Consider the following 72089-nt stretch of genomic DNA (forward strand, 5'->3'; position numbering starts at 1 on the left):
TCTATCTACATACACCTTACCTTACATGGAATTCTCCATGTTTTTTCTACAGTAGCCCTAAAGGGACAAACTGCTCTACAGAGCATGTTTCATAAATAAGTTATCTCCTTCGGAAAAAAAGCAAAAGTGTGACAACATGTTTATGTTTTGTCAGCCACCGCAGTGCTCCGAAAGGGAGGGGTGGAGTGAACCGTTGGTTGCAATTCGCAACGTCACCACTAGACGCTGCTAAATTTCACACTGGACCCTTAAAGACCCTGAAATGTTATATTTACAGATAAAAGCGCCTGCTAAATGAATAAATGTAAATGAGATGGTTTGACAACCCAAGGTTTCTTTCCTGTGCTGAAGTAGTTCCTTCTAAAACGTTGCAAGATACATTTGGCCTGTTTCACTGAAGAAAGGAATAACATTGCTTTCACGTTTTATTAAAAACGATTCAGTGCACTAAATCATTGCATGACTGACCACACGGACAAGCAGACATTGAATGTTATTTGGTTAAGGGTACTGGTCTGATTGGTCTGTGGAGATTTACTGTGGGACTGCTGGTGCGGTTATTGGTGTCAGTAAGTTCTGTGACCGTTTGGCCTTTTCTTCCCAGGGTGCTTCTGGGTGCGCAGCGTTAATAATGTTTCCCGTTTCTAATGAGGACAAATAAATGGTACCTGTGTTAGATCTTTCATTTACTTTCCTTTAATGTGTGACACACAAACTTATACAATTTATATGTTTTCCTGCTAGCTATGGCATTAATAATAGTGGGTCAGAGAGGTGACGGCCCGGCGTAGAGGTTATAAAAGTGGATAGAAAAAAGTTTAAAGAAAACAGATCTTTAATTGGATATAAGGTTTCATTGGACATGTTGTAATGGGCAACACTTTTCTGTTAATGTCATTTCAATGGTATGCAAAGATATTATTTGGCAAATAATGATCTAAGTCTGATCTCTGTTACTGGGACTACAGTAGTCAGTCTGAACTGTTTCTCTCTAGTAAATGTACTAGCTGGTCTACAATCTTTAACTTTGATAACTGGATTTTCATTACTTTAAAGCTAAACCGCTTTGAATAGTGGTGGTTGTTCATTTACTTGCTGAATAACTTTTTTTTTTTTTTTTAATCAAAAAAGTTAAGGATTACAGCTTTAATAACTTATTATAAGATAACATTGTTTTTAAATGTTTTTTTATTAAACAATATCTATGTCAGTCTAAAATGTTAGGTAATACGATTCAAAATTGAAATGTATTTAAACAAAGATGCTTATTATTTATTATGTATTGATTTTATTGCACTTACCTTCACAAACAGTTCACCACACTATTAAAAATATTAAAGAAAAACTATTAAAATGGTGCTACAAAGGGTTATTCATACCAATGCCAAAACATCCAATTGACCTTTCAGTAATTGTTCTTGCCTTCCATAATCTGAAAGTCCAAAAAAACTTTTGTAAAACGGAAATGTTCGACAAATGTTGAAGGTTCACATTTATACATTTATAATATGGGTCAGTCAGTCACTCAACAGAACACATGCAGTGAAGTCAGAGGCGTAGCAGGAGACACGTGAACTGAAAGCTTGTCTTTGTAGTGATTAGAGACAGGCGCGTGTAGAGGAAACTTTAACGCTGGTAATATCTTTCTGTAATGAGCCCGATCACAAGGCTACATTTGTACCTGAGCTCTTGCAAACGCATTCACTGTGACTTTAATGAGACAAAATGTGGCACCTATTTAAAACCACAGGATCTACTTGGCGCTTAAATACCTCCTGTTGAAATTCACCCTGCCTGTGAATGCGATTATACGCACAATTTTTTTGCAATTGTGTTCAGTGCTTTTCAAGGATGCCTTTGTAAGTGTGCTGCCTGTTTCAAGGTGCATATTGTATCCTAATTAAATCGTCTGAAGGTGTTTTATGGATTCTCTGGCCGTAGCTCATTTCTTGCCTGTAACAGTGCTCAAACTTTTAGGAGTGGTAATACGCACCTTTCAGTAAAACAGCCTTTAATGAACTCCTTGGAGAGGCACAAACACACACATTTATTCAGTCTGCTCCCACGCTGCTAATGACTTTGAATTGCTCCTGATTGTTTATCCATTTAAAGTTTATGTTCCAAATGACTGCATCCTCTATGATTACTGAAGCAAAGCGGTTATATGATGGATGGGAATTATTTTTATTGTAATGCACAGAGCTGGCCAATTTTAAACATGCAAAGTTTATGACAGGAAGTAAAAATGTACAGTTTTATTTTTCTGGACATAGTACCGTTTTTTCCCATCCTGTGTCGCTTGGAAGGGCAATTTAAACTGTCTACTGTATATATAATTAATTTCTGTATGACTATTTACATTTTAGGATGTATTTTAAACATTAATTATTTAACCAACAGAACAAGATGTTGAATTTCTGCAATATGTGCTGTTTAGTCACTTCAGTAACCATTTAATAAGTTGACAATGTATTAATGCCTGACAGAGATTACATATTTGCAGCACACTAGATTTTGTTTGATGGCTGTACAGAGCGGATTAAGTTTAGTAAGGGCAGTGCACTGTACCATTAGTGGTAATCAGATCAGGTGCTTAAATCACGGCTGACAGAAACTTGCTTCTTAGTTATGTAATGAGACTTTTTAAACGGTGCCGATTTCTCTGTAGTCTCGGAGAACACGGATAAGATTTACTTTTGAACTGTTTGTTCTTGTTCTGTAGGTAGAAAAGCCAAAGCAAGACTATCACATGCTTTTGACGCCTGCTTAAATTTGGATTTCAGTGTTTAAATGATGTGTGAAGGGGGTAAAATCACAGTAACAAAGGGTCAGGCGAAATTTGACAGCATTATTATTAATGTACTGTAGCATTGGGTTGATAATCGCTGGACGTTGTGTTAAGATCATTTTACTCACTAATTTGCAGTAAATGTAGACAAACATCATTTGTTTTATTGCTAAACAAGAAACTGAAGTCATTACTGTATTGAATCCAGCTAAACTCGGGTTGTAAAAATAATGTATAGGAGACAAACCAGTTAAGCTACAGCTGGAAGGACGCATCCAAACACACGTGCAGTACACATCCACATGTAGACTGACATGCACGCCGACTAGAAAATGCAGTATTTGAGTTCAGACAGAATAAGAAGGGTCATCTCTAGTACTATTCCCCTGTGACCTGTTGAGTTTACTTAACCACGGACAGACAGTTTATCGCTGAACAGTTCTCCCCACTCCACTGAACACAATTACAAACTACCGTCATTAGAGCCTCTCACAGGATACAGCTACAAGTCCAAGTAATTCATATGAGGAATGTAGAACGCACACACATTAAGTGCAGAACCACGTTGTGTATTTTTTACCATGCACAAACCCCAGAAATATTTGTTCATATACAAAAATATGTTTAGTTTAATGGCTTTATATTGCAGGAAAAAATCTTAATTTGGGATTTCTAGTAAAAATCTGTATGTACTGGTACTGGCTGGTCTAGTATGTTGGCTGTTCTAGGACACTTTTCAGGTAATCAGGCTAAGAGACCATCTAGACCTTTCTAAGACTAGGTTTGATGACTTTTTCAGTTGGGTCAGTTTCAGCAATAATTCAGCATTCTGTTAAATATATCAGTGATTTAGTTCACATGCAAATGAGGTATATGGGGGCAAATGCTGTTCGGTTATCTACATTCTTCAAAATATCTTCTTTTGAGTTCTGCAGAAGAAAGAAAGTCATACAGGTTTGGAATGACATGAGAATGAGTAAATGACGACAAAACGTTGAATTTTGGGTAAACTCTCTCTTTAAATTAAGATGAATATAATTGAGAAGCTACAGTATGTGCTTAATCGTTTTTTCAGAGTGTTTTGAATGAGAACTATTTCTTTCAGTTTTTAGTTATTTTCTTGTTTTAACCACAAGCCTTAACTCTAACTTTGATTAGATTTATGCTTAAAACAAACAGTTTTCAGTGTATATATTCTCAATTTCGAATGAGCTTACACAGGTAATTAGCTCTGCAAGGATTTGTAAGACACGTTAACTTATTTTTATCTTAAATTTCCTTTTTGTTTCATTTTATTCTGGGGAAAGGTGTCATTGGGACTATGCCGTGATTATTTTATATTATAAGTAGTGCTTTCACCATAACCTCTAAAACTTCCTGAAAACAGAATCACAATGTCTTACACAAATAATCGTAAGCTATACCTGTGGGATCGATGATGTTTTCAAAAGTATTATTTTAACAGAGTTGGATATCACACTGAACTCACAGATCTGGTTACAGGTTTGGGACTCAACCTGGGGTCTGATTGGTATTTGAATGTGTATAATAAGCAGGCAGCAGTACAGACGGCCTGTGGGGTCCTGAGGAAAGCAGTTTCCATCTACAGTGCAGATGCCTGATAAGAGCAGAGAAGCGTACAGGAGTTATACAAGACCACAGGCATTGCGAACAGAACTCTGAGTATACAGTTTTCTCTCTCTCTCTCTTGCTCTGTGATGCCAATCTGTTTGGACAAAAGAATACATTAATAAAGAGACATATTCCAAGAAGAGGAAAAAGGGGAGGGGGAAAAGCTTGCGGAGTTCTTATAAGAGTTATATAGAGTTGACTCTATAGTTAAATTTCAATGCTTCGATATTCTAAAGCAAGATTCTGTCCAATGTAGGTAATAAGGGAGGCAATCCAAATTTTGAAACAAATATTTGGATTGGAGTATTTCTATTATATCACTTCAAAGGCTCCTCGGCCGGGTACATTTATTGTGAATACAAAGAAAATCTTAACCTAATATGACAAAAAAAAAATCATTTTCTTAGTTTCCCTGCAGCCGTTATTTAATGCTGAACCACTTTGGTACTTGTGCTTAGTGTTGGTCTTGCCACCTGTGGTCTAGTCTTACAATTTGCCGACTCTTTTGGTAATTGCCACGTATTAGAAATTGTGTGCATTTTCCTACAAGTTCCTGTAAAAAAAGTAATGAGGTGTCATTAAAACAGTGCTGTAGTCTAGTTTTTCTTATGAGTATACTCTGATTCCCCCCAGCCTACTCACCCGTCCCAGATCGACAACCAATGAGCACCACCACCCTCATGAATGCATAGAGTATGCCTCTGTATGTAATCAAAAGCAATTTGATAGATTTATGGCAAGCGAGACCCCGGGACACTCTCGCGAGGGAGGATGACCCTGCCAGCTGCCGTGTACAGCGTAGCATCAGCCTCGTCGGGCTCGTTTTCTTTGACTTCTCAGTGTCAACCGAAGTGACAGCAGCTTCAGGGGCAGGCAATAATCTTGTTTAAATGCTCGTACTAAAAGTCACAAAACGATATTGTTAAATATCCCCGCGCTTTTAAAAAAGTGGGTATAAGGAAATCCTTGATCTTTTTTACAGGGTATACCTGCGTATCACGTAGACTACACCACTACACAAATGTAATCCAACATAATGCTATACAAACATAAATCTTAGGTGCACCTCCTCTTCTCCATAGCGAGGTGAAATGGCTATCTGTCCATCATAACAACGCCCAGGCCACAAAAGGGACAGCGAATCGTAAGGACCAGTGGGAGGACGCCTAAGCCCAATGGTGTGTGTCACTGGTGAAGCAGGAAGTGCCGATCCCGCGTTTCTCACCATTGTTTCCTCTCTGTCACAAGCTGTGGGGCTTTAACCTACTGCCACTGTGACCTCAATGCCTATACACAGCTGCCAGCATGAGAGAGGGAGAGAGCAGGAGAATGGGAAGAAAGAGGGCCATTCTCACTATGCAGCTCTTGCCCCTTTCGATACGTCTTAATACACTGAATAAAATATTACTTGCTTTTTTCAAATCATTTTTTTTCTTCTTACGATTAGGTCAATTGAACTTAAAAATTTAAATTTTGGATTTCAAATTATTTCACTACTTGTGAGACGATATTGTGCCAGTCTCCTTGCTTCATCACTTTATGAAGTTCTTAAGGTCTTTGCACATACAGTCCAAAATTTTCGTTTGCGTCTTTTCATATTTGGCACTTGGTTGTACGGTGTCTCTGAATTGTTAAAAAGGCCACTCAAAATGCTTGACGGATGCGAAAAACGCAGAAAATCGAACCCAGTCTGAATATTTTTTTTGACGGGCGGATATATCGGAGGTAATGTGTAAATGTGATTGACAAAATGTGAGGTCGTATTTATTTTTTAACGTGCGGAAATTTCGGACGTGAATTTCGGACTCAACGTGCAATTGACTTTAGGATTTAGCTTTCTCGACTCTTAACTTTTTATTTACAGAAGGTTCAGTTAAAGGGGTCATATGGAGCGAATGAATGTTTTTCTGTGTCTTTGGTGTGTTATAAATTGTCCATGCAAAATTGCAAAAATGAAAGTGTCGGGAACAAAAGATGCATTCTATCTAAAAGCGATTGCTGACCCAGACCTGCATGAAACGCCTCGTGTAACCACACCCCCACAAATCTACGTCAGTTCGTGGTATGATTTGACTAAGACCGCCCAAATGTATACATAAGTCAGGTGGGTGTACCTGTCAGTACAATTGCTTTTTGAACCTGATGTTCCAAATATGGTAAGAGCATTACATCACAGCGAAAGCATCCAGCCTTTGATGTCATATTTTGGAGAAAAGACGTTCTGGAATGAAAACGAAAGCCTCAGCAGCTGGTCATCTTCATTTATTTTAGTGACTGAAGCAGCGTGTGGGTTTAGAATAACCAAAGTAACCGCTAGCGTCTGCTGATGTGGAGGCAAATATAGTTACAGTATATCTTTAAAGTAATCGTTTTAATGTGAATGACCCTTAACATGTATCGCATCAATTTGTGAGCTAAGTGTTTTGTTACACTAATCAATAATAATAATAATCAATAGGCTTGACTTTTTCTGAATAACTGATATCTCTTTTATAGAGATCCAGTATAAGCAAATCCAGTATAAGCATATTCCTTTTTCAAAGTTACAGAGTTCAAAAGGTGCTGCATAACAGGAATGTCCCTGAGGTTGTCTCATTATTTTGATTTGAAGAGGCTGCTCACACTCAAACTAATTAAAAAGGGTAAAGATTATCATAAAAAAGAAGTATGCAGGATAAACTAAGGTCAAATGTCTTATTTTCAGTTCAAATACCATTCCTGACAGATAATCTCAGGTCGTGTGCTAAGGAAAATGGATACTCGCAGCTGACTAATTGAATCAGCCCACAAACCTTTTTTATATGATTCACATAAATGTCTGTTGAGTTATGTGCCAAAGTGGAAATCGGTGAGAGGGTGTGACGCTCCAGGCATGGGTGGATTCAAAGAGAGAGATCAAGTGAAGGAAATGTGAACTGCCTCAGCTACTGACATCCAGCGTGGATCATGACCGTGGGAATGTGAGGACAGGGACAACTGGTAACTTTGTGCATTATTATCTGTGAATGTGGCTGGATTGTTTTGTGTGGGATGAGGTTGGTTTAGCCTGGATTTATCAGATTGTCTTTTCCCAAATGGGAATTGTGAATGTGAACCGAATTAGGAATCAAATCGCCTCTCATCGCAATTTTCCAGTTCAAATCTCAAATTAATTGTAAAGAATCATTAAGTGGGTTCGGAAGCAGATTACATACTAAATACGTGGCTTTATAATGTCTGCTTATAACGATATGTGGATATGTGCGTGTGTGTGATTGTAGAAATTCTTATTTTGATAAGCCAGACAGCTGTCGTGAACACCCAGTGTCTTGGGAAAGACTTTCATTAGAGGTATTTGTCTGGGTAAGATCTTTTGAACACAACCTTAAAATCCTTCTTTTGTCTAAAATTCAGCTTTAAGCGTTATTGAAAGATGACTGCGTGTCTGAGCTGGTGCACAGCACAGTTCCCGACAAATGTTTTTGTTGCCTTCGTATACACCCGAACCACATCTTCATAGTACCGAAACCAACACTTCAATGATCTTTTCCATGTGAAACACATCATGTGTATTTTGTGGAGCTCTTGTGTGTGTAATCATGGTTATTAATGTCACTCATTTAGTTGAGCTAGTGTACACTTGTTTTTTATCCAAGCAGTGGTTGTAGGTCATGGTGATGTTAAGCTATACACATTTTTAACACCTGCACCATTACTTACAGTACAACACACACGCACGCACACATGCACGCAGCCACATACACATGCTTCCTCTATCACAGAGGCATAAGTGAGAGCATGTCCACCAGCTGTCTGACATTACTCTTTAAACAAATTTTCTCTGAAACTATTTTCCAAACATCCCCTGCAGGTCAGAGACATATAATCTTCCTGCTATTCTCTCTTACCGTCTCCTCTCCTCTCACAATTTCCTCTCTAGTTTGGCTCTGTATGCAGCCAGATCTTAAACAGGAGTCTGTGTAAACTCAACAACAATGACTTGCTTTTCTAAAAAATCTTACACTCAAATGTTTGCAAAATGCACTTGTTGATATGCAGCATAGTTCCGTAGATCAACTCATTTGTTATTAGTAAAATTTGATTGGTCTAAATTCTCGCAAAACGTTTGAGCTCTGTTTGACTCATTGAAATTTCTTCTAAAACGTCTTCTTTAAGTCTAAAATAGATTCTCAGGGTTTTTTTCTTAGAAAAAATGTATCCAAGCAAAGATCTCCATTTGCTTGATGCTGCAACATCTGCAACATTTATTAAAAAGTGATTTTTTTTGGCCTTTGCTGCTTTATGGTGAAAGGACAGTGGAGAGAGTTACAGAAAGCTGCGGGATGAGAAAGAGTGGAACAGGAGCCGAGCCGGGACTCAAACTCGGGTCATCTATATAGACCATACGTCCCATTTTTCCCAGACACGTCCTGGCCAGGATTTCGGTGAGTCCTCTGGATGTCGCATTTGACACGTCATTGAAGTTTATAATTTGAGGTTTTAATTTAGAAACAATCGTTATATTTCAAGGTAAGAAGGAAACTGCGATAATTGTCTTAATATGTCTTAAGAGAAATAAATGTTAATGTTTAAACTGAAATGTGAGAACCTTGATGATGTATGTGGTGGACAAATGCGCCCACCGGAGGACACACGTGAAATCCTGACCAGGATGTGTCCGGTAAAATGGCACGTATGGTCACCCTAGAGTCATAATTTGACTTCAACCCGTGTAAAGATACGTATATAAAGTAACTGCAATTTTATGTTTTAAATAGCGATATAGAGGATATTCATAACATCTGAGCCCCTAAAGAGATTTTATTTGTATGTTTTCTTATCAGAAACAGGTAAATCATTCCCGCATGTAATCTCCAAACAACAAACAAAACAAACACTGGCAGATGCACAAATGTTTATATCTGAAATTTGTAGGAGTCTCTTAGAAAAAATGGCCGTCGGGATGAATCAGGATTCCTGGGAGAAATCACCATGCATCTTTTCTCGCAACGGTATACGGCAGGTATCGTATGAAACATTGTAAACAAATAAACATGGACAATATGTGGATGTCACGTTTGTTTTAAACCAGACTCCATCTTGAAAGACTGTCAAAACACACATGCTTTACATTACTTGCATATGTTCATGCAAAGATAAACACACGTAGGTGTTTATCTGTTCTAATGGGATGTCAACTGGAGCTGACACACTGGCACTTTGATCCTCATAGACAGTCTGTATACACGTGTGTGCAATATGTGTGTGTTCAATTTGAGTATTTAAAATCTCTGCCACTCGGGACATCAAAACAGCTCGGGCGAAATCAAAGAATCCAGCGGTTTGGTTTTTAGGGACAAATAATAAATAATTCCATGCACAGACGCTTGCCAACTGTGAAAAAGCAAGGGGTAAATAAACACGTTACAGAACGAGAGAAAACTTTGCGCGGCTGATTGGATGTTTTCAGTGCAATTGTGGCTAAATGGATTTTTTTCGGTGAGTGTTTACCTATGGAAGAGTGAGACTATGTAGACAGCCGCATTGTTTATTTACAGCTAATTCACTCGGGGCTTTTTCGGAGAATGACTTGGGCTCCATGGCTTGTGTTTGAAAAACACAAACACGCTGTTTGTTCAGTTTGTTAATATCAAGCAATCTTTCTGCCTGCCTTATAGCAAAACGTTGATTGTTTATAATGCTACACCGCAGCCGAGGGGGCGACTGGTGAGGGACCTGAACCGGTGAAATTAAACAAAGAAACTTTAATGTTCGTATCAAGATCTGAAATTGTTCTGAAAGTTGTCGGTGAGAATAAGTGCAAGGCATACATTCTGCATTTATGATGGATGGAGTACAATTAACGGTCCGGCCGTGGAGAATGCAAAATTTTGTGTTGTAATTAGCTGTTTCTTTTCAATGCCAAGAGATATGTGGGCAGTGTGTGAGTGTGCTTTTGTGTACCATTTAGTTTTTAACTATGAAAATGCAGAATGTTGATGAACTGAGTTTGTATAGCCTGTTTATTCTTCAGCGTTGCTTAACCATATACAATACAATGATCTTGAAGTATATTTGAAGTATACTTTATGTAGTAGTAGTTGCTAGTACAAGTATACCTGTAAGCAGTGTTGGGTAAGTTACTTTGAAAAAGTAATTAATCAATAGTTACTAATTACATATTCAGAAGAGTCTTTCGATCACTGTACAAATTTCTCTCTCCGCAAACTATTTAATTACTTATTACTAATTACTTTCTATATCTTATATCAACCTTCATTAGTTAAGTGATTCAATGAAAGAACTCTTAATTCATTCATATAAATAATATAAAAGTACACAATACTCTAATTAACTGACTTGCATCACAAATGTGAGAAATACACATTAATGCATGTGTTTTAAAGTTAGACTTTTAATTTTAATGTCAATTCCACTGTTGTATACACTTCACAGTATTTAGTTCATTACATCTGAAATAACTAATCCAATTACAGGAATAATAAGAGTAATCCCTTACTGTACTTTATAAGGGAAAATTAATTAAATTACAGTTACTAATTACTTAGTAACTAGTTACAGCCAACACTGCCTGTAAGTATACTGTTTCAGTACCACGTGGGACTTGTTAGTTTGTATAAAAGTGTACTTTTAAGTATACTATAAATGTATTAATGAGACATACCTCAAGTATATTTCACAAAATGTGGACTGTATAAAGTATACTTTCCTATTTTTAGTTCAAAAGAAATACAATATGTGAAAGCATACTTAAATAGGTCTCTTTTTTTTAGGGTATGAAAGATTCCCATTTAGATACTGTGCATGAAATGAGAGGGAATCGCAAAAGTTTGTGTGTTATAGACAGACTGTCCATGTGTGGCTTGTCTCCTCACCCATTCCAAAACCCCCAGTGGACTTCCATGTTTGATAAAGACCCCACAATTCCACAAGTAGTTGGCTGGGCGTGATTTCATTATTGATTCTTATCCTAATCATTGATAAGCCTGGATGACATGGCCTGTTGCGTTGTGGGAGTGCTCGGCCAGAGGGCCAGCTCATGCACTAATAACATGATTGGCTAATCACTCTTTCTCTCTCAAAGCACTAATATGTTGTTCTGTGTGGGGAACGGGAACTAAAGGGTCCCTTGGTGTAGCGTGTTGGCTCTCAGCCCTTGGCACTGTAGATCTTTACAGCAGATTAGTGCAGAAATTACTCACAGATTTCTTTTAGTGTTCCGGCTTAGATGGAGGAAAAGCACAGACATGGGTAGATAGAAGCTAAATTGTCTCACTGGTGGTAAAAGAGCTCTGTATCATACCAGAATGATAACGAATAAGGAAATGTCATTTTAGTTTGAAGTAACTGTGCTTCATAGATTATGCATTGAAACAAACACACACCACACACACAGTATGTACGGTACTTGTAAAGTATAAGGCACACACTTTTTTTCCGGGCGGTGTTCCACTCGTAAAGTCCTTGGCAGCATAATGGGACAGCCAGTCGGTTTTCAAAGCAACACACAGTAGAGCATCACAATGGTTTATACACAAACTGTCCGGATTCAATTTATCTCGAGCACACCCTAAAAAGGTCACTTCTGTACTGTACTGCTCAATTGCCTCTTGGCTATTTAGACGTGTCTCTCAACGTATTGTTCATATCATTTAGTAAATTTAGCAAAATATTCTGTTTTGTATAATTCACTGCAAAATGGCTTTTTATTCTATGCATTAATATCCGAAGAAGGTCAGCACTGAAGTTCTACTATATTATGGTGAACGTCAAGAAGAATGTAGAGGAAAGTGCAGCATTGGAGAGTGACATCACACATGCACGCACACACACATCACATTCCAGTTTCAACATGCTGTGGTTCTCCAAATGGGAAACAGTATAATCACATCAACTCTATGAATGATGTTATTCCGTGCACTCTCTCTCTCTGTCTCTCTCTCTCTCTGGCAGTTCTGTGGGCCAGAGCCTCACACAATGACTGAATTGTGCCCCACATTCTGTATAGTGACAAGCTTCCGAATTTATTGTTTATGTCAGCTTTAATAAAGGGCTGCGTATATCATAAGATGCCACATTAGCTCCAGTTAATCACGGTTACAGGCAGCAGAAGAAAATATTGGAACCTCGATAACCTTGACTGCCAGTCAAGAGAACTACCGCTGGATGTAAGTGTTTTGGATTATTATATCAGCATCATCACTAAAATATGATGATGTTATATGGTTGATGTAATGTGGGGTGGTTTCTTTGGATTTTCACCACATCGGCTTCATCTCTAACATGTTTTGAATTCCTCAGAAAAAAACATGGTCAATTAGGTTACAACAATTACCAAATCACACAGATACTTGTGCATCTTTTTGAACGTGATTCAGCTTACTGGTATTTAGACAGATATGGTCTCCATGGTATTAATGACACATCTGCTAAATTGAAAATACATTTACATTTTAGGCATTTGGCAGAAGCTTTTATCCAAAGCGACTTACATTGCTTTATCCTATACATTTTACATAGGTATTTGCAATGCCCTCGAACCCACAACCTTGCGTTGTTAACGCAATGCTCTTACCACAGAGCTACAGGAAAGCAAAATTAGCATTATATAACAGCCTGGAAAATAGTTTATTGTCGAATATGATATAGCTTCAAAACTATGTAAAAGTTAACAGCTCAGCACAAAGGACGCCGAAGCGTGCGCTTCTCCCTCGCGCTTTCTGCCCTCCCCTCCCCGCACGCGGCGCTAATGGGCGCTCTGAGCGCGCGCCAGTCGACTCGAGCTCCAGAGACGCGGAGTCCTCAGGCAGACGTCCAGTCACACCCATACAGCATTTATCCTTTTCATTCGTTTTCAATTTGACGTGTCTCGTTTTAAGTGTAAGACATCACCGTCAAGATATTAAAGCACGACTTTGGATAATAACCGATCTTGAAGCGTCAAAGTGCGCATCGGATTGCAGAAAATAACGGCAGACGCACGCGCGAACAGGTACCTGCTTATCATTTATATTACCTTATTTTTTATATTACAACAACCAACATGAGTCGGAAAGTTTTAAACCTCACTTTGTAGCATTATTGTAACTATTTGACGCATTTGGAGTACAGCTCAACTATAGCGCAACACTGATAATGACGTACTGACTAACTTACCGACATAATGTAACGTTATTGTATTGTATTATGAAATGTTACACTACACAGACTATTATTATTTCATAATTAATTTGATTAAGCCCATATTGTTCCTATTTAATAGGCTACACCCCATCATTTGCTTTGATGGACATGCACTTGAAACAGTGGCGTATATTCTCTCAGAAATATTAACAAACACACGTCAGATAGTGTGCAGGGAATTACTGGCTCTCAGGAGAATAAATATTTGCACTAATACTCTAGTTTATCATGAGCAGTCGTGCTTTTCTTTTCTTTTTACTTTTTGTTGAATAGACACATTCATTTCAGACGATTTAAAGCCCAGCTGTGGCTTATACTGGCAACCCTGCTTGCTAATGTGAAGCAAATATTTGTTGCATACAAGCTTTACAAATGTCTGCTGTTGTAAATATGAAGATTCTTTATTCTTTATATATGTATGTAATAACGCAACCTTATTTGTTTTGTTCATAAAATACGGTCTACTGCATGTCAGAATGATAACACAAAATGAATTAAGGAAAGATTAACAAGGTTATGAAAGCAGATAAGAGGTATTTTCACAGGGCCGCACGGCGGGTGAGGAATGTTTAATGGGAGTAAAGTGTGTCTGTCAAGGCAGTGAATGATGGGAGATCTCCCATCCGTCTCTGGTCCTCCTCACACCTATGTGCCAACAGCAGTGATTGGCATTAACTGTTGACTCTGTGGAGCTCCAGAAACAAGCTCAGGGGAGCGAGGACGAAACACTTGAGGGAGTGAGAGGAGGCTCTTTCTTCCCCCGGCGGCGTTCGCCCCGTGTTAACGTGCCAGATAATACCTCTCTGTGATGCACACAGACTTTATGGAAAGTCTCGCTCACACACCCTGTGGTTTTATGGGTGAGTCAAATAGAAAGCTTCAGTCATGAGCCACAGCTGTAGTGCGCACACACAAAGCAGAGAGGTATACTTTTTTTGATAATAAGAATTGGTTGATTAAAGTAAATATTATAAGTTCATGAATTTAACCTCAATTATGCTTGCACGGTCTTTACTGTGAAACATGATTTTAGCTGTTTTCTTTATCTTTGTATGCACAGCCACACATCATATACAGGATACTTCGTATGTACCACATGTAACGTTTTGATTTGAGTTTTATGAATGAAATATATTTGGATACTTGGGGTGTTGCAGGACTGGATTCCCTCTGTGTATGTTGGAAAGAATAGACAGAAGTTATGGCACTTAATGGCAGGGTGATGGGTTCTAGCTGCTAGATGTGTGCTTAAGTATGTTTACTGTACGGCTGTGGTTATTTGGGGCATAGTGCCATATGGGTGTTAAGAGGTTCTAGCACAGAAGTGCCATCGGCCTCTCAGACTCCTGTCTCTCTATCTGTCTCAACATTTTCTTTCTTGCCATCTCTCTTAACTACATTGCACTTACTTTCTCCACACACTTTTTGGATGTAAGCCGTGCCATAGCCAAGATGTTCTCGCTGAATAGAAAAGTGTGGAAAAATTGATTTCTACAACTCGTAAGTGTAAATGTGAGCACTGCTAGGGCATTAGGGGTGGTTGCCAGGGTACTGCCTTGAGGTTGCTAGGGTGTTGTTGTTTGTTGCAAGAAAATGTAAAACAGGCTCTATGATAAGGGTCCATTCTAAGGAGTTTGTTTTGTAATTTAAGAGCCCACCAGACAATTAAATGAACCATTTTCTTACTACTCCTGTGCATGTGTGTGTTTTCTGTCATGAGTAACATGACTGACTGACTTTCAGCTTTGTCTCCATCAATAGGCTCCATTCATTAGCCTTACACACTTGAAAACCCATGATAAAAACACTAAACAATGTAGAAACACCCTGTCCTTTTTTGACACAGCGTAAACCCAACACCATCTCTTCACCTTTTGCAATTTTCAATCCGTTCCGTCCAAACAGAGAACGAAGAGGAGACATTATCTGAGCACTTTGTCCGCTCTCCATTACGGCTATAGAGATTCCTTTCAGGATGTATAGAATTACCCATAATTCCCTAAACCTGTCACTCACAGGTAGACAGACTGTGTCAGGTATTCTTTGCACATAATGAGGTTTGAGAATGTTGGCTGGGAGGAAATTCTTCACTACTCTCTTTCTTACTCTCCCTCTGGTCCCTGTCATTAGATATGCACCTGACTTAAATTCTCTGAGCTAAGGGCAGGTATGAAGCTAAAACTTTTTCTCCTTTGAAGACTAGAGGGGGGATTAAAAACGTATCATTAAACATGGACTTGGCTAGAGCCAACACGATTTAAGACAGAGTTTCACCTCCGTTAATGTTTGCAAAACACAAAGGAAAGCTTTTTACTTTCAAGTTTTCATTTGCCCGTGTCATTTGATATCTTATTCCGTTGCCTTTACCATAACAGGCAAACCTCAGAGCGCAGTGATCCGTGGATGATGATAACAGTTGTGGAAATAGAACAATTACCTTAAATCAGACATAGTCTGTAGGAAACAGTTGTTGAGGATTATAAATGAAATGTGAGATTGAGCGACTATGACTTCGCCTATGCATGCGCTTTGGAGGCATGTGATGGGCGGTTGGGCGGTTGTGTTGAGGCCAAAGGAGTTTCCAAAATGTCACATGAACAACATTTGATGAGTTCAAGTAAAGGTTCCTCTTTCCTTTCGTTGGATACGTGAGCTGTCTGTCATTCAACAGTTTCCGTAGGCAAGTGTAATTTCATTTGTTTTCATAACAAATGATGGATATGTGATTTCACAAATGTTTTCCTTATTGGTATTGAGTTGGGAGGTGTACATTATCGGGTTTGAGAAGTCTATCTATACACATGTTGATAGCAAGTAGAAATATGCTGTAAATGGAAAAAAAACACATACACAAACAGGTTGTCAGTCTAACACATTTTATTTTTTATATCAAAATACTGACTTCATTGTATATTAGAAGTTTACTGTATTCATTGTTTACTTATTTTATATCATAGAATAAATAAACCACATTTCACAATGGAAGCATAGGAAAATAATTACTGTTAAACATCTGATTTTAAAAAATTCAACTTCAGTCAAAAAATGACAGTATTCCAGACAGTATATTAGAAGTTGAGGGTAGCAAATTTCGGACTTTCATTGTTGAGTCTTCCTGCCATTTGTTATGAATGAAATAAATCACTTGTGATGTATGGCACATTTTCATTGTATGTCATGTTGTCATTAGTATGTTATGAAAACAACACAATGTCTAACCTTCTGTCTGTGTGTGCTAAAGTGAACATTATTTACACACGATTAACCCCTACAAAGTACTACAACCATAACAGTGTGATTGACCCCTGCCAACAATAACACAAATATAACTCCAGCTCCTAACAATGAACTTGGTGTGACACTTGGGTAGAGCTGCAGGGTAAAATTGTGTAATGGACTTCCTGTGGTACGTGGAAGAAGCTTGTGTGGAGATGTTTGTGAAAAAAAATATGTAAAAAGAGATTGAGGAACTTGTACTGTAGGAGACTCTGGGATTACCCAAGAGCCCCTGTGTTGATATCCTTATGACATTTGCTCTAGGAGATAACTCCGTCTGCCCTTTTAAACCCCAAATATAAATTTCTTATCCTGGTCAATCAGTCAAAATCAAAGTTATCTATGATGCCACCGTATTCTTTAAATAAACAGACATATCTGACTTATCTTTATGTGAGCAATATGTCTGCGTGTCTGGTACATGTAAATATGCAGGAATAGAAAAACATTCCGTAGGACAACAGCATTCTTCAAAGAATAACCAATGATGACACATCAGAATTATGTCCCAACATTAATAAATCGTGATCAACTCAAAAGTTATCCTCACTGAACCAATTAGCCAATTGTTGAATTGCTTCTTACAAAAAATGTGCAATTAACATTCATCCCTTTCTCCTGTCCCGTATTTCAATCATTCATTTGTCCATTTAATAATTTGTTCATTCCTGCATTCAATGTAATTGGTGTGTTTTGAGAGCCTCTGCTCTGGAGAAAGGAGAGATGTGTAAATCGTTCCTCTTAATGATGCCCTGCTCAAGGAAATCTCCTAATGAAGACAAACTGCTGCAGTTTGCTCGCTCTCTCCCACAATTTCATGCCACTCTGTTGACTAATGAAGCAGATTCAGACATGATCATCACCTCGACCCCAGCCCAAGGGTTTTATAATACTGTCTGTTGTACTGGAGAGAAAGGGGCAGAATAGATGAGAGTTGGGTGCGAGAAATAAAAGAAGGGTGTTTGAAAGAAGGCTGAAAGTGGCTGCTCTCATCAAGCTGACCTTTTGTTTAGAGACAAACAGATTTAGAAAGAGAGAAAGAGACAGAGAAAGTATGCGTGTTGGTGGACAAAAGGGAGGGTTTGAATAGGGCAGCAGCTGATGCTGGCCTCAAATGCATAGGGATGCCTGAAAGAAACCTTATAATAGCAGCTGAGCATCCGCTCGGGATTTAACACGATTTTACACACACACTCACGTACATACACTCACACGCCTCCCACAGAAACGCCCAGCCACTCCTTTAGATAACTCCTGTTCGTTCATTCCATCACAGGTCGGGACCAAAGCTTTTCTATCGCGTTGTGAGGACAGCTGGAGATAAAGACAGTGGGAAACAGAAGAGCAGAAACCAGTGTCTCCCACAGGGCAAGATGCTGGGAGGGTCAGGACGGGTCAGGACGGAGCGATTCTGCCCTGTCTGGTGGTCCGTGCTGGTATATCTCTTTCTCGTTCTGCCTGATGCGAACTGCATGAAGGAGAGCGTGCCCAGAGTTAAACTTAGCTACAAAGGTACAACGTTTATCCTATTCTGTTATATTCAAGTTTTTTTTTATTGCAAAAAATGGCTATCTATTAATTGTCTTATAATGTTATTAGTATTAAAACGCAATGTGAGTTTAAGGTGGGAATGAATCCATTTAATCCAAATTTATTTTTTTGTTGGAAAAGATTAATGTATTTTATGTATTTATTTGAAATGTGTGTGTAAACGTTTTCTTTTAAGATTCATTTTGAAGTGCAAGTGTGATAAGAGGTTTATAACTCACTTGAGGTCAATATTTAGACTGCATTTGTGACTGATTGAGTGTACATAGGGGATGTGCTACAGTACATGTCACAGAACACTTTGCATCGAAAAAAGGTTCTTTTTATTCTTAAAAGGAAGAATGAGATGGTTCTTAAGGAACTTTTGACTGAATGGTTCTTTGTGGAACCAAAAATGGTTATTTTATGGGATGGCTGTAAAGAACCTTTTGAGCACCTTTATTTTTAAGAGTGTAGCAGAAGACGTTTTTGTGTTCTTTTCACTGGGACCATGTTAGCTTGGCTGTACAAATTAAGTCACACCAGTTGTATTAATTATAAAACTTATTATATCAAAATCATGCTTGTGGCCGCATAGAAGTGCGGCACATTCACACACACTTACACGTTCTTGCTTTAGTATTAGTTTAGTATTAGTTAGAGTTCACGAAAAATACATTACATTTACATTTATGCACTTGGCAGACGCCTTTATCCAAAGGTACTTAGATTGCATTGTACTATACATTTGGTTTGACTATGTGCACAACCCAAGCTCTTACCACTGAGCTGCAGGAAAGCTGTATAGCAAATAAATGTGTGATGTTATAAAACAAGTGAAGTTTAAAAGAAACAACTGTGAAAGTAATAGCATTTCCTTATTTGTTTAAGTGAACGGACAGTCTGACACATATTGGTTATGGGTTGTTAAGAGTCATGCGTACATCGTCCACAAACATCAACGCCTTATAAATCTTCTCTAGTTACCATGGACCGTCTGAAATGCTTTAGATGTTAAGTTCATCAAACTAACAGGAAGCAATAAAAGTTAGCTGTTTCACATTTGTTTTCTTTCTCTTCTGCATTTAAACCCTGCCTCAATTTTAGTTCAGGGAAAACAGAATTTATTTGATTCCACTGTGAGGAATAAAGTTATAGCTCCCCAAATAGCGCTCTTAATCTGACCCTCGCTACTGAAACAGACCTCAGCCAAATCAGGAAACTAAGGCCAATAAAAATATGACGGACTGTGGTGAATGCTCTGTTTATTTTCAGCATAAAAAAACCCACAATGTATGGTTGCATCAAATTTCTATATTTAAGTCGATTTGTTGGGAGAATGCTTTGTGCTATAATGGTGTCTTAAAATCTTAAAGTAATCCTTAGGTAGTTTGAACAATACAATATGCTTAATTTCTATTGCAGTTTTAACGCACATTTCAGTTGTTGCAAAGCAGTTTTGAGAAAAAACACAAAATTGAATCTATAGGTAATTTTTTTTATATCAAAATAGAGAAATTCTATAGCGTTTGTTTATTTACATTTATATTTCAATGATCAGTTTTATGATAAAGAACACTGGCTTCTAGTTGAGTAGTTTAACAGCTTATAAACTTACGGTTTGGTATTAAGTTTCTGCCCTGTCTACTTCGTCTATATTGTTCTACTCCATGTTTTTGTTCTGTTCAGTAGGGGTCTAAGGATTTTGAGAGGCAATTCACTATCCCTTATTGTAGCAAACCTTTTATCAAAACACATCAGCACCTTTTCTGTATCAGAACACTATCATTAATCTGAAAACCCAAACCAGTGGCTTGCATACCTCAGGGCCAGTTAGCAGTAGGATTATTTTACCCATGTGTTAAAAAGCCTGTTTTTCTCCCAAAGGAGGGCTAAAGGGGTACATCTGATCTGTGTTAGATACATCTCATAATATTCTCTTGAGTCAATTAAACAGTATCCCTTCTATCGCCGACATCACTTCGTCCAGACAGTATGCAGCGGAGTCAGCGAAACACCAAAATATTATCATCAGTTAGTGTAAATATTTCTTTTAAAGACAGGCCCCCTCTGTACGAGGGTCTTCAGTGGGAGTTATTGATTGTTTTATGAGTGTGGTTTATTTTCATGTGTTTGACATAACGGGTATATGGGTGATGGGTGTAGACACGCATATCAGAGTCAAGCCTCATGTCGAGCCGAAACACAAAGCCTTATTTTGCAATAGGAAGCAGACCACAGTACGGTATTTAATGAAGTTATAGTTATATGGCTCCCAGTTGGCTGTGGTTTTCTAAACACTTAGGTCATATATATGATAATGTATCATCTTAATGCGTACGGTTCCTCTAGATTCCACAAGTTTGGCTCTCTCCCCAAACATTAGAGGAAATAGATTACCCCCAAGTGTATAATCGTTTACCCTTTGAGAAATTTAAAAGTCTCACTTTGGGGCATTATAACTTTCATGTGTAGCCCAGTTTTTGGGGAGGCTCTCATTTGTCATACCCTCAAATTATGCATTAATTTAAAATGTAGATTTGTGTTTCAGAGTCATCAACCATTATGATACATTATGTACTTGCAGGGCTGAATGACTTTGAATGTAAAAGGCACATACAGTCCGGAATTTTCGCATGCGCTTTTTTGTGTTTGGCACTCGTTTATACGGTATCTTGTCAAAACTCCTCTCAAAATGCTTGCGACGGCTGCGAAAAACGCAGAAAACCGAACCCTGTCCGAATCTGTTTATGAGGTTGTTTTAAGAGTATTTTTTATGCCACTCCAAACAAACCAGAGACATCCATTATTACAAAGCTTATAAAAACTAGATTTATATTACCTGAATGAGGTCTCAAACGGTTTGCCACTTTTATGTTTCATTGGAATATGTTAAATATGACAGCAAAAGCATTACACTTTTATTAACGTTTTTTTTCCGGATGTGCTTGTGTGATCGAGTAGATCAGATTATTCCTTGGTTAACAAAATGGTTATTTTATTTTAAAACTTAAAAAGACTTATCTTGTTAACCTTATACCTTATACTAATCATTAATATAATTGTAGAACATTCAGCTTTTAAGCAAGATTTTAATGCATGCTTTGAGTAATTTGACCACCATTGTTATGCTTGTTATCTCCAACCAATAAATATAAAAATTAGCTCAAACACTTGTGTAGATAACTGTCTCTTGAGTGGACGCAAGGGATGGATTCCCTTAAAGAATCCAGATTATGCTCCAGGGCTCCAGATAAACCTCATTGTTGAAGAGGGATTTTTTCAGTGGGGGGCTCTGACCTATTACTGTTTGCAGAGTAGATTAGCACAGACTAGTTCGACGTTATACATCCAACATGAATGGGGTTTTATTTTGGAGAGGATTCTTTTTTGTAAATATTGATCAGAGGTGTGCCGTTCCTGACCCTACATCCCAGAGAATAATAGTTATATACTAGGATTTATTCAGCTTCTGGCTGCTCACGGCTCAGAACCGTGACGCCATGACCTGACCACAACACAGATGTTTACGCAAGATGTGCGCCTACGAAAGACATCAGAGGAAGAGAGGTTGTTAAAATTCTAGAGACAAAGAATGAAGAGATTTCAAGAATTCAGATTTCATGGAGTATTGAAAACTCAGAGTCAAGGGGTGTTTCGGGTGTCGGCAGATGGTTATGTTTTGTGCATGGAGAGCATTGGGTGGAGAATTAAACTCCATCCAAGTGCACAAAGATTGTATGCTTTAGTCAAGCATCATGACGTGTTTTGAAAGTATGTCAAGAATGGTGTATCCAGAGAGATCAGTTCGTATTCAAAGAGGACAATAACAACCTAAGAATCCAACTTCACCTATATAGGTTTTCCACCTCTCTTAAATCGTTGTTGATAGCTTGCAGCCTACAAGCTTATTTACATTATCGTAAAAGCATGCATTCTTTGTACGTTCAGATGGTAATCTGCACCTCAGCTGTCTACACTGCTTACTGGCTTTCTACAGTTAGAATAACTGAATGTGTCATTTACCCATAGAGAGCACATGAAACGTGTTCTGCGAATGAACCTAATCTGACGCTGTGCTCACATGTGTGAATGGATAGGACAGATTAGATCCAGGTGATTTCTCACATTCGGTTCAGTTCAGATGCTCCTGGTTTATGTTACACAGGCAAGGGGAGGGTTAGAGGATAGAGGGGTTGTGGATGTTAAAGAGAAGATAAAATCTTGGAATAATGGAAAAAGGTAAAGCTGCTTTGAAACAATGCAACATTGTAAAAAGCGCTTTACAAATCAACTTGAATTGAGTCGAATTGAAAAAACGAATTGTTTACATTTCTGTACATTTAAATAGTGAGAGATGACTATTGGGTGAGATCTTCAACACAGTTTCTATATCAATGCTTGCACTAACTACTTTTCGGTTTTTACTTTTCATGGGTTTCGATGCCGTTTCATTTATTGTCTACGCCTACTTGTGGTTTCCTTTTCCTCAATTACAGTACAGTAATTCAGTAAAAGAGAGAATTACATATTCAGACGAATATTTGTAATCCAGCACACATACATGCTTTTATATGCTCACACAAACCACTATGCTCTAAGGTGCTTCACAATGCCTTAAAGAACGTTTTTGTCTAAATGGTTCCATTAAGAACCTTTAACATCCGAAGAACCTTTCTGTTTCACAAATCAGGCTTCGTCAGATTATAAAAAGTTAAGAAAGAGATGGTTCTTTGTGGAGCCAAAAATGGTTCTCTATGGCCCTGTGAAGAATCTTTTAAGCACCTTTATTTTGAAAAGGGTATCTTGAGGATTAGTCACGATGGTCAATGGTTTAATTCCTTAGAACGTGAATGCTGTTAAAATGTATATGCAATGTAGATCGCATTCAAGCGTCAAGCTAAATGCTTATATCTAGGTTCCTGTGCGTTCTGATGCTTTTCTGACAGAGAAGTTCCTTTCGCCATTTATGGGTTACGCTCTGTGCGTGTTTATATAAGTAGAGCCTGTTTATGTCCGTGTATGTTTGTGTGTTGCTGACTGTCACATGACTTTTCCAGAGCTGATCCATTCTCGAAGCATTGTGCCGTTTATGGGTTCCACCGAGGGACAGCAGTTTCAGACAATCCTATTGGATGAGGAGAAAGGCAGATTACTGCTAGGTGTTAAAGACCACATCTACCTGTTGGATCCAGACAACATCAATAAACACCCCAAAAAGGTAAACGCACAACTTTAAGAGATCACATCTGCAAACATGTAGAATCAGGTTTGTGTGAAAGGCCTGTTAGAAACTCTCACTATGTGTGGTCTGGGACAAAACTGGGCTTTCCATGGAATTATTTAGAAGCCCGCAGATGGATTGACAGAGAGCCCTCCAGGGCAAGAGTCTGGTCAGTAAAATGGTTTTGAATAGTGTAGTGTTTTCATTACATCTGAGGAATATAATGGAGTCTTATGAACCAAGTTTTTTGGTGAAGTATGCTGTCCGGCCTTGTCTTTTGACATCACATGTTAATTAGCCTGTGTGTTCTTTAGCTTTTTTAGCTGTGTGCATTTCTGTGTATGTAAGACTTAATTCTTATATTCCTGGGGTTTGATTAACATAGAATCATTTTATAAATGTTTTTCTTCTGTTGAACCCAAAAGAAAATGTTTTAAAGAATTTGTGAAAACGAACCGTTTTGGGGGCACCTTTGACAACCGTTTTAATGGTAGTCATTAACATTCTTTCAAATATATTTTTTGTGCTCAACAGAACAAAGAAATCTATACAAGTTTGGAACAACTTGTTCAGTAATTCATGGCGGAATGTTCATTTTTGGGTGAACTATCCCTTTAAATTTAAGATGTTCAAATTCTTAAGGGTTTATACTTGGACAACATTATCTAGATTAAATTTTAGCACAAATCAGAAATCAGAAACTGTTTATACTGCCGTAATCTCACAAAAATTGCTGACAGAAAGTCTCTGTTTAGCTTATAAATACATTATGGTGGTAAATGTGTGTTTATGTGTGTGTAAGATATATTCCTCAGCTCACTTCAAACCTTCTTAAAAACTCATAATCTTTAAACTGTCAGTTCACCGATCTGCAGATTCCCATAGCATCACCTACGGAGCTACAGGGCTGACCTTACAACATCACACCTTTCAATCACTGTCCCCACGGTGGTCTCATGACACTCTCTCATCGCACGCACACACACACATACACACACACACGCACACGTATGTTTTATTATCTCCGTGGGGACAGTCCATAGGCGTAATGAGTTGTATACTGTACAAACTGTATATTTTATTGCCTAACCCAACCCCTATACCTAAAGATCAAAGAAAACTTTGATCATTTTTAGATTTTCAAAAATTATAATTCTGTACAATTTATAATCTTCTGTGCCCGTGGGAAACTCAATTTTGGTCCCAAGAGTGACACGAGTCCCCATGAGTTGATGTGCATTCAGGTTTAGGTCCCCACTAACATATAAAAACCAAGTCCACTCACACACACACACACATTCGCGCTGATCCTTAATGGTTGCACCTGTAATACAGATCTGCAGCAAAGATTTACAACAATAAACACAGAAATAGAGGCAGACTTCCAACAGCAGGACTGTGCCAAAGCTATGAACATTCTACAACCATCTGTTGAGCTGCATGCTCATGTGTTATCATAACCTGGTCTTTGTTTGTAAGTGTTTTCGTTTGTATTTACTGTATGACGGTATGACCCATGGGGGGTTTATAGGATGGAGGGCTTTAATATGTACTGTATCAGTCCAGCAAATCTTCAAAGCACCGTTATGTAAAGTCATCTCACGAGCATGTGTAATCATATGTAATCAGAGCGGTTAGCTGGATAGCATGTAACATGTAGTGACGGCTCTCAGAGGTCAAGGTCACAGGTCAGCCCTCTGCATGCTAAGCGCTTAAGATATTTATAACATTTGTGCCAGACCTCCGTCACTGTTTATCTGTACACTCTCTCTCCCAGCTCCTTTTTGAGTTTTAGCAAGAGCGTATGTTTTTACAGTATTTCATGTGTACAGCCCTTCATCTGGTGTATACACAATGGATTTTGTTTAAAATCCTGCTTTAAGTCACGGCATGATCTCAATCCAAATAAAAGATTTTTGTAAGGTTTACAGTTGACGGTTAATTACCTTCCTTTAACGATTCTATTACAAAGTTGCTATTGTAAACAGTTACACTGACTTTTAAGGTATAAGGTGTTTGTCAGGCCTGATTTAGTTGATTTCAGGTGTTCTTATGTTACTAATGTTTTGTGTGTGTTTCTCCTGCAGATTAGCTGGCCAGCTCCGAGAGACAGGGTTGATATGTGTATCCTGGCAGGCAAAAACCCTCTTGTAAGTATCTGTAAGAATAGATGTTGTTGAATGAAAGCGTACAGTCTGTCTACTGTAAAATAGTTAATAATATTAAAGGGAGACCGTTTATGTCAGCTTGCTTTATACGTCTGTTAAATTGTTTTACAAGCTCACATTCTTTTTCTTCCCGCCACAGACGGAATGTGCTAACTTCGTACGAGTTTTGCACAGCTACAACCGGACCCATGTCTACGCCTGTGGCACCGGAGCTTTTCACCCCACCTGTGTTTTCTTAGAGGTCAAAGGTTACAGAGAGGCAAGGGCGTACATTACTGACCATTTTTTCCTTCGAGCGTTTGACGAACGAAATACTAAAAAAACATATTTTCGTCTCCGCTATCGTCCTGGCGTTGCTTAATTCGTCTGTAGTGCCCCACTGAACTAAATTTACTTTATTTCTAAAAATTAAGAATCTTTTAGTGATTGTAAAATAGTTCTGTTTAAACAAATAAAATACAGGGTGGACGGAATTTGTTTAATACGCTACTGGCTGAAATATGAAAATGTTAAATACAGGGTTTTTTTTATAAATGGGGGACCTTCAACTGTTTCTTTGAAACGTGTCTCCGAATTGCAAAGGTCGTCTCTGGTACACACACACTTCACAAATTTTCTGGAGGGATAACCGCATTCTACTGATTTAACTCCCGAAAAGTAAAGGTAGAGACAACCGCATTTATAAAAATTCCACACAATGTGTACAGAACACACTAGTTGTTAATGACATATTTAAACGTCAATTAGAGTTGCGTGTGCTTTTTCTGTATATGCATTGCAAGAAAATCACGTGAAAAGATGTACAAGTGTTTATTATTTCACGTGTTTTGAACTGGGCTAGTTGCGAAAAACCGGTAAAGTGACAGCGTTGCCAGATATTTTTGTTGGAAAATCAGCAAACAAGGATAAGCTACAAATACACCTAAAAATTCAACATTTTATATTTGATAAGACCAACAAAAAAACGCTACATACTAACTTCATAAAGAATCTATAGCTTCGTGACAATGATCAAACTACACACGTTTATAATTACGAGAACATGGCAACACTGGGAGAGCACTTTGTGAAGCAGCCACCTGACGACAAACAAAACACAGCTTCTCTCTTACCGGTACTTTAACTCAAAGTGTCGAACATAACCAATCTTTACCAGAAAACAACATACCAAACAGGTTAAACTTATGGGATTCATGTTTCTTTACTGCTGCGGTCAACCTGTTGCTGTAGTTACACTCTCAAAATGCAGCAGTAACATCCTTTCCACACACACATGGACCGATGGTTTAGTGAATTTACGACATATTTAAATGGGTTTTCCCAAAACTTTGCAGTGTGTGCGGCCTTAAAGTAGTTTATGTGACTTCTTAACCTGAACTGATTTTGGTTCACAATATTCATTCACAATTCCCACTGATGCATCATTTGACTCAAATTTTTTGTTGTTGCTTTTATGCAGTTTTACTTTTTTTCTGGAGCTATTTGCTTTACCATGCTTACAGGGAAAATAACGCTGCGTAACTTCTATGTGGTTCTATGTGGTTGTAGGACAGCTGGCTTCATCTCCACAGCACCAGTGCTGAATCCGGTCGACTGAAATGTCCTTTTGATCCACAACAGCCTTTCGCTTCGGTACTGACAGGTGAGACTGGCTCCAAAATATTTCCTTCTGTAAACAGAAACCTCTCTGAAGCATTTTATCTCTTTCACACGTAATGGGCTCTCCACCAAGTTAAACCATTTTGCTCTGTTTTGTTTGCGAAACATTTGTTTCAAGTTAAAATGACCCTTTGGTTTCCAGTGGTGTGCTGTAGAGAAATGTCACACCCTGTCAAGAGTACCAGCTGTAAACATTCCGGACTTTCCAGTTTTTTCCTTGTGCTACATTTTTGTATGAAATGGCTGGTATTTTAGCGTACAGACCGGGTTTTTCCAGCTGAGCGGAGTTTGATTTATTATAGTGATTTGTCATTATAGATCGACTTCCTACCAGGAGCTGGATTGCTACAATGTAGTTTCAGTGGAAAGACACGATTTACTAAAGTTGAAAGGAAATAGTTCATCCAAGAATGACAGCTATCATTTACTAAACCCCATGTCGTTCCAAACCAGCGTTTCGTACAAAATTTCATGTTGCTCTTATTTATATGACAGAAGCATATTGTAACCAGCTCCAAAAGGGTAAAATAGCACTATAAAGAAGTCAGTTCGTCTATATTTTTTTCTTCTGGAACCATGTGATAACTTTGTGAAAGAAACAGACCAAATTCTGCTTCACTCTAGCTGTCATATCTACAGTTCACCTATTTTCGGTAAGCCATGTCTTAAACAGTGTTATTAAGTGTATTTCTTGCTCTGACAGACATAATCATGAGGAAGAAACTCAGAACGAATACAAATTTCCTTCCATGCTATTCTAAGAGTTTCTCCAAACAGCAAATGATAACGGAGATAGAAATCACCAAATGAGTCTTATAGCATATGGTCCATAAACCCTTTGGTTGTCATGGATCCTGCAGAGTCTTGCCAAACTTGTTTATAGAACATACAATCCCAGCTGGACTTGTATATCAAACGTGAGGAAACGGCAAGAGAAGACAGTCAGTCGCAGTAAATGTTCCTTTATTGCAGTCAGACTGACCTCAGCCCTCTGTTTATTCCCTTTCTCTGTTTTCAGATCAGTATCTGTACACTGGCACCACTTCGGATTTCCTGGGGAAGGACAGCACGTTTAGCCGCTCTTTAGGCCCATCCCCTGACCAGCAGTACATCCGCACGGACATCTCTGAAGACTACTGGATCTATGGTCAGCCTTCATTTTATAAACACATCCTCCCTATATAGCATAGCTTTTAGATGTCCCACCTTATAACCCATTTAATGGTAGCTCAGTGGTGCGATTGAAGATGTCGTATCTTCTTTTGAATTTATATATATTGTTTTTGTCAGCAACAGCTCCAAATACAACATTCAGCAAAGTTCAGATGAAGGGGTGACTGTGCCAATGGAACGAAACAATCTTTTCCCCACAAACACACACAAAAATAAACATGACCTATTTGCCACAGAATGGGCAAAACCAAAATTACAGAACTGATTCCATGACATACGCAGCCATTAATATACATGTGTCACTCACTTTGATTTATTCTGGCATGAACCTGTGGGAATGTTATTTTGGCACTGAATGGGGTGGCCACCTTTAAGGTGTGTTCCCAAAACGTGATATATATCCTGACAAATTAACAGAAATGATGCCAGAGTCATAATATTTGATGAGTCGGTTTATTTCCTCAGACACGTCGCCTGGTCAGACCTGTGCCAGTGTGTACAGAAGAGCATTTGCTGTTATTAGCTCGACTCCAAGCTTTGAGATATAAAGCCTACCCATAAAAAATGTCATGTAACTTGTAAATATTACTTTTGGATTTCTACCTCTTAATGATGTTGAAAAATTACCCCATGCTTAAAAAACCTAATGTGGTAATGTGATATATCTTTTGGTGATGCATTGGCAGAACTACAGTAGAATCTTTGTGCTTAGTTTGGAGACTGAGAATAAAAACGCTGTAATTCTTCATAACCATATCTGAATTACCACCCAACTGCTGGCATCTCTCAATTTTCCATCTTCCTTTTATCTTCTTTCTTCTTGTATTGTCTCTTATAGAGAGTCTACTATAATGTGCTCTTTGTTAACTCATTAAGACCTTAATGCACGCTCAGTTTCAGCCGGGGTTTTTACCAGTTGAATCAATTTAATGTAGTTTAGTTTAGTTTAAATCTAGTTTTAGATTGTAGTTTTTCCTACAATAAAGACCCATTAGAGGTAAGGTCTGAGCCCAAAACTGAAATGCCGTCCATTTTCACTAAACAGTAACACAGACACAAACAGTGGGCATTTATAGCCGCAGAAATTTTTTTGAGACCATTTCAAATTCAGTTTTTCTGATTTTAAAATGTACTTCTACTCTAGGTAAAACTATCGTTTTTGTTTAATTCTGTGAACTTCTAACAATATTTCTACAAAATATCGAATGAAAATACTGTTTCTTTTTGCATTTATTTGTAAAAAATTAAACAGGTAAAAAAACATAATAGACGCTTTGTATTTTTTCAGACCTGGAATTTTGCAAAGAAAACAAGTTCAGATTCACTTATACGTAATACAACAGTATTATTTCTACATTATTAAGTTAAAGTTATTTTATTGTGTGATAACCTCCATTTTATCAGTCTTGTTATACTTTCAGTCTTTCACATTGCTGTTGGATATGTCACTCCGGAGGTTTGATTGTGTTGAAACAGACAATGGGCTGGAATGGGCACAATACATCTAGACATGCAGATTAAATAAAAATTTGGAATGGTATCTTTATTTTTTCCTCGGCTATATAAAAACTTATCTGCAAATCTTATAAAGGGATTGGAGGATTCGTGTCAGTTATAAATTAAATCTGACCGTCTTTTCTCTCTCTTGTCCCCACAGAGGGCAAGTTTATTGCTGCCCATCCCATCGCAGACACCTACAACCCTGACGACGACAAGATTTACTTCTTCTTCCGAGAGGCGTCCCGTGATGGAAGCACAAAGGACAAAAGCGTTCTGTCTCGTGTCGCCCGTGTCTGCCGAGTAAGTGACTGATCAATGACTGAATTACCCTTATCTTTTTTATCTCTGCCCTCCCCCGCATTTAAGATTAAATGTCCTCCTCCTGGGAAGGGAGGCTTCCTGGTAGACTCCCCTTGATGTGATCTACTGAAAGCCGACCAAACCGCCGCTGTCAGGTGGGGTAAATCATATCAGAGGCGTGCTGTGTAGCTGCTGCCCAGGTCATTGTTCAAGATGACAGTGGAAATCCTTCATGGAGTAACAGAACAGTGCTAAGTGACTCCACTGTGTTCCTCATGTTGTTTAAACACAGTTAATATAGAATAAAAACCATCTATTAAAACGTTTAAAATGCTTTTCAGAGCATCATCTTAAAAATGTATGGCGCAGTGGTTAGAGCATGACACTAGCAATGCCAAGGTCAGGGTTTCAATCCCAAGGGATTGCAACTAGTCATGAAACAAACGTATAATACAATGCAATGTCAGTTCATTTGGATCAAAGCTTCTGCCAAATGCATAAATGTAAATGTCCTTAGGTCATTCCAAACAAAAACGAGCAATGGGATCATTGCACAAGCAGCTCTTTCATGTTAATGGAGTGTAGGAAGGATGCCCACTTTAAGGAATTTTGCTGTTTGTAAACATGTGATCTTGGGTACCTTGCCAAAACCTTAAGTAATTTTCTAATTTTCTGGCCTTTCAAAACTCTAAATTGCCCCCATGGTTTCCATTGAATGCGATATAAACCAATGCCATGTGTTTTAAACACAATCCATGTGGAAAGACAGTAGGCACTTGATTAGACACAAAGAGGCAGTGTTTGACTCAAAAAAAGTTTTATTAGCTGAAAGCTGAAAAGCCATAAAGATGCATTTTTCTTTGTCATTGTTTAAGTAACATTACAATGTCATAATTGTACCGGGCCTACCAAACAGAGGATATCCAGTAGATCACACTCAGAGAGAGTCATGGTCTTGTTCATTCATTTATTTGTTAACGTACTTTAACTTGTTTTTATAACGCTTGCAAGAGTGTAAACTGTGAGCCCACAAATTTAAGAAAAGCTGCCAGAGATAGAGAGCAGTTTGCTTGATGTTGTAGGCTCATCCTCCCAGGCTCTGTCCTATAAAAATTCCAAGCCCTATTGCAAAATTCTTCTTTGTGAAGCGGGCGGGATTTTATAGCTTTAGGAGTGAGCTGTAAAGCCATCCGAGGCCAGATTCCTCACTGGATAACTGGCCCAACACTGGAGAGGGCATCTTTGAAGATTAGAGAATTTAGAGACCGCCACTCTTAAACCTCTTTTAGGTCTTTTTCTACTTTTTCTGAAGTGTCGTTCAAAAATAACAATGGCGAAGGCGGAATATGTTTGCTGCTTAAAGTGGGTGTATGTGAAATCGGCGGAGTCCTTTGATTAAACTCTTTTGGCAATATTGAAAAGATAGCCTACATTTAAGTGTTCTCAACATGCTTTCTCCGTCTTCAACTCTGTGTGCTTTATTGTGTGTCCAGAGATCCGTGAACCTGTTCTTGGAGAATTCATGGAAAGGGTCGTTATATTCCCATTATAAACTCACGTCCCTCGTTCTAATCTGTTAATTGTTCTCTTTTGCCTTTGTGTGTCTTTCTCTCTATTTGCGTGTTTGTGTACCTCTTGAGTATGTGTGTAACTGAGGAGCGTGTGGTTTTCTGTCGTCTCACTCTTAACGAAATGAGTCACGGTAATGAGAGGCAGATGCAGGTGTACACCTCACACTATTGAGCTTTTGTTTATGAAGTCTATGAAATAAAGTTTTGAATTCTTAACATGATACAGATGTGCTCTCAGATAGATAGATTTCAGATTAAAAGATTTTGTGTGTTTGTGTGCAGAATGATGTTGGGGGCTTGAGAAGTCTCACCAATAAATGGACCACGTTCCTCAAAGCAAGACTTGTGTGTTCCATCCCCGGACCTGATGGCGTTGATACACACTTCGACGAGCTCCGTGAGTGATATGTTGTGTAATCTCTCGATCACACATAGATATTTTCACTATATATAAGATCATACAACTAATAGACTTACATTTTACTCAGTAGACTCACTATAAATCTCCTAAATCTAACCCTCACACAAACAAATCTTATGACAGTATTATATTTAAAATACACATTTAAAATGAATGAGTTGGTTTTTGTCATTTTAAAAAATTGAGCTGTAAACACGTTTGCAAACTTCCAAACACACACACACACTTCCCTTCTGTTCTTTTTCAAAACACACTTGAGATTCATCACATTTTCTTGGCATTGTAAGAATGAATGTTCAGTGATGTGCTTATGTATTTGTGTGTGTGTTGCAGAGGATGTCTTTCTACTCCCTAGCAGGGATGAGAGAAGTCCAATGGTGTATGCGGTGTTCACCACCACAAGGTAAGATCCAGCTGCAGATTTTATCACTATAGTGTTTGTGGTTTTGTTCAAATCTAAAACATTTGGCAAATGTTTATCATTAGCTTATCATTTTAATACCTTATCAAGTCTGTTTCCAATTAAATATGACAGCTAAAAACCTGGTTGCCAATTTTCCTTACAATTTATGTGTTTGGGTTCTGCAGTGCTATCTTTAAAGGATCAGCCGTGTGTGTGTATAACATGCAAGATATCCGTGCTGTGTTTAATGGACCATATGCTCATAAAGAGGGACCGGAGCATCGCTGGGTGGAGTATGAAGGCCGCATCCCATATCCACGACCAGGCACTGTCAGTGACGTTTTGTCTTTTCCTTTGTTTTTACATGTAGAATCACCCTGACTGATTCTATGAAGTTTAATACATCACCACTAGAGGGAGACAAAATACAGAATATATTGTCTATACTGTGTATAATTGAAAATGCAGGATATGACTCAAAATGTCTAATGCTGTCAAAGACAGTAACATTATTAGTATCAGGGCATATTCATCAATGCCAATATATATTTGTTTTTTATTGTATTTTTTTGACACAGTGCCCAAGTCGGACGTATGATCCTCATATAAAAACCACTAAAGACTTTCCAGATGAAGTCATCAGTTTCATACGAGTACATCCGCTCATGTACCGCTCCGTCTACCCAATAACGGGACGACCCATCTTCACACGTATCAACACAGAGTACAGGCTCACTCAGATCGTCGTGGACCGTGTGTCTGCTGAGGACGGACAGTATGCTGTTATGTTTTTGGGCACTGGTAAGAAAAGCCAAGATTTGTGATATTATGAAAGTCAAGAAAGTGCATGGCCTTGCAATAATTTAATTTATAATTAAGTTCTACAGTAGATAAGACTTGATGTAAGTATAAATGACATAACTTGCGGACTAACCAGCAGGTGGCAGTAGAGCTTGGAAGAGAAACAAGAAAATTCAAACGTGTGTGTGTGTGTGTGTGTTTACAGATACAGGTTCAGTTTTGAAGGTTGTAAGCATCACTCAGGAAAACTGGTCCACAGAGGAGATCCTCTTAGAAGAGCTTCAGGTGTTCAAGGTAAATTTATAAAAGTACACACATGAAGCATTAAGAAATTAATACACACAGACATATTAAGACATTTATACATTCATTATTTTCAGAACCCCAATCCTATCCTCAACATGGAAATATCCTCAAAACAGGTAAGACGAGAAGTTTTCAAATTTTGTTTAAGTAAACTGAAGTTTTTAAACTTTTTTCTATTAAACTAAACTCTTCAACTTGGGAATACACGATCTGTTTTGCATAGGCTATAACTTCTACTCAAGAGAATTTATCAGCAAGCTGTTTTTGTTTCTGGTGTATCACAGGGATATTTGTCATGTTTTAGCAGCTGCGTATCTGAAGGTTCTCAAGCCACTGTTTTAAAATTGATGTGTTAGGACTTTCTTTGTTTAGCTTTTCATTATCAGAGTTTTATGATAAGTGTGTTGCTTTTGTTCTTGTGCCATACCTTTCATTCGTCTTTTGCACTCCCGTTTGTCTAGTTATCTTCTGAAGTTCATGGTTAAGATTGCTTTTAACCCTAAACCCTAAATCTTCTTTCTTCCTTTCTCTAGAACCACAAGGTTGTTTCAATAAGCCATCTGGCTAATATTTTTGGTAAATAAGTTCAAAGGGCCAATTCTTTTGTCAGGTTTAGCTTCAGTGTTATATGCAGAAATGTTTTTGTGTCTTTAGTGTAGGTTTGTCAAATGATTAATCGTGATAAATCGCATCCAGGATAAAAGTTTGTGTATACAGAATATATGTCTGTGCATATTAATTTTGATATTTAGGAAATATTTATGTATTTATTTATATTTACCTATAATTTAAATTATATATGTTTATAAATTCGTATATATTTTTCTTAAATATATGCATGTATGTGTGTGTTTAATTATACAAAATTCACATGTACATTGCACAAACATATATAATGTAAACACAAACTTTTATTGTGGATGCGATTAATCGCGATCAATTATTTGACAGGTCTACTTTAATGGAAGGAAATTGTTAAACAGATAAAAAAGGGTTTCAAATAACAAAGATTCTGCTTCATATTAAACACCACATGATACACAGCTTTCATTTCAACATCCTTTTTCGGAGTTTGTGTTTCTATTTTCTGTGTAATATATATATATAAAGTATATAGTCACACGTTTACCTGCTGTTTTAAGAGGATGATTCTGGGCAAAAACAGCACAGAATAAACTTCAAACGACTGACATTTACTGATAACTCTATTAGAAAGGCTGCACCAGTAAGCACTTTTTTTGTCATTGCGTCTGGTTTAGTACTTTGTGTGTTTGTGTGCGCGCAGCAGCAGCTGTTTGTTGGAGGAAGCGACGGGTTGGTGCAGGTGGCCCTGCACAGGTGTCATATTTATGGACAGGGCTGCGCCGAATGCTGTCTGGCTAGAGACCCGTACTGTGCCTGGGACGGCACCCAGTGCTCCAGATACATTCCAGCCTCCAAAAGGTAACGCACACAGACCAATAAAGCCATTGTCCCAAAGAGTCGATGTAAAGCCATGACATTCAAAGAGTCAGCACTTTTGTTTAGCAGTCGTTTTCTTTCGCACACAAACACGCATCGACACAAACACCCACACATGTCCTGCGTTATCCCTGAGATGTGCACAGCATGCAGTTTGATGCTCCAAGGTGTTTGGGGAGAGGGGAAAGTTAAGAGAGAGAGCTTTGTGATGCCCTCTTTCTGACCTACTTCTGCAGGGTGAGTCGTTTCCTGGAGTTCAGCACACAGAAGAAAATGATAAATATTTGATTTTCCTGTGCCACAGGGCGTAGTGGGAATGGCCCGGACAGGCAAATTGATTAAAGTTGCTTTGTTGTTGAGATGATGTATGTGAGCTGCCAGAGAAGTTTTCTTGCCCTTTCTCTCCCTGCCGTTCCGGTCCGACACTGACGCAAGGAGGCCAGGTCAGTCCTACAGGGAGAGAGAGAGGGCGACAGAGGGATGCTGAGGGCGAGAGATGTAAATTGTTGAGGATTGTTGACGTGTCAGATTGCCGTGAGAGTTTCACATTCATCATTGGTTGTTTGTTACACGTCAGAAAGAGCTGAGGATGTTTTTCTTGTCTGTGGTCGCTCTTGTCTATGTAGTTCCAATGAACGGCCACTGAACTGTTTATACAACTCATTGCACTACATTTCTCGTCTTCTGAAGTCATATGTTAGGTTTATCTTTCCCTGCAAGTTAAAGATGAGAATTGTCTCTGTGTTCGTCTGAAACGAGGTAAAATGTAATATGTGGAGTCAGAGTCTTTGCCAGTCAGTTTTCTTTATAATTTATGAATCAATTAAACAACTCATTTTGAATTGAACACACCGCACATTTAGTTTTTTTATATTTAAGTGTCTTGTTGTTGAATTCTGCATCTGAAGTTTAGACAGAACAGTTGCCTAGAAAATTGATAAATGGATGCAAAATGTGAACATGTAAGCTTTTATTTCTTTTGTTTAAGCAGCAGTTCTTAATAAGGTTTTTAAAAATCAGTCTGAACCGTTCTTTTGTGTGTGATGTATTTATGCATACAGGAGGGCCAGAAGACAAGACATCAAACATGGAGACCCATCCAGCCATTGTTGGGACACTGAAGATGGTAAGAAGTCATGTCATGAAACATAAAAGCACTTAAAGCTCTGTTTTGTTCTGAGATGCTGCATTGTCCTGTGGGGCTCACATAATGGACCTCCTAAAAAATACCTTTCAGTCTTTCAGTCTTTCTCTTCATCTTTCACAACAGTGTTGGGGAGGAACGTGGAGGAGAAGGTGATGTACGGAGTGGAGAGTAACTCCTCTTTTCTTGAGTGCGTTTCTAAATCCCAGCAGGCCCAAATCCGCTGGTTTTTACTGAAGCCAGGAGCGGAAAACCGCCAAGAGGTACCACTGACATGCATCTACATACACACTCATGTGCTCCATTTCAGTGATTCTTGCCCTACATTTTTGTAAATATATATAAATATTTTTTCTTTGTCTGTTATGTAGCAACTGAACAGTTTGAACTCTAAATAGGGTCCAAAAATGAATGTTCCCTATTCAGTAAAGGAGGGCTTCGAGGATATGCTTTTTTCCAACGGTGACACAGTATTCGTGATTTCAGCCCATTTCTAACATTTGATACACTTTAATTTGCTTACTTATAGAGCTGTCAAAGGATTAATCGCAAATAATCGCATCCAGAATAAAAGTTTGTGTTTACAAAATATATAGTATGTCTGTATACTTTGCATATTAATATTGTATTTATAAACACATACACATGCATGCATATACTTAAGAAAAGTAAAAAACATAAATTAATAAACATATATATATATATATATATATATATATATATACAATTTCAATTATTGTATATATAAATACATGTATGCATATGTTTTTGTGTTCATAAATAAAAAAATAATATGCCCAATAGACAGATATTATGTTAACACAATCTTTTATTTTGGATGATATTAATCACATTTAATCTTTGACAGCCCTACCTCCATACATTCTTGGATTTAGATGGTACTATAAGATTTTCTTCAATACTATTTTGTTATTGCTTTTTAGTATCTTGTATTTCATCATCAGGAATTATTCACTGTGTATGTTGTGTACAAATTAGGTGTATTATCATATTTTCCATCCTAATAATGTGGTTTGGCATCATACAGTCTTAGTCACTGGACAATCTCCAGAAACTGATTTACAGAAACTCTTAACCCCCATGGTGCGTAGATGTTGCATAATTCAGATCATATTCCTTAACAATGTGTGTCGACACAGAGAACTCAAACTGTTCTGCTGGTAGTTCTGAAAACGGCCCGAGGCTCGTGAATTAACAGATCTGAGGGAACACAAACATGAAAATACAAAAGATAAGTGGACGAGTCACGCCCGATTATTTTTTATACAAGTTGTACTGAATTTCACCTCCTTTGTGGTTAGATCTCTGTCCCATTCTCACCACACACATTTTCTTCTGACTCTTTGTTCTGTAGAGTAGTGTTGCAATTGTGTGCAGTAGTGTGTGCTTGGTGCTGTGTGCGTGTAGTGTTGTAGATACGGAGGGTCACATGTTTGTTTGTGTGTGCTGTAGTTTAAAGTTTACAGTGCAGATACACAGGGGTCCTTCTAACCTTGTGGCTTTGGTTTTGTGTGTGTGTCGTCTTTGTCGGCTATGATGAATAGACAGGCCAAGGCCTGACTCTGAAACGGTAGATCAGCATATCCATTTATTGATCCATCCCTCCAACAATTATTCCCAGCAGGAGAACGTGTTGAATAATAGGGAGGCATGACAGAGGCATGAGGCAGAAGGTCAAATCGCAGCACAAACGTCATATCTGTGGTGCGATTCAAGATGAAACGCGCAGTTTCCTGCTTTCAGAAGGATCCTGAAATCCCACGTCTCGAGTAAACATTAGCCCTGCTGTGCATTTGTTTTATTTTAGTTTTCTTCCCGCTGTTTTCCTTCTTCTCCTTTTCGTTTTATCGCTCTGTCCTTCACACAGAACAAAACGTCAGACTCCCTACCGGCCAGCTGTTAAAAACACCTGCAGCACACACACTATCTCACACCTGGGGTGCAATCCTAAAATATCATCCCCCCCCACTACGGCTCGTAAAAGACAACAGTAAATGACAGAAAAGAAAACAAGTTTTTTTGTTTATGGGAATGTTTATTGGAATGCTGACAGGGTAAACACAGATATCTGTTTGTAGTTTGTGTTATACTCAGGAAACGTGACTCGTGAATTGTGAAGAATTGAACAATTCTGGATCCAATAAGCTTTATGACGAACCTGACACGCAGAAACCGGAATACAAGTCTCATCGCATCTGGTTTAAGTCTTTTGTGTGCGCTTCATTACAAAAGAACCGTTTTACTCAAAATGGCAAATTAGCTGAACCAAAGATGAACAAAATTGATTCCCATCATATTAACAGAATGATATATAAAAGGTTTTTTAGTTTCTTCTCAGAGACATTTGAATATTAAAATAGCATAAAACGCCCCAAAAATGATATTCGATATCGCATATAGTTAATACTGTTAACACACTTTTTCCAACAAGCGTATGTAACAAGATCTGTTTTACAAGGTTATGTCACAAGACATTCGGAGCTGATTGTTGATTCACGTGTCCAATGAACAAAAGACGTTCAGATTATAATGATAACTTCAAATAAAAAAAATGAATTGATATGAATAAAGGATTTTATTCAATATAAAAATAAAACCATGATTAATAACTGGTTTTCAATTCCCATTTCATCTTTCCTCATTTCTCTCTCTCTCTCTCTCTCTTATGCCTCATGTTTTCATCCCCTTTTTTATAACCAAAGATACTTTCCCTTAGGATTGTGGGTCGTTGATAGGCCACCTTGTATTTGTGATGGTGACACAGATCTTTATTGTTTGGGGTCTCTTTCTCATTTTTAGAGCCCGCAGACAGACTGTGTTCTATACGGAGGAGCCGCAGACAGACCGAGGCCCCATATTGTGGTTTTAATGCTTTTGACCCGATGCATTTTTTAAACCTGCGTCTGTGATCAGAGGCCAGTTTCCTCTTGCCCCCAGTTAAACCTTCAGCAAGAGTTATACGCCGTGATATACTGCCGGCATACAACACACCGTAACATCTCAATGAGACACACACGTGTTTCTTCTTGACTCTTTTTGTTTAAGCTTCGGTTGTCACCGGTTTCCTTTTATTTGAATTCTGTCGCACTGCACAATTCACAAACATGGAGATTTAAGAATTTTGCTTTAAATAGATGTTTGGCACGATCGTAGCTTCTGCGTGGTCTTATGTGTTTTTCAGATGGCAGATGGATTAGCATATGTCAATGCAGCGGTACGTCTCAGTGGATGTGTGTTTTACAGGGGTCCGGTATGCTTTGAAGCTTCGTTTCCCTCCGTTCTGTACAGCACAGCTGTATTGATTTAGTCCAGGACGACGGCGTGACTAGCAGGAGAAATCAGCAGGCACAAAAACACAGATAACCACAAAAATGAAAGAGTGAGGGAAGACGGAGAGTAACGGAAAGGAGGAGATAGATGAGATAGTAAAGCGGATATTGGGAAAATAAATATATGTGGAAGAAGGAAAAGGAGAAGGCAAAGACAGAGATAGAGATATCAGCCCAGACTGACATTTGTCTTTATTTGTCTAAAAGTTGAAAATAAACGTTGACAGATTGTGCAGTCTTACAGTGTATTTTTATTAGAAAAAGACACACACAGTGGATATAAATCAAACCCGATCATTGAACACCTTTTCGTTCATTTTGGACTCTGGATTTCCTCAAGACCAAGGGCATGTCAGCCCACCTTCTCCCATCCCACTTCTCTCTCTCTCTCTCTCGCTAGCATTAACGTGATCAGCTTGTCTGATTTGTCTAATAAGACTCTAATGATCAATCACATGGCTTAATGTGAGGTCAGGAGGAATCAGAGCGCAGAGGTTAAAGACCGATCTCTGACCTTGAGAGAGTCTCACTGTGGTCTCCTGGGCTCTGCGGTGCTTTTGAGCTGAATGATTTATGAGGAGAAACCCACCGAATGACACATGAATTCTCCTCTTGGGGCTCCCTGAATGCTGATTATGAGCAGTGTGATTTATTTTGTAATAAAAATTAATTGTGTCCGTCGTTGCAGATCAAACCAGATGAACGGATGATCGTAACTGAGCGGGGTTTGCTGATTCGTTGGCTCCAGCGCGGGGATGCAGGTTCGTACTTCTGCACCTCCCAGGAACACAGCTTCACCCGCACGCTTCTCCAGGTCTCCCTTCACGTCCTGGAACGCGGGCAAATTCAAGGACACTCGGGTTTGCAGGGATCGTCAGAAAACCCGGCCGAACAACGGCAGCTTTATAAGGATTACCTGCGTGTGTTGAGCGGCTCCGCACGCTCTATAGATGAGTACTGTGAAACGCTCTGGCACAGAGAGAAGAAGCAGAAGCAGAAGGGCAAATGGAAACACACGCAGGAGTTTCGCAAAAACAGGAACAGGCGTCACCACTAGGGGGTGCCAGTCATAACAGTGCCTGCCTAAGAGAGCGGCCAGTGTTGGATTCGGTTGTGAGGTTAGAATGGGTCACAATGTTCACCAAGTAGTGTGGATGAGCTGCCTTTTGAATTCAGTACCAAATAGAAAGAGTCTTGTTTATAAAACAAGAATTTGCATCATTTGGTTTCAGTTAAATGATCCAAATGTACCATTTACAAATTAAGCTTCGTACAATAAATGTGTATGTGACCAGAAGTCAACTTGATTTCTTTTTGAAATATGTCCCAATCTCGAGGTTTATTAAAGCCGCATTGGACTAGTAGACCATGGCATACTAAACTTCAAGCCTCCTTGACTTCTATAACCTATAATCGTATACACACAGGGGTCGTCGAGTCTTTATTCTCACTGGTAACATCTGGATGATGGTCTTTCAAAGCACCAGTTCGTTATGTCTTAATTTTAATCAAGAACTAAACGCATTCATGTTGAATGCATGTAAATATTATTATTTTTTGTACATGAAATTGTGCATGCTTACTATAATTGACTGTTTTTTTTTTGTCTTCCGAGTCTACCATTATAACCAAGCATCGACGTTACATCATGTAAAGGACATTATTTTTGTATGTTTGCAATGTGTCTTACTGTAGGTTGTTTGTTTAAGAGGCTATTTAAAATAACAATGTTATTAAAATAAAATCTTTTGTATTTCCACTTAACTGTGCAGTAAGGAATGTACAAAATATGAACTTTACTCTCTGACAATGAGTGTTATTTTATAGTATTTAAAAGAATAACATTAAAAAAGTATTATTTTTTAGTTTGTGATATAAAATAAAATATGAAATTCCATAGCGTAGAAATCAAGATATTGAAAATTTGAAAGTAAAAATTTGAGTCCTTTAAGTTATTATGTATAAACCATGTGGGATGAAATAAACCACACTTGTTTAGCGCTGGTCCTGAAACATTTCCTGTTCCAAAATATATATATATTTATAACCAATTTAATGTTAAACAAATATCCTTAAGGTTTAATTATATATGTTTAAGATTAAAATTAAATAAATAAAAACAGAAACGGGCGTGCTTCTGGGCCATAATGTCTATAATATACATAGATACTGCTGTCATTATGTTTCAGTCCAAATAGACATACAGAAGCAAGCCCAGTTGTATCGCATATGATATACCATGACTCCACTTCTAAACAAGAGTCACGCAGCGGCACTATTATGATTGATGTGAGAGATGCCATCACTGGGCAGCGGGTGCTCTTAAGGTCAACCTGCCTCAAATCAGATTAGAAAGAGTATGAACTCCACACACATATTTTACAATACCTCCTGACCTCAGATAACCTCACTGCCTGGAGCTGTGTGTGTCTGTGTGTGTCTCTGTGTGGGTGTGTGTTTTCAAGGTCAGCGCTCCTCTCCCGTCAGGATTTCTCATCTCCTCTCATTTGGTCAATAGTGCATGTGATGCCCCCGGAGGAAGTCAATGTCAACAGGTCATGCTTACAAACACACGCGCACATGCAAACGAACAGCTCTTTTTCTGTTTCAGTATTAGAGATGAACTTTATTAGAAGCAAGGCTTGAATGAACTGTGTAAAATAAATAAATAATAGCAGAAGATCCATCAGAACTTTGACAGAGAGGTTTTTCTGTCTGAGCCGGGGCACGGCCGGCGATGGCAGTGACAGCCACATAGGGAGCGCAGTCAAGGGGAAATGACTGCTTCTTGGCTGATGGGAAAACTCATTTATCAGTGCTAAAGTCTCGGGAAGTGGCGCTCTCTCTTCCTGCACCTCCTGCTATGGCCAAGACAAGCAGAAAGTAATATTTTCTCTCCAGAATGCCCTCCTGTAGAGGTGATCGCTGGAGATCTTTAACCATACAAGAGCTTCTATTAAAGGAGACTTTCTACTTTAAGTCATGGTGGGTCACAGGTGGCGCGGGCTGCGGACGGACAGAAACAGAGAGGCAGACAGAAAGTGCACGAGAGAGAGAGAGAGAGATTGGATAGATTAGACAATCCATGACATCTATACAGACGAGTTTCTTCGCTAATAATCGTCTGGATTGGGTTGCTGGAAAGTTATTGCATTTGAAAATTGTATTTAAAGTAAGTACCGTCATTTCAACATGACTTAAAGAGTCAAAAAGAAATATTTGGAAATTTTGCTTAAAACATTTCTCTGTTCTGTTAAACACAAAAGAAGATATTTTGAAGAATGTAGGAAAGCAATCCGTTCTAGGGCACTTGACTACCATTGTTATTATTCCCACTATGATAGTCAATGGTGACCAGTGACTGTTTGGTTACAAGCATTCTTCCATAAACCTTTCTCGGTATTCATCAGAACTAAGAAATTTATACAGATTGAGAGTAAATGATGACAAAATTTTCGTTTTTGGGTGAACTGTTCCCTAAAAGCACCTGTCTCGATGGGCAATGTCTCTTGCATATCCGTTAAATTCATTTTATTCTATTGGAAACGGCATGTCAGGACTAAACTGGCTCTTGCATATCTTATCATGAATGCTGACCATTTATGAGCAAAGATGTTTTCCGGCAGCCAGGCAAAATTGTGTTGGACTCTGATTTGGCTTGGAAGTAAACAACAAACCCATTTGCTGTGTTTCAAAATCAAATGAGCTTCCAACCCGGGCAGCATTTTATGACAGCATTTTCATGTTTGTGTATTCCCACCTTACTCCCACTGGACACCGGGCACGCGATGATGATGTCCTCTAAACGACACGGACAAATTGAGACCTGGAGCGAGAGCTTCTCACAAACATTCCAGCAGCATTTTCCTAACAGTTGCTTCTGTTCCAGGTGTGGTATGTGTTTTTGAGTCGGACTCATTTGCGGATGTATCATCACTAATTTTGTAACGTTATTTTATGCGATTCGCTCCTGCGGTGCATCCGGCACACAGGGTTTGCACATTCCTTGCGGCAAGCCTGCGGTGTTCCGGAAAGCTTGTGGAGGGAAGAAACAAGGGAACGGCTTACAGCCCTTACTCATTTGGATGTTCACATGTTCTTCATGCTCGATGAAGGTGTTGCTCGATCACTGAAAACTTTTATTTAAATTACAGTAATTGTTTAGCAGGTTGTAACCAAAGGACTGAACTTATCTCAGGTTCTTAGCTTTGAGTTTATCACAGCATTCTCTCCCTCCATGTTAACAAAGCTGATGAATATTTCAGGTCATGTGTTTGAGAGCTTTTCAAGCTTCATTGTTTATTTATTACTCGGAACAAATCTTCACTACCGCTTATCAGAACCAAAAACGAATCCAAACAAAAACAAGAGCTCGGTTGTGATCAGATGTTATTCGTATTCCTAAATTTAGGCCTTTCTTATTTCCATATCAAATTAAGAGCATTAAACAGAACACTGTTATATTGTTCTGGTGTCTACAAATGAGGAGTCTGTCCGTTTCGAGCGGGTTTGCTGAACCTAAAGGGAGTAAAAGGAAACTTGAAGCATAAAGTGCGGGTGATGCTTGTTCACGTGTTAAACATTGTGTCGCCGAATAAATTTGTATTACATTTGCACATTTTGACCGAAAATTTAATCTAGAGTGACTTAAAATATATTCAAAGTGTACATTTTTTCATTGTATAAAGTCCGTGCAGTTATTCTTGTTTTTTTTTGACATGTTAAATTTGTTTTACATAAATAGCAGCAGGGGAATGTTTGTATGAGTTGAAACAGGAGCTGGCAGAATTGACTTATCAAAACAAATGCCACGGACACGCATACAGGATTCAGATATCAAGGAGGTACAGGGTACGTTTGGCAGAATATTACAGGGCAATTACGTTCTTCCAGATGTATACCACGGCGTTGACAGATAAAAAGAGAGAGATAGAAGCGTCCTTTAAGCCGTGTCGGGGTTATTGATTGTGTCCTGGGGGAAAGTGGGCAGAAGGAATGTATGACACAGAGAGAAACAGTTGTTACCTCTGAGGGGGTAATAACTACCTGTGCGGCTCACATCTGATTTATACCTGGTGCTCCTGCGCCTGAGATCTGCCACTACACGCCGATCACACACAGGTATAGAGTGATGTCTTCATTCACAGGAAACATTCGTGTGTCTGTATTTAAGCTGCTTTTTAATTTCCTATCTCTAGTATAACAGGTCCCAGCTGGTTTAAGACATACACCACGGGACTGTACCATACCTGTCAAGAATTACTTGCGGCCCACTGTACCAAAAAACGAATAGTCTGCAAGTAATTACAGTAAAATTCTGTCAAATATACCTGGAGAGAGATTGCGCATAGGTATGTGAACTCATAATTGCCTTCATTGATTTCGCCAAAGATGGAGATTTGGAGTTCAGGGGTCGAATGGTTGAGGATTGGGTTACAGCTCGCACATGTGCTCATCTGAATTCAGTTCTCCCCGGTCTTGATCACACATTATGAGTAAACGTTTGTTGATTTAGGTTCAGCGGGAAGCCTCGGGGTAGGGTACGCGTGTCACCGACATCAAAGTTGACGGAGGATGCCGGTTGGCTTTTACCTGACAATATTTTGGCTCGCTCTGTAGATGTTTTGAAAGATGAAAGAATGGTGGATTTTGTGGTGGGTTTGGTAGTAATCGTGTTCGTATTGTTTGACGTTTTTGAAATGTGAAAGGACAGGGGTCTGGCGTTGTAGTTCTGATCGCGTTACGATCCTCGTTTCATGAATTTATATGTGATTATTTGCTCATATTTCATTTTGGTTTGAAGTGGTCAGCTTTAACACTGTGGGTAGCTTTACCGTGGATCGCTGAAAACAGATAAAGTTGAACCAGAAATTCTTTTACCAAATATAATGATATTTACTTAAGTATAATGCTGGAAACATTAGAAAACCATTCTGGTAAGAGTCTACCGATGTTCTGTAATAAAAACGACAAACAAAATAATACTTATATTTAGTAAACTACCTAAAAATGTCTGTCAGATACAAATCAGATGTATTTCTCCAGATGCAAGGAATTTTACATATAACTAGTCTAAATATATGAGTTAGGTTTTCTTGCAAAAAAGTACAATATTATAGTTAAAATGAATCTATAGGTCATTCATAATAATGGAAACTAGGTTCGCTAGGGTCCTACACAAGGCTTTAGTTTACCGCGTCGGCACGAAGTGGAACGATTATGCAATGAGAACGATTCAACACGATGGTGGAAAATAAGTTTAAGTTGAGGAAACAAAGTTAAAAAAAAAGATCTATAGCGACATAAACAATAAACATATAAATAACATAATGACAAAAATACAATCTGAAGCACACCATGCTGGTAGTGTGTACAAGGTTTTCTTCTTTCTTCTTCTTTAAAGCACCCCTATAACTCACTAGTAAACATTGGTCGTTTAGAAATAACTTAAAAAATTATTCCAAGCCCTCCTTGGACAGATTTGTACAAATATGCAATGGTGCAGTTGTTGTGTTTTACTAAACACATTGAGAAATATACAGCAACAGGCAGTTCCATCAGACTTGAAAGTGTGCAGTACGTGTGCATGCACAGCTCAGATTAGGTTTGGGAATGTTAGCTCGTGAATTGCAGACTAGTGAAGTTTGACATTGTTTTGGCAAATGTTCAGAGCTACGCTGTTGAGTCCACAATGAACCTCTCAGTGCATGTCAGAGATAATTTTATTCAAACGTCTTGCCATTGTATCCGTGCCGTGTGCTACGGTGAGTGTTTAATACATTCATAATATCATACGTATTCCATTGGCTCTGCTGAAGAAATGCTTTCTTTCTGAAAAAAATACAATAGAGAATTGAATGCTGTCGCTCATTCTTTTGTTATCTGGGTTTTCTACATCTTTTCAGTCAGAAACATCAAGTATTAAATATGTTGTTGTCATTATGGACATTGTTGAAAGGTGGAGAAAATCTTGCAAGGTTCTTCAGAAATTGGGGCTTTTTCAAAATGAATAAACAAATTGGTACGTGAATAGTTTATGTGCCATAGTTAGAAAATCTTATGGCTTTATGATGTGTTTTGTACTGACTACTAGTAATGGTAAATTATTTACTGCCATTACTATTGGCAGAACCACCAGAAAAGTATTCCTGCATAGACTGTACATTGGCATCATGTCTCTGTATTAATGTTGCATTATAATGATAATGTAGATATTGATTTAATCGTTCAGATAGAAGGACAAATAAACTTCAGTGTACAATCGTATGTTTTGTCTTGCATACAGAGGTACACAAACACATTTTAATAATCTATAAACATGTAAGGATTTAATTTCATACTGTGGCATACAATATTTTGTTTAAAAAACATCCTTATAATAAAACAACAGATTTACAGAGATATATTTTATCAACTCGCCTACGAATGTGTTTGGGAAACAGTGAAAGGGCTTCAATGCAAAGTTTGAAATTCTAGAGCGCTCCATGACACGAGTTACTTCCGCATTCCATTCTTCCAACTTATGTCAATAGATCCTCCTAAATATTACACGTAACACTATTAATGCAAGAGACACAATAAAGAGTGTGGCTGTGGTATCACATTTTGACTGAACTGCTGTGTAATGGTTTGCTTTCACCAGGAGATTGTGAAGAATGATCATCTGCTCTGGTAAGATGATACATGTATGTCATCTACAACTGGATTTTATCACAGGGTGGGTATGTAGTCATTGGTGTATTCATTTCCTTAATAATAATACATGAGTATTTCCTTCAAATGTTGTGTTTGTGTTTGATATTTATGCTGTTTTGAGCCATGCCTGTATTTCAGATACATTCTGAGAGTACTGCATGATACTGTACATGATATTGTTGTATTAAAACCATTTTAATAGCTTTGATAAGAGAGGGTAGACAAATCGAATAAAGGGCTAACAAACAGACACACATATTGTAGGCGATCACAAACCAGCATTAGATTTTCTCTTCAGGTTGTTGTGTCTCAAAGACTAAACAACACAAGTGTGTTCTTGTGATTTATTGATCATTAATACGCTCTCCATCACTTTAGGGTGAGATCAGATTTTCTCCTGCGCTGGAATGAAAAGCACATTGACTGGTAGCATGTTTCTGGAGCGCACTGCAGAGAAGGTGTCAGATTTTATCTTACATTATCACTTACTCCTTTCTCTCGTTCAATCGCTTCTTTTTTCTGTATCTTATTCCTGGAGAGTGGGTGACAAGAGGACATTTTTATCCTCTTCAGAAATCTGATTTAGAAATACTTGATCGAAATTAGTGTGACTGTTTTAAGCCTGTGTGTGTTTTATTCATTTTCCTGAAGATATTTCCAGAAGGGTGACTTGTGGGTCAGGGGAGGGCTTAGTCACAATATGAGTTTGATCCATGGGTCACGATACACTTTTCTGGAACATATCAACATACGGACCAACAGCAGTCATATGCAAAGTTCAGCATTTGATGTTTTTGAATATACCCAGTGCATGTAAAAATGTCGTAAATCATCATGTCATATTCAATAGTTTGTGAAGAAATTTGACATTTACAGAGGAGATGTCTGTAAAATATTTCAATGTATGAGGGAAGAAATGTTTCACATGATCAACATATTACATTATCAAGATTATTAACCTTAATTTTAACTCATTATGTGTTCATTTATGAGAAATGGGTTCAAGTCTGTAAAGATGTTATGAAGAGATTTTATCCCGGATAGACTTGCACGTAACGGGCATGAATAGAACCTTTAATATTTGATGATAAAATGATACGGCAAATGGGTGACTGGAAGCTAAAGTATTATGCGGAGGTGGGTCAGCTGATAGTGGTCACGACTTTTGGTCCAAGTCTTTTATCTCTGTGGTATCATTTCAAGCGCCAAACCTCAGGCAGCACATAAACCTGCACTCCAGGGTTCAGGAAAGAGACCAATCCTGTCCAGAAATCTCCTCCAAACATGTCTGTATTATTAGCTGTGTTATTTCTATAACTCTCAAAAATATTTTGATTTATCTTTTTTACAGAATGAAAAATGTGGCAGTGATTCCATAGACACAATCCTCTTACGTCTTATTATATATCTAGTTTTTATTTATTTATTAGACTTGATGTTGTGTGTGTGTGTGTGTGCGCGTTAATCTGTATAACTAACAATTAATGAGAATTGGGTAAATTAATTTGAATATTTTTTCATAAAATCACTTTAAATAAAGGCCTTCATTGTGAAAAGCCTCCAAAAATGCTTCTGTAGAAAATTGCTAATTTGTTTAAATCCACAGCGTGCTGGAATCAGCATGAATGTTAAATAAAAGCATCCTCCCAGCTAAGTAAACCAACGTGCCAAGAGAAACACTCAGCATGTGTTGTTTCATTAGGTAAATGCTACCCGCTGGCTGACGACACAAATGAACCGCTTTCATTATACAGCATCTTTAGAAGTGATTTACCGTCGTGATTCTGTGAGGTTCGTGTTTACACATAATACCAAAATATCTTAAATTTACCACCAACAACTCGACCCTAACATTGCTTCAGTTTAATCTCTTTACGAATATGCCAGTCATGATTACAAAAAGATTGCTTTTTTTTCAGTTTGCCCACCAGCTTGATTGTGGACTTTTTTGTCTCAAAGTACTCTATTTATTTCCTATTCAAGATTTAAGATATTTATTTGTCTCACGCAGTAAGTTATACAATGTGGTTTAATGTGAATCTGTTAAACTCGCTGTCTTTTTGCACTGTGCAAAAATGTTTGAATATATACAGTATCTCACATAAGTGAGTACACCCCTCACATTTTTGTAAATATTTTATCATATCTTTTCATGTGACAACACTGAAGATGACACTTTGCTACAATGTAAAGTAGTGAGTGTACAGCTTGTATAACAGTGTTATTTGCCGTCAAAATTTGCTCCCCATTCACACCTGAGACATTGTAACACTAACGAATCACATGACACCGGGGAGGGAAAAGGGCTAATTGGGCCCAATTTGGACATTTTAACTTAGGGGTGTACTCACTTTGTTGCCAGCGGTTTAGACATTAATGGCTGTGAGTTGAGTTATTTTGAGGGGACAGCAAATTTACACTCTTATACAAGCTGTACACTCACTATTTGACATTGTGGCAAAGTGTCATTTCTTCAGTGCTGTCACATGAAAATATATAATACAATATTTACAAAAATGTCACTTCAGTGAGATACTGTAGGCTATGTATACATAAACCTGTACTCCAGGGTTTAGGAACGAGACTAATCCTGTCCAGAAATCTCCTCCAAACATGTTTGTATTATTAGCTGCGTTATTTCTATAACTCTCAAAAAAATTGTGACTCAGTTAAAGTTTTATAACAAGTGAATTTCACAAACGCACTGTTGAAAAGACCATTGAAATGTATGAAACCTCATCTGAGTTAATTAAAGAATATAGATACATTTGAACTTGGGCTCTGATATTTTTTTAAAGTGTTGTACAGTTTTGTTTAGATTCTGGTTCAGAAACTAAAAGGTTGTAGGTTTGAATCCCTGCAAGGAGTGATAAGCAAGTTGTTGTGAGCCGTTGTCACTGAGCAATTGTAAGGACAAGTAACTTTCCCCAGTGGGATATTTATTGTAACACATGAACTGGTTTAAAGTGTCTGATGGTTTAAATGATCAAATGTTGTAATGGAGTAGAGATTTGATGAGCCCATTCATTACATCCCCAAAGCTCACAGCGGCGGTCAGGGTTGAGTTTTTAACGTTCCAAAAACACAATCTATTCCCCCCGCGCCATCATCACTTACCAATGACACTGATAACTGTGAGTGTGACTAACAGTTTGTTTTTAAGTGAACGGAGACGTCTCATGTCATCTCAATGGATCTCTCTAAACACTGATTTATCAGCACTCATTACTGTGTGAGAGTGAACAGATGTTTTTATTTCCATTGTGTCCTTAATGAAACTAGAAGGGTACCATTACAACCATTTGTTGAAATAGAAAACCTGCACGGAAATAAATATGAGCTATCCATATAGGATTTAAACAAAAGCAATTTAGAGAGAATGAGATATATTGCCGGGGGGTGCAGTTGTTCCATACACAATGCCAGAAACAAAACACAATAAAAAACAACTGTGCCCACAACACAGGTGGGAGACAGTTTTTAGGGTAGATGTGAGAGAAGTGAATTGATTGATGAGGTCTGCGAGCGTGCCAGGTCTTTCTCTGGCTGGTTTATTGGTGGTCTGCTTCGGTTGCAATAATCTAAAGCAGATGGCAGTTTGTTTGATGTCCGTGCAGATGGTCATCACCGCTTCTCTCTTCAGCACCTGAGCCGTGAGAGACCCTGACGCCACACGGAGTCCTAACCTGCCAGAAGAGCTAAATTACCATGCTGCAAAATGAGCGAAATAACCAATTCTGAAGGATGAGTCAGAACGGCTAAACTGCAGAAGAACATTAATCAGGTGTAGAAATCTTTCCAATGTCTTTCCAATGTACAATGCCGTGATTTAAGATCTAAGCAAACACAACTGTGTAACGTGTCCTGTTGAATATAATCAGGATTGGCCAATCTAGCTACAAGATCAACATTAGCATAAGAGGAAAGCTTGTCCAGGCATATGTTATTTTAATCTTGTGTTAACCTGAAAGTTTCCTGGCAGTTCTGCATTTGAAACGGCTTTGAGGCTTGTACTATGGTGAAATATATGTCTGAAATGAACCTACAATATCTTCCAAGGAATAACTTAAACTATAGGTATTAAAACATTTTTGTTAATAGAAATCAAATAAAATGTAATTGAAATCAAAAAGAAATAATTTGAACAAATTTGAAATATTGCCGTAGTATTAAACTGAGATGTTTTTAGATGAGGGAATTTAATTTATGACAATTAAACAAAATAAAGAAATAAGAATAGAATACATTATTAAATCTATTTAAATAGCCTAAATAAACAGCAATATTACAATTAAATGAAAAAAATGAAAAAAGAACAGATTTGCTATAAAGAAACCTAAAATATAATATCACAGCTGTCTTTCTGAAAATAAGGATCTCCATATTTTTATATTTGGTCATTATTGTTAGTCACCCTTTATGTTTGTCACTGGGTTTTGCAAATATCTAAACAATAAAAAGTGCTTATTCCCAAATAAAAATGGTGTATTTCGACATTCAAGGTTTCGGAGCGACAGCAACAATATTATGTTATTTCAAATGATTAAAAAACTACAAATAAACGAAACATCTTAAACACACTGAGTATTCCACATATCAGTTTCTATTGACCGAGCCCAACAGAGCGCTTTGCATTCTGGGATAAAAGCCAATTACAGCTCTACCGGGATCCAGAAGAAAATTTGAAGCCCATATGCTACATGATTAAAAGAGTTTGGACAGGCCGAAATATTCTGTTCATTACACGACTGATTTAAAGTTTAGATCAGTGATGCCCGTAGTTAAAAGTTACCTGTCTTTGGTGCACTGTATGCTGTAACCTAACAACAGTTGAAATACCATTTCATACTCCAGAAAGCATGAAGGATATAGCCACGGGCACGGCAGTGTCTTTCTACCCCGGGTGTCTGCCAAAATACTTCACAGATGAACGACTGCAACTGCATTAAGCACTTTATCTGGCCTTCACGGTCACGTTACAATGATAAAAACGTTTAGCAAGCACAGTCATCATTGCTTTTTCCTTCACCCTGGGTCACGACGCTCTGCCGGTATCACACAGTAGAAACATAACTTGTATAGATCAGTAGATCATGATTTTCTTTGTGCCAAGACGTGATCAATGTCATTTGTTGAACGGCATCAGGATGTTCTTTGCAGGAAATAGCCTCTGTGACACGTCCAATGTGTTGTTTGGTAAAAGACTGAGAATGAGAGAACTGGCAGGAATTTTAAAAGGTGTCTTTACACCTGTTGTTTTAGTGTTTATACAGATGGTGGCACTTGCAAGAAAGTTTCTCTGTTCTACATACAGTACAAAATTATGCATATGCAATCTATAAGATAACTATACTAAATTCATGTCATTGCATCATGTTTGACATGTTTTTAAAATGTGTGTGCGTGCTTGTGGGTAGGAGAGGTTACAAGTACGTTTATAATGTTCCTTCCAGGTTTCAGTCATTATTTTTGCAATCCCATTTGGTGCCTACATAAACTAGAAATTTCCATAGTCTGGGTTGTGGTCTGAACGTCCTGCAGATGCTCATGCTGAGATAAAGACAGAATTAATCAGCGCTGTGTATCCCTTACTGCTTGAGTTTCATGCTGGAAATCAACGGATCTGGATCGACTCCAGTTGAAACGTGCTAATTCAAGAAATGTTAACCCTTCAATGAGCCTGCATTCACAGGTTTGGGTCGTTTGGTCTGTAAGTGCACGCATGAAGTTTGAGAGAATAGCGGGTGGTGGTATGGAGAAACATGCAGCATTCAAGCTATAGTATGTAAAAGTTTAGTTTTATTAGAAGACGTACTTTTAGATTGGCTGTTTGTCATTGCTAACTGCATACAATGAGATTCAAGGGTACTTCCTACACCGCCACTCAGAGTTTTTACTTTTAACGTGATATCGCCCATCGCTGCATGTCATCGGAAGTTGCCATCAACCACTTAACACAAGAGGAGATATTGGAAAACAGGTCTTTGCTTTTAAGCATGCATACAGACACTCAAAGTTATCCACTAAGACTCTAGGGGACATTATCACATCATTCACTCACAGCATACAACACCTACACACACTTACTGCTAATGTACCTATACTTGTCTCTCAGACACACACACACACACACACTGTTGCCTGGCTGTTTTAAAAAGAGCGTTATATATTTTTTAAAACATCCGGATTGTGAAAATGAGTCATTATGAGGACCAGGATAGCCGATTTAATAATGTATCAATGCTTAATTAGTTACTTTCAACACAGATTTAACATTGCATCAATTAAATATTTTACTATTATTTACGATATATTGAATGTTTTCTTTATTTGCTCGCTTCAATTTAAATATTGTGGCTTCCCAGACTAAAGTCCATTTGAGATTTCCATCTATTTGAGGATGTGGCCTCTCCTACAGTATGAAACACACCCGTGGACAGTTGAAAATAGAAATGTTTTCGGAGACTTTCCAACCTTTCAAACTTGACACGTCACACGTGTCGCTTTAAACGTATATCAGCAGGAGGTGAATTTTTAACCCTGCACTATATGGATCTCACTTCAAGAATGTTGAGGAGAGACCTTGAACTGTCTAATTAACCTGTCCATCTCCAGAGCTTCACTCCAACTCTGAGATAACTCACAAGAGCTGAGATCAGGCACAAACACGCTGACCCCCCTCATGCCAGTGGAAACAGTCAGTGCATGAAGACACCTTGTCGTCGCTGAGGACGAGTAATGAAGGTGCCGTGTGTACATATTTATAGTGACCTGCAGCTCATAGGGATGATGTAGTGCAGAATGTGTCTCTGGAGTAGATTTCACAGTCTTTAGCTCTTCCTGGTACATCTTAATTTGATCTTTATTAATAGTTGGTGATGGTAGGCAGGCTGTGAAATGTGCTTCTTTCCTTTTCTCTATATGTGGGCAGCGGCGTGGTGTAGATGGACCTCTGTTTACAGATGTAAAACACATCGGCATCCATTTATGAGAATATGACACTATATCAAATTGACGAGTGTGAATTTCTGATTAATGTATTTACAGGCAGTACTCTTTAACACACACTTAAAATGATGACGGCACATTTTTTTGACTTCTGATTAATAGGGTGCTTGCTAATGCAAGTTTTAGACTCGCTGATGAACTTTTTGGGGTTCCCACCATATGATTATTATGATAAATATATTAGTGATTTCATTATTTATTATTATCATCAATAACAATAGATACAAATATCAATATGTTTATAGTAATAATAATAATGTAGGCGATTGTTATTGATTATTATTGAAGTTTTATTATTATTTATTATTTTAAAGTAAAGAAAAATCAGCCATGTGTGTATTATTATTATTATTATTATTATGTTTTCTATTATTATTACCAATTATAATAAATGATACAATAACAAATATGTGTATTATTATAAATAACACATATATAATAATTCTTATTATTATTAATGTTAATATTAATAATACTTATAAGTATTCTTGTTATTATTATTATTATCATTACTATTATTATTTATTGATAATAATGAATAAAAAATCATTAAAGTATTTCTTCTTCACCTCTTCTCATTAATTATTATTATTATGAACAATAATAACATTTATAAAATGAATAATAATATGTTCATGTTTTTATTTAATGAAAGTTTTGGCAATTGAACATTATAACCATACTGTATCAATAAAAAAATAACTTCATGCATAGAGGTCACTATACAAACCGGAAGTTTAAAAAGTAATGCCCCAAAAATCTGGTAATTTTTTTTAACTTGTTTTACAGGCCCTAGCAGAACAAACCTGGGAAAATAGTTGAGGTAATCATAATTCAAGCATGATATGGTTAAATCTGAAAGTATTGGACAATGATTTAAGAAATGATTCCTTATGTTCGGCCTTTTTGGCAAGTGGACCTAAATGAACATCTGAAATTTTATTTGAAAAAAAATGTGTTTTTAACCTGCTTTTATATTCCCCAAGGGTCAAAAACCTGACTGAGGTTGACTTAATTCATGCATGAAAGTGTTAAATATAAAACTTTGGCATTAAGCGTTCAATAAAATGAATACCCCAAGAGTTTTCTCTTTCAGAAAATGTAAAGCTTTCATTTAATGCTTCTACAAAACGCTGTACAATTTAAAGGATATGTGCTGTCCTAATTTGACCAGTGTATGGTCTCTTGTACAGCTGTCGCAATCATTTTAATGAAGTCTTTCGTGCAAGTGTGTGTACAGAACAAGAGCTTTGATCGGTCATTAACTCGCTACAAGAATGCTGTCTGTAGTATCACTAGATCCATGTCAAATGAAGTCAGGCACGTATGACTGATACATGCTCGTATAGTCTTACAGACCACACAGAGAGCAAGCGTCTCTTTAATGCCACACACGCATGTCTAACACGTTTGGGGACTCTGGGAAACTGGGCCAGGGTGGGATGCATAGCCTGTCCTGGGCTTGTGTGGAGGTTTTAAGATAATGAATAACCCTTACTTGTTTTTACGTCCTCGGATCATAGGAGAAAAACAAAACCTTGGCTCCTGAGATGATAGAGAATACAGAAAGGAAGACGGGGAAATCCAGTTGTCTTGAAGGGCGGGTAGTGAAGGATGATGAGGACGTCCAATGCAAACACGCCCTGATTCGGGTAAACACCAAGAGCTTTTTCCTGTCGCCGCCAGAACAAACCAGGCCAAACCAAACCTAGTTATCTGAACTGCTCAGCACACTTCAAACACCACAGAAAGTTCAGACCCGTTTCTTCTGATCGGCCACATTAAATGTCAACAACATGCAGGCGTTTCTTTCACTTTAGTGTATGTAATGACCTGTAATGTTGGATCACATATGAAGACAGGTATTTGTGTCTTCAAGTTTTGGGTGAAGTCATAGAGAGGATCCTTTCATCCAAAGTGACAGATTATAGGACTGCTCCGTTGAACAGTCAGGGGTTAATGAGATGAAAAAATGAAGATTTTGTCGTCATTTACTCCAAGTTGTTCATAACCTGTATACATTTATTTGTTCTGATGAACACAGAGAAAGATATTTGAAAGAGTGTTAGTAACAAATCTGGGACATCATTGACTTCCTTAGAAGTTATTAAATATGATTTGTTATTTATAAACAGAACAAAGTTTGTTACGATCAAAGTAATTTATACGGAACATACAGAACATATAACAGTTGCTGACATTTTTCCAAATATCTTTCTGTGTGATCTACAGAACAAAGTTTGTTACGAACAAAGTAATTTATACGGGTTTGGAATAACTTGTTGGGGAGTAATTCATGACAGAATTTTCATTTTCGGGTGAACCATCCCTTTAAATATCTTTGTCAAGGGTCTGATGGTGGATTTAAACTTTCAACCTTGCGATTTTCAAATTGATTCTTTTTATTTTGTCCGGCATGTTTTCTCATTTTAAAGTAAATATAAAAGTTGCAACAGGATAAATCATAAATTCTGATTTGAATATGCGTATTGCTTTTATACCTATAAAACCACGTTTAAGTATACGCTAAAGTAATGTAAATATAATATACAGTACATTTGATTTAGGAACAATAATTTCCTTTTAAATACAATTTATTATTTTGTACATAAGATTAGCGAAATAAAGAAGAATCTATTAGAGGTCCAATGTGTGATTTTTTTTTGGAGGCTCCATTGACAGAAACGCAATATAATATATATAACTTGTCTTCATAGGATGTATAAAGACCTTACATAATGAAGCGTTATGTTTTTATCAGAATTACCTTATAGAATTAGATATTTTTATCTACAGAGAAGTGAGTCACACTTGAAGGGTGACTAATAATAATAAATAAAAATAAAATAAAAATCATAAAATATGGAGATGCAGGGCTTCAGAAGGACAGCAGATAAATAAATATGTTGTTTTTGCGGCTTACTTAACTTCTTTTGCTTTTTAGCAAGTAATCTTACCATTTCACCTAGTTAATGTTTCAGGCATAAATCATTATAAAATGCATCTTTATTTGCCAATCTGATTAGCTTTTCATGATTGTTGATGTACATGCGAAAAGCTTTTATTTTGTACTTTCCCATTGTATCAGTAATGTTTTCTTTCCCTCTTCAAAGAACACGGACGGTCATTATTACCTTTAAACATGAACCTTGCGTAATTTCTCTTGGAAAACCTGAAGGAAATAATAACAGATTTGTGGTTCCAGTGTAAAGCGGCGTGTTTGTCCTGGGTTTTGGCGCCGTTTTACTGGCGCTTTTACAGAAACACCAAGACCAGGTTTTGGTAGCTCAGTTTCACAGCGGTTAACTTGTTTTTCTGACAATTACAATCCAGTATTGGACAGAATCGAGTCTCCTTCACGGTTTGTATTTGGTCGTCTCAGTTGCTCTGTAGTTTTCTGTGGTGGCTAGGTGTAGTTTTGATGTTCAGGGTAAATGCTTTTGGCTGAACTTATTTTGGTGTAGTACGCTAATGCTAAACAGCCTGTGGTTGCCATTATGGTATTTTTAGGAAAGGTCACAGAGCGCTGGAGATGTTTGGCTGCAGGGTACAGTGTGCGCGCGCGTGTAGAGAGAGGGAAATATTGAATAACAGAACTCGGGAGTCTGCTGGGTATTTAATATTGTTTTAAACAGCACATCCAGTATTGCCAAAATTCATCTTCAGAGTGGACATGTACCCTTAGAGAGAGGGAGAGTCAAATATGCCACAGATACCGGCAAATATTACCTCAAGCAACAATAATGTGTAATGTAAGATCTTGCGGTTATGTCAAAGCAACAAAGTCAGCGTTTCATTTATCTGAGCACATCTCCTAATGTTTTATTCATGAAGTATTAAGATTGCAAGGATGCATAACGAGTGTTGCTTTGCCAAAACAAAAGGTTTAACTAATAATTTTTTAAGCAGTTTTTTAAAAGTTCAGTGTGCAGTAAGTCAAGTGTTTTATCCCTTTTTTCTTGCTTATCTTTAAGATTTATCAAATACTTTTGTATGATGTCATGTGGCCTACAGATAATAGATTCCTGTCCCAACTAATGTTAAGACTTCTCTTAATGCTAAATAGCATTCGATATTATTTTTCTTCTCTGCGGAGCTGTGTTATGGATCATATAACATGATACGCATAACTGCGCAGATGCAATGAATAATTCATGGTTATAATGTATAACTTCCCTTGCCATATAATGATCCTGTCATTGTCCATAATGATGGTACACATGTCGTCATTATCGATGCTTATGTGACTCAGATGTGTTATTATTGGGTCTTATTACCGGGCAGACTGGTATTAGCACCGGTAACCTAAACTAGGTTGTATATTCACACCAGTGTGACAGAGCTATTCCCAGTCCAACAAGACGCACAGACACCCGTCTGCATGTGAACATGATCCTGACATGAACACAGTTGGGATAATAATATTTGTGTTTTTATATAATCTGACATTTTAGGTTTCTTTTGATAGCTTGAGGAAGTTGGTAGCCATTGAAAAAGTTTTAAGTTGTGTCAGGGGGTCGAGAAGTACAATTATGAGTAAAACGTCTTGATCGTGGTCCAAGATTGATTTAATGTTTCAAGGATCTGCATTGCGTCTGGTCATCTGCTCTGTTTTAAATTGTATAAGTTATTACAATAAATTGAATGTGGTCAGTATGACAATTCTAAACAATGGTGTGCTTTCAGCAACATTTTATATTATATCGGCCCCCACTCAGGGGCAATTCTAGGATTTTAATTTAAGATGGGCTCAGTCATAAAAAAAATAGATAAGATAAAAAAGTTAAATAATAAAACAAAACAAAACAAAACAAAATAAAGTAAAATAAATTAAAATTAAATATTAAAAAGAATTGCACTCTATTGTCTTGTCCACATTTGGTGAATCATAAAATGGTCGATTCTTTATTTAAGGGAAGAAATTTATAAAAAAGTTAGATTTGAGATTTATAAAGAATTATATTAAGAAATACATTATTCAAAATAATAAAATGATTATTATATCAAAATGTTATCATATATAATTTATTATATATAACATAAAATTAAGTTAAGTTACATTATATTATATTCTTATTCAATTTTCCTGCTTTGCATTTCTAAGGTTTTTTTAATAGTTTTTATGCTTGTCTTGAGAATTTTTTTATTCAGAATGAATTGTTTTTGTGTTATTTAAAATTTTACTGTTACATTCTTTGTTGAAGTGAATGTAACAGGTGTCCCCTTTGGCGTTTTATCTGAGAAGAATAAAAAGAAGTATTGTAAAATATACCGTATGTTGCATATTGTTAATACAATAATACAGTTGATCAAAGCCTATTGCGAAACATTACAATGTGATAACTGCTTTAACAAATTAAACAGTTCAAAGTGTCTCGTTTTAATGTGTACCTCTGACCTATGATGTTCCTGCTTTCTTATTCGCAAAAAGATAAACGCAGTTTTTGAATGTTGACGTCTGGCTAAGCCACCCCGAAAAAAGCGTCCCCTGGGAGTAAAGGCGGAGGTCCTCTGTACTTCGTCCGCACTGAGATTGGGTTTCAGTGGCCAGGCTCAGGATTTCTCCTCAGGAAACTGGGTCTGATGGACAAAAGTGTAGCCCGTCCCTGGGGACCTGTGTTCCAAAAAGGTTATATTGTGTTTGCGGGTCTCGCAGGACTGCAGATGTTGGTGGCTGGGCCCAGGCGTGACGCTTGAAAACACGCATACGTACGGTGCAGGATGTGAGCAGAATGGTCAATGTCAGGGAAACGTTCTGTCTTGTGGATGTCGAGACAGGCACCATTGTGCTGGAGCTCATTTTGGGCCCTTTTAATTGACTGAAATGTATCCGAGCAAGCCGTCCAGATGCAGCAGGCAGAATTCTTCTGGTACCCGCAGTGTTTATTTAACGTGTCTCTGGCATGAGTGTTGGGTAAATGAAAAGTCTTAAATCAACATTTGATATCGATGACTTCCTCGTGAAAGTTAATGAGCTGTTACATTTAATCATTAAAGGAACAGCTTACCCCAAAAATGTAATTCTGACAGTATTTACTCACTCTCATTATTTCAAATCGGACGCCTGTTGTTTTTTTTATCGTCGTAACCACGTCTGTCAAATTTGCTCTAAAGTCATACAATCACTATTGTTACATTAAATGTGAGAACCAATAGTGTTTGTCATGAATGACGTCAAACCTGTGTCAACGTCATTTGTGCTCATTTTAAAACATGACAAGATTTTAGAGATTCCGAGTGGAATATTCTCTATATTTAGATCCCTTACACAAACCTACTGTATTGTCTAAAAACGTGTCCAGCTGTTTTTGTGTGTCCTTGTATGGAAAATAGCTTGAGAATTCCTTCTTGCACTTCTTTTGTGTTTCATGGGAACAATGGCAGCATGAGGGATTTAAACAATGTGAGAACGGGTAAATAATGCAAAGGGTGAAACTTATTCCTTTACGTTCCTTTAAAATAATAGATACCCGAAAATGAAGTGAGATGAGGGTAAATAAATGATAAATTATAAATGAACTATTCCTTTTATTATACGACCAACTATGATTTACTGTTTTTATTTATGTATTTCCTTTTTATCCATCATTGGATATTAATCACATTTTTATCTTTTGGCATCTTTTTCCTGCAAACAGCTGTAGGGCTCAAAATAATGGCTGAAATGTGTCTTACAGATCTGATGACCACGTGGACTTTTTATTGAGTCTTACCAATGCCCTGTTCCCACACAGAGATCTACGGAGCACAGATCGCTCAGTTGTCATCTCTCTCTGAGTTCAGGTGTCGGTGTTAAGGTTGGTCTTGTGAAATTCTCCCCTGCCGGTTTTCCCACTGAGTGCTAATGACCCAAGAGCTCCTAGAATAACATTAGTGCTTCTTCACATCTTCACACATACATACACAAGCTGCTCTGATAGTTTTACCACTCCTGCTGCTGCTGTTTACTGCCACTGTTTTTCAGAAACACCAGTGTTTCCCTGTCTGTGCAAATCATCACCACAACACCTGCTTGAACGCCAATCGCCTACATGGTGGTGAGAACTAGTACATTTAACTTTTCTGGGCAATTCCAGTGTTATGGACGTGACATTTTGTGTTATCGACATAACATCAAAATGCTCAGAGAATGAATTTGTTACATTTATATTGAACCATCTGTTTATATTTTACGGAACCCTTGTTGATTGAGTCTAAACATCAAAAAATGTCAGTCTATTAAAAATAATATATTTAAAGAAAGGGAAATAAACATGCGTTATGGATGTGACAAAAAAAGGGCGCATTTTTTGGGAGACGATAAACTTTGTAGGATTTCTGTAAAATATAATGCACAAGCCTGAAGCAATAATATCCAATGAATGCGAGATGCCTCTTTATAGAACATAAAATAGTTACTTTTTATTCCTTTTCATGTGTCCATTTATGAGGAATATGTAGCATTATGGATGTGACAATCCTGAAAATGGCACTTACTTGACTATGAAAAATCATGCACTAAAAATAAAACAAATGCTTTACAAATTTGAAGAGAGATCCCATATGAGTATTTCAACCACCAAATGCTAAAATCTGTGCTGTTACCATACAATTTATTGTGGTAATGTTGACATTTTCTTGGAATTTCCCTTCGGTTTTACAGTGTAAAGCATGATATGTTCAGAATAAAATGAAAAACAATCGAAAATCCGACACTAAGACATGTGAAATACTTTGAATCATAAAACAAATGTCTGACCATCAATATTCCTTCAAATGTTCACTTGAATAGCTTTCACATTCGATTGAAAAATTTAAAAATTCCCAGCATGCTTTGCAGCATGGAAACTAAACAGTAGTAGTATATTTTAGTATTTCCTATAGTAAAATGCAGTAGAATTACTACACACTAGTAAATATTAAAGTATACTACAGTATGTACTACAGTTTTTAAATTTACTAAAGTGAAAGGGACAGTTCACACAAAAAGTAAAAATTCAGTCTTCATTTACTCACTCTTGAGGTTTTCCAACCCTGTATACATTTCTTTGTTCTGATGACCACAGAGAAAGATATTAGGAAGAATGCTTCCAGTTCTCGGCCACCATTGGCAAGAAAAAAGGCAATGTTAGTCAAAAGTGCCCAAGAACTGTTTGCTTTCTGACATTCTTCCAAACATCTTCTTTTGTGTTCAACAAAATACAGAAATGCATAAAGCAATATTTCCTACTATGTTGGTCAATGGTGTCCAATTGTCCAATAGTTTGTTTATAAGCATTCTTCCAAATATCTTTTTCTCTGTTCATCAGAACAAAGAAATTCAGAAAGATTTGGAACAACGTTAGGGTGAGTAAAGAAAAATACATTTTTGGGTGAACTCTTCCTTCAGTACAGAAGCTATGATATACTAGAATAATTGTACGATACTAGAAAAGTACTATCATATATTACAGTATAATACAGTTTACTAGAGTAAATACTAAAAATATATTAGTATTTCATGTGGAAATTTCTGTAATGAATGCTTTGCTCTTTGCTGACTTTATAGATACTTGATTTATTTTGTTGCTTTTATTTCTCTATTTGGTTTGTTGTGTGGAAGTGTAGAGCGTTGTTTCCTAAATGGGGGTACTTTGGGGTACTGCAGGGGGTACGTGAGAGAAACTGAAATTTAGGAATAAACAATGAAAATCAATAAGTATTAATAGTAGTATTGTTATATGAAATTAGGACTACACAGATATGCATAAAAATTAATTCATAAATTTAAAACGCATTTCAATTTATAAGAATTATTTTTTGAGCTCAGAATCAGGAGCAGTGTCTGGGCTCGAAATAATGTAAGTTGGAGAGGTTGAGGTTAAATGTAAAAAAACGATTTACATAGTTGCGTAAAGCTACATACAGAAATGTTTATAAGCAATAAACCTACTTAGGGGGCATCAGATATAATAACTGTTTGACTCTCATTTCACTGTATTTTAATGCAAAATGCTGCAGTCTGGTCAAGGGGTTCTTGGCTCGAAAAAATCATAAAAAGGGGTACTTAAGCAAAAAAAGTTTGAGGACCACTGGTGTAAAGAATCATTTGGCACTGTCGATACAGAACAGTAGTTGTAATACTATTGTTGCAAAGTAAGTAAAAGTTAAGAAAACCTAAATAAACCTGCACATCTGAAATGCAGTCACTATCGGACACTTGCAGGGTACACATTCAGTTTGATTATAATGGGAAATTTGGTCTCATTACATCACTGCTTGAGCAGATGGAGTGAAAGGCAGAAAGAAAAACGGAGAGAGAGTGTGTGAAAACAGAGCAGCTCACCCCTGCTGTTAAGTACTGCCACCTGTGCAATATACAAGCACTTTCTCTCTCTCTCTCTCTCTGTCGGGAAGAGAGAGAGAGAAAGAGAGAGAGAGTCTTACCACTCCCTTTATAAACACCTCATTGATTTAAAAACACTAACAGTGTGATTTGTTTCCAGGGACTGATTTTCCATGTCCCACAGCTCATTCTGTTAATTCACCGTTCAGTTGTGAGCTCTACTTTCCACTGAACTTTTCCCTCATTCGTGGAGTCTCGTGTCACACTCTCACTCTGCTGTCTGACGTGAAACGTGGTTAAACGTGGTTACAGTATGAATGTAATGGGATGTGTATTCGGTCCCACACTTGACTTGATCTTCAGTTTCCAGTGTGGTGCTGATGTAACAGAAACAACTGTGAAAAGACATCTTACATTGACTTATTATTAAATCAAATGATCAAGAATTAATATATATTCACTCACAATTGGATGAAATGTAAACTACAATAAATAAAATCTGTTAAATAGGGCACAATATACTGTATTACCTTGTTGTTTACCTGTATTTTACGTTTTGAACTGCATTAAATTGCACTTGAGCATTAACGGAAATGTCCGTAAAATAAAGGAAAATGAACTGATAATTTTCTGCCAGTACTTTTAAGTCTTGAAAAGTATACGTCAACGAAAAAACTATGATGCTGATGATTAACAATGGCTTGGATGATTTACTGTCAGCCAGCCTTTACGGTGTGTGTGGCCAACAACAATGTTCTTCTGGATAAAGCATTAACTCCATCACATTCATCTGCACCCCTCTCTACTCTTCTGCCTTGTGCGTTTACTATCCTACAGTGACTGCTGTAAAACATGCACAAATTACATGTCCATTATTTTGTATAAACAATAGGTCTGGACGCACCCTCATTCCTTATCACTGTTTTTCATATTTAATGAAAATGAGTTCTGTGTTAGCTCTTCAAAAAGGCCAACAATTTCTCAACCCAATCTATACTAAATATGTATAAGACATTTTTTTAACATTAACTTTGGTTAAAAGTATCTGAATTAATAATGCAACAATATATTAATACTGCAGTAATGTAAAATGTTTGTTTTTGTGGTCACAGATGATGATAGAGTGTCATTGACCTGATCACAAAGTTTTGGTAAGTCAAGGTAATGTTTTTATTGTGAGTATGAATATGTTATTTAGTCTGTATTCTCAGATCTGTAAATCAGTTTTCCATTAATATAGGTCTTCGATTAACTTTCTTTTCCACATGACTGTGTGTTTCCGCAGTGATGATGTCAGAACTAAATGTTCTGTTAAATGAGATATCCTCATGACCTCATGTCTGGTTCTAGATACATTCACTTAGAAGTAGAATGTCAAATGTTTATTCACCAGAACTGAGATGTACTTACACAAACACACACTTTTACTGCTGTCACAGCCTTTCATTTCCTTCTCAAACCTTAATTTCACTCATCACATTGCTTAACTATTTCCTCTTCCATCCTCTTCTTTGCACTGTCATTGCAGATGATGTTGTGTTTCTGTGTAATAAAATACATTGAAATTATTTATTTTCTTTATGTTTTAAAAATAGACCTAGCTTTTTCACAAATACTGATCAGATGTCATAAATATTGAACACAATGAAATGGTCACCCTATTCTGGTAGGAGTAACAAGAAAACATTGACCTGCTTTCATGCTGTGCCACAGACAAAAGGTCATCGACTGAAGCCTGATGGTCCAGTACAGGAAGTCCTCGGCAGGACACTACAGTAACCCGAGTGACTCACGCTGCTGTTGTCATGGTAACATTGAGCCTCTTCCTGTGTTAGGATATCCTGTAACAGAGGTGGAGGATTTGGAGAGAACGTGTGACAGGTATTATCTACAGGATAAATCATTTTCTGGTGAAAGTGATATTTTAACACTTCCCAGTGATAGATTTTTAATGCCCATATTTTTCTTTTTCACATGCTGCTCTTGTGTAGTGTCTTTCATATACTCTCAGATTAAATATCTGGTCCATTTCTGCGTTTTACAAACAGACAATATCATCAGACTAATGGTTTTGGTCTTTAGTTCCATCATCAAGTTAACTGGCAGGTGATTGTCAATATAGGAGTGCTGTCTCAGTGAATTATGGGTAAAATGCCCTGGCAAGCAAAAGGTACCAAGTTGAAACTAAATTTATATTCCCTGCCCTGTTGCATGTCTCATAAAGGTTAAATGTTAAGGTGGATACGGAAGGACATGTTTTACACTGCAGATATGATCCATTAAAAAGGAAATGCTTTTCTGCACAGGCTGACAGCTTTTTAAAGAGATCTAAATCGAATGACCCCAGGTTATGCTTCTAGTGCGTAGAAATACCCTTCTCTCCAGAATGAGGACAGTTTTTAGTAGAGCCAAGCTTTTTTCCTGTTTACATGTCAAGGTTATGGGGTCTACCACAAGAACGATGGATGTTTATGGGGAAAAAAATATTCATTTAACACAGATACACTAATCCACAGTTATATTGGGAGGGTAATAAAAAATCATTTTCAATCAGAATAATAAATTCCTGCTATATTTTCATCCTGGAATTAGGACAGTTCATGTCCTCATATGTACAGAATTAAATTGATAGAGGAAATTACTCTGAGATAATTGTGTTTGTGTTTTGACAATATGTGTGCTTTTATAGCAACCATACATTAAAAACGTATTTTAAGTAAACATCATTTTTTAAAACAGCATTATGCCAGATTTCTTATTTCCAAGAGTAATCGGTTTAATAAAGATTTAATGATGTTTTATAGACTCGGCTTCGCAATTCTTTGTAATAGACTATTCTGCCATCTCATAGAAATGGTTTGGGATGGTGATGTGTTTGGTGGCTAAATGAGGTAACTTAAGTCTATTTGTCTCAGTGAACATTTTCCGAAGATAAGCGTACCTCTCGCCCATGTAATGAAAACCAACGGCCTAATATACATTTTTTTCTTCCAAATTAAATTTTTATAAAGTTCAAATGAGTTTGCGTTGACTAATAGGATCAGGGTTCAGGCTAGAGCCACATTAACACTCTTATGTGTGAGAAGCAATGCTAATGTCATAATATATTGTTATGTTTGTATTTATTTGTTTGTGTGGGAAGCAATATCATTCAAGCAATTTAAATATAATTTCAGTCCTTCTTAAACCTTCTATTAAAAACTGTGTTGTTAAAGTTGACAAGCACTTTTTAAAACTATTTAAAGGTTAGAGATACAAGGTTTCTGAAGGACAGCAGCGATATTATTCTAAATATGTCTTCAAAGCATAAAATGCATGCATCTATAAAAAATTGTATATTATATTTCATATTAAACAAACCAATAATCCAGTTATTCTCCACTTAGAGATATTTGATTACATGCTCTATTATTACATCATATTTATATTCTATTATAAAAATTGTATTTATTTATTATATAATCAAAATCATGTCGTTTAGATCATTCAAATTTTTACTTTTCCTTCTCATACACACAATCACTACAACACACTTCTATATCATGTGATCAGAAAGGCCACGTTAGCACTATTAGCGGCTTCAATCTTTTATTGCTATTCTTTAACAAAACAATGAAAATACACATAACACACTCATGCACCCCCTCACCTAAAGAATACAATCACATGGATTGTCTATGTCTGGGTCTCATGCTAATCACAGCCCCTCCCTTCCCACCGCCATCAGCTTTCACCTGCAAAATCTCACATTACACTCACAGGCATATATCGTTTTCATTCAATGCAAATTAAAATTTAATGTCTCACATTATCATAATACAACCACAATTTACTGTGGGAAGACATGCAGACATTTCTCAACAGCTCAGTTTGCCCCGTTCCCGTAGTTCTGCAGTAATATGAGCAAACAGACCATTGTTACTTCTGTCATATCGGATCTCCTGAGAAATTCTTATAAATTTTGTGGTATTTATATTGAGAGAATAATATTTTCTGTCCCCTAACTCTTCATATAACCCTCACACACACACCTTTTAGCATGTTTACATTGTCCATAAAGACAGGAATGATTGTGTTTATTAAGACATTTTGCGTATTATTTTACTCACCGCCACATACACACGTTCCCAAACACACAAAACAGGCGCACAAAAGCACGCACGCACGCACGCACGCACACACACACAAAAACATGCCCCCCCACACTGACACACTATTGAGGGTGTGATATTAATCCCAAGTTCAAGAGCGTGTGTGACATCATTCTGTCCTCAGGTGGGGTTATAACATCATCAACCCTTGAGACCTCCAGCTCAATTTAGATCTGTAACTAGGAGGGTCTCCCATCTTTGTGTGTTTGACTGTGTGCGAGGGAAAGCGATACTGCAAACAGACACACACGTTCATGGGTTTCATTCTCATCCGGTTCATGTATGTATCTCACAGGATATCAGATGGTATAGACTGGCTCTCAAGACTTATTTCTTCTGTGTCTTCCCAGGACCAGCCCTTCTCGTGAGTCAACATCAGCTGTGAGTTTAATCTCATAAATGTCCCAATTGTTTTATACGTTGATTCTGTTTTGCTCTCCTGTAGCTTAAATCACACTGGTTACAAAGCATTAGTGAATGCAGGTGTTGAAATCACTCACAATGTTGAAGATTTGGTAAATCCAGGTGTTATGAGGGTGGATTATGGTGGAACTATCGGACACAAGCCCTGCAGGCAGTCTGGCCGAGAGGAGATTGTGTATTGAGACCTACAATAGCAAGTGATGCTCATGTGTATTATCATAGCTCAGGTTAATGTTACTTTAGTGATAGTATCCATAATAAATAGACACTAGTTAGTCAGAGTGTTCAACTTTGTTTCAGTGAATTTATTATGGAGTGCTTTAGGAACGTTTTGTGTGTAGTTTCTTGAGATTTCTCTGAAATGTGAAACGATCCCGAAAGCTCACATAAATGTCGGAATGCGTGAACAGAACTCAAAGGTGGTTTTGTTTCTTATTGAGCAGAAATTGAGAAAATCTTACTCCAGGGAAATAGGAAAATGTGTAGTATCTGTTATTTTGTGTAGGTATGCTATCATACTTTCTCATGGGAAGACTTTATGAGACAGTATTTAGGAAATGTTCAAAATGATTTTTATTGTGATAAACTTAGTTTTCAAGTGTCTTGTCATCAGTCTTTCACATTGCTGTTGGATGACTTTGTCACTCCTGAGGTTTGATTTTGTTGAAATTCAACAGACACTGGACTAGAATGGCCACAATACATCTGTTTGCTGATGAAATGAACATTTGTTTTTCCGAGGCTGTATATATGCGGGTGGTTGACAATATATTGTAAATGTGTCCTATGGTGTGGCATCAAAAATATACAATTCCACAATTTTTGTTCAATAAAGATAAAATCATTGTACTGAATGAATGATTCAATAGTTGGGGAAGTTTACGCTGCCATTTAATTGCCTATTATATGCTTTTTAGCATGTGACAACCTGCCCCACCGCTCACAAAAAACACAACAGTTGAAATCCAACTTTGTTATATAGTTCATTAAAATGATTCAATTTTATGAGATACCAACATACAAACCCTCTTAAGAAAACGCTGTATGCAATTGGACGTTATATTTACTGAGATGCGGTGACACGGTCCACTCACGACAGCTATTCCCATACTGCCTTTGATGCACTCTCTATACATATTTATGAGATAAATAACTGCATATATGCTTCCTGTAGGTCAAAGTAATTATACAATTTATTTTATTCCACGTGTCTGAAATGCAGCTGGACATTGTCCGCCCGTCATGCATGTTAAGTCAGTAATGTAAATGCGGTGGTGATTATCTCAAAGAGAGATGTTTTTGCTGACAGACAGCACGACTGTTCATTTCATTCCAGAGGGACTAGTTAAGGGCGAGTGTGCTCGCTCATGCCCGCTGGCTAAATTCTGGCCCATTAGGCAGAAATACATATCTACCAGCTGTTCAGATGTTTGAATGTGTGTGTCATTGCATGCTTTTAATGTCCAACGTTCCCTTTTGTGCATTGCTGTTTAATTAAGAAGGAAAGACGGTTGTTAGTTGCGCTGTGGAAATATGTCTGACCTTGCTATCGGATGGACTTAATGTTGACAAATGTCCCGTCCGCCTCTTTCAACACAGACTGTGTTTAAACCGCTGCTCTGGCAGATAGCTGTCAGGGGACGTAACTGTACTGGGTTTCAAAGACTTCACAAAGACTTTATAGACTCACTGTCTTAACAGAGAGTACTTTACAGAGGTGATGTAACGAAAGCAAAAATCCTCACAGATATCTGTATGATTGGACAATTTCACACAAGTTAAACTAGACCATGCACGATTTTATAATTCTGTTTGTTTTTAATGTTTTGGTTTGTTTTGAATCCATGGTTTGGTGGAAAAGAGACAAACCCAACCATTGGGTTCAAAATATAAAAAATCCACATTTGATCCAATCATGGATCAAAACATCACAAATCTTCGACTGTAGAAGTAAACTTGTTTATTAAGTTAAGTTTACTCATAAGTATCATACATAAAGTAAACAGAGTGCTGGAAAATGCTTAAATTCATTGTTCATGTGATCCAAGGCATTTCTTGAGTATTTTGGATGGTTGCTAGCCATTTTATACGTTTTCCGCTTAGAATGAGCAGTCCAGAGTTCAATACCAGGGGTAGTTTATGAAAAGTCATTCCCTGCTAAGTAAATATCACTGGGATAAAACCTTTGCATGACAAAGTGTGTTATGCATTTATTCCCACCAACAATGTCATGAAGTTAATGTTAGTCAAACATCCCGACCGCAGAATTCAGACTCTCTGCTTGTGTTTTCCATGTGTAGATTTATAATGCAACATTACACCTTTCATTAGCTGGAGATGACCGCTAACATGTGGCCATGAGGCCAAGAGGGCTTTACTCTGGACGCAACTCCACTTGTTAAACTCGATCGCTTTCGAGGAAGAAGGTCCTCGAAGAGGTTTAGATAAACATCTTACAGTAATCTGCTTGGTGTCAAGTCCGGCTGATTGATTTCCACAATGCGGGGTTGATTTATAAAATAGATGATCCTAGCGCTATACTGGAGATTTTATTTTGTAAATTAGCCAGATTGTGAAGATGAAAATGTCTTCTAAGTAGCAAAGCTATGGAATTCTAAAAATATTTTGCATGCATCGCCACAGCTGCTCATAAAGCATGCATTGCATTTATAACACAATTTATTTTTAGAAAGTTTTCTTATTAAGCCTTATGAAAGATATATTCATAGAAACGAATTGCGGCAGAATTCAGAGTCATTTAATGTGCGTCCTTTGCAGGGTTTATCAATATAATGCATGGATGTTGTAGGCATGGAGTCACTTAAACTAGTTCATGTAATTGCTTCCACTTTTCTTAAATGGCACATGGGTAGTTGCACACATGGGTAATTGATTCGTAACAGGAAAAGACTTTTGGTTTGTTGTCGAAAGTATGTTGCCTGTCTCCTCGTGCAGAATGCGTTGAGTTGTGTTACTGAACAGTGAGCTAATGACCACTGTGGTTTCTGTCAGGATGGAGAATTGCTCTGGAATGGTTGCTGACAGCTGACTACTGCATTGCATGTCTTTGAAATTCAGCTGCTAATGAGCTTACAAAGAGCCTGTCTACAAAGTAAGATGCATTGCGGTTTCATATTAAACAAATCTACACGTTTATAAGAGAAATACTTTAGTAATATTATATTTGAATATGTGACCCTGTTAGTGAAATCCAGGCTATAAAGTCTCAAAGTCAAATTCTGCGATGATGAGCATCAATGTTTTCTTTGATTTCAATCTTTCACATATTAAAGAAATCAACATTATATTTACATGGAAAGTTCTTTAATGTTCTTGATTTTACATAGAAAACATGAAATAAAAAGCAACTTAAACTGGCTTTTCACAGACAGTGTCACATGTTTTGTTATTTTGTAGTTAGGATTAACATGTAAAAAAGCAAAAGATTATTAAAACTTCAATTTTTTTATATTAGAAAAAGCAAATATTTTTTGTTTTTGCAGTTGATTACCAAAAAAAGGACAAGCTATATAAAACAGCAGAATGCAACACTTTTTTATAACTTTGAAAACAGTGCAGAATATAATGTATTTTTTGTTGCGAACATAGACACAATTTCTT

The 72089-nt window shown here is 37.4% G+C and overlaps 1 protein-coding gene across 5 annotated transcripts; it reads left to right on the top strand.

Annotated features, from left to right (window-relative positions):
* Positions 1-7338: 7338 nt before the first annotated feature.
* sema3d (sema domain, immunoglobulin domain (Ig), short basic domain, secreted, (semaphorin) 3D) lies at positions 7339-41651 on the top strand. 5 transcript variants are annotated; one of them, XM_056766389.1, is made up of 19 exons: positions 8717-8844; positions 9244-9422; positions 18156-18391; positions 23467-23627; positions 25718-25780; positions 25938-26057; positions 27347-27440; positions 28476-28604; positions 30288-30430; positions 32284-32398; positions 32756-32825; positions 33011-33155; positions 33404-33626; positions 33832-33920; positions 34007-34048; positions 35218-35375; positions 36455-36519; positions 36664-36800; positions 40576-41651. In XM_056766389.1, exons 3-19 carry the CDS (start codon positions 18253-18255, stop codon positions 40942-40944), a joined length of 2262 nt encoding a protein of 753 aa, XP_056622367.1. In that variant the 5' UTR covers positions 8717-8844; positions 9244-9422; positions 18156-18252; the 3' UTR covers positions 40945-41651. The 5 variants fall into 5 exon arrangements, with proteins under 5 accessions (XP_056622368.1, XP_056622367.1, XP_056622365.1 ...); XM_056766390.1 differs by lacking the exons at positions 8717-8844; positions 9244-9422 and adding an exon at positions 7339-7399; XM_056766387.1 differs by lacking the exons at positions 8717-8844; positions 9244-9422 and adding an exon at positions 12490-12588.
* Positions 41652-72089: the final 30438 nt, after the last annotated feature.

Source organism: Triplophysa dalaica, chromosome 14 (genome assembly GCF_015846415.1).
Source record: "Triplophysa dalaica isolate WHDGS20190420 chromosome 14, ASM1584641v1, whole genome shotgun sequence".
NCBI classification, from domain to species: Eukaryota; Metazoa; Chordata; class Actinopteri; order Cypriniformes; family Nemacheilidae; genus Triplophysa; species Triplophysa dalaica.

What these genes read in the sequence shown, in the direction of transcription:
- sema3d (XM_056766387.1), top strand. An exon ending in AAGAGCTTCAGGTGTTCAAG is followed by an intron (nt 33,921 to 34,006) that starts GTAAATTTATAA and finishes CATTATTTTCAG; the next exon opens with AACCCCAATCCTATCCTCAA. An exon ending in GAGCGGAAAACCGCCAAGAG is followed by an intron (nt 36,801 to 40,575) that starts GTACCACTGACA and finishes CCGTCGTTGCAG; the next exon opens with ATCAAACCAGATGAACGGAT.